The sequence below is a fragment of the Denticeps clupeoides genome, chromosome 1, assembly GCF_900700375.1.
Source record: "Denticeps clupeoides chromosome 1, fDenClu1.1, whole genome shotgun sequence".
Taxonomy (NCBI): Eukaryota; Metazoa; Chordata; class Actinopteri; order Clupeiformes; family Denticipitidae; genus Denticeps; species Denticeps clupeoides.
Window position 1 is genome coordinate 9,106,818 of NC_041707.1, and position 71,347 is coordinate 9,178,164.

The following is a 71,347-nucleotide window of genomic DNA, read 5'->3' on the forward strand; positions in this document are numbered from 1 at the left end:
TGTTGTGCAAATAGAGTAGACAACCGGTGGAAATTATAGGCAATTATCAATAAAGGCGTGGTTCTGCAGGTGGTGACCACAGACCACTACTGGCTAATGTTTTGGTCCTTTTGAATGCTGGCGGTGCAGATTCACACTAAGCACGTGCAATAGTTTGAAGATGCCGTGGAGAATGTTCTGCTGCCTGCAGCATACTCCAGCATGATCGGTTTGGCAGTGGGTCAGTAAAGGTGTGAGCTGGCATTTCTTTAGCTGGCCACACAGCGCTCCATGTGCTCGCCAGAGGTAGCCTGACAGCCATTACCAAGATGAGATCCTCAGACCCCTTGTGAGACTATATGCTGGTGCAGTTGGCCCTGAAAGACAATGCTAGACCTCATGTGGCTGGAGTGTGTCAGCAGTTCCTGCAAGACGAAGGCATTGATGCTATGGACTGGCCCATTCGTTGGTGGATGCTTTAGTCCAGGTCTGGAAGAGGATCCCTCAGGAGACCATCCACCACCTTATCAGGAGCATGTCCAGCCATTGTAGGGAGGATTTATGTGGAGGTCACATACACTACTGAGCCTCATTTTGACTTGTTTTAAGGACATAACATCAAAGTTGGATCAGCCTGTAGTGTGTTTCTCCACATTAATTTTGAGTGTGGCTCCAAATCTAGATCTCAATGGGTTAATTTTTGTGTGATTTTTTTTGTTGTCAATACTTTCATGTAAAGAACAAAACATTTAATAAGAATATTTAGTTCATTCAGATCTAGGATGTCTTATTTTTGTGTTCCCTCTATTTTTTGAGCAGTGTATTTATTATGTTCTCTTGCAGTGTGGCTAATTGTCTTGCTGAGAGATGCCACTGCCATCTATTACCATTGCTGTAGACCATATTCATATCTTTATGGTAATCTTGGTGCAAAGTAACATTCACATAAACTCATGGTTTCCCAGACAATACGTCCAAATATTTGGTTAAGACTATGGTGGACATTTCACAGTTTCCAATACTTGGATCTAAACTACATGAGGAAACACATTCTCATGTACTTGACATCTTATGACATCCTGTCTTATGACACCTTATTCCATTTCTTTCACCTTATTCCATTTCTATATATTTTTTGGCTCACACATACCTGCCCATCCATATGACAAAGAAAGAAAATAGGATTCTTCATGCCAGAAAAAGACTTGTTTGAGACTTGTTTATGGCATGGTAGTCTTGTTGATAATGTGAATATTTTAAGCCACATTAAACTAAATAACCCAGCTCCTCCCACTCATCTACAGTCTGTGTAGTGCGAAGGGGAGTTGCTGTTTGCAACGTGTTATAGGTGCAGCAGGGCCATTTTGGCAGCTGCTGGCGGAGGAAGCTACATGCTTCTGTGGCCTTTGGTGTCTTTTCCGAGGAAGCGCTTTGGCTGGCATCATTACCACCCAGCAGTCAATTGCCTTTTAAATTACAGGGCTGGGGTAATAAAAACTGATTTGTATATCACCAGGAGTGGAGAGTGTGTCTGTCTTGTAAATTTAATTAAACAGCAGGTGCAAAATCAGGTCATATGGCTTTGATGTGCCCCATGTGAGAATGACAACCAGACAAAGATTCTAATATGGGGAGCATTTACATATTTTTGCATGAACGCCTGTACAAGGGAGCAGATATCACCTTGTAGGGTATTAAATTCCCCCCCAAAATCAAACATGATTCAAATGAGCTGTCACCTTCCGTTTTCCTCAATCTGCAGTAAAACAAACGTTTAAGTAAAAAAAAAACAAAAAAAAAAACAGGCCCCGTTAGTCTAATGTTGCGTAAACGCACCTATTACGAGAAGCACACCCCGGCTGAGACGCGCTGGATAATTACTTCTTCGGAGCGTCTACAGCTCGCTGCTACCAGCTATATGCTGCCATTCTGAGTCCAATCTTTTGTAGCACTTTGAATGACAGACCTATAAGAGGCACTCAGTCTATGGACCCCAATTAACTTTTCAGATGTTGTTGATGCAATGTTGCATTTTAAGAAATCATTATTATGTGCGTGTGCACATTCGTTTATACTTGATAGGGACAATTTAACTGTGGCAGTAGGTAGATATTCATGTAACATATTGCCATTTTGCAGATATCCACTTGCTTGATCAGAGTCAGAATTTTCTGTCCTTGAATTGATCAAACCCAAAAAGGCAAAATAGCAAAAACACTGCTATTCTGGTTGAGACTTGTGAATGAATGTTAGTTTTTAAGGAATTTTTGAGTCATCAGGTCATTTGACTCTCTCAGATTTATTCCTGGATCTGATATTCCAGCCCACGACTGAGTTCACTACTCAACTGGTTGGTTGACTGAAAAACTGAAAGTTTTGAAAGTCGTTTCAAATCCAGATCATTGTACTCATTGAATTACATCTAGACTTCTTGGGTCTTGGTATCCTTCTCATTCGATCATAAATCTTCCCAATTGTTCCTTCTTTTTGCAGCTTCCTGTTTTGATGCGCACTGCATATTGCTGCACATTAACGAAATTCCTGGAGTTGCATGGTCCAGTGAAGCTGGAAATCATCCTCTTATGGGACAATTTGACCTGTGCCATCCCTTGCAGCCTGACAGCCCTGGAGACCCATGGATTGGACTTGACTCTCAAATTTGTCAGACGCTGACCCGACTGCAATGCCCTGTCTTTTTTTCTCTTCTCTCTCAAGGAAGTGGTTGATAATTATCGCCTAGGACGTGCCATCTGCGCTGCCCTTTCACGGCCTGTTAACTTGCCCCTGAAAAAGTTCTCTGGTGACAGGGGCCACACGTGTGCAGGTGAACACATTTCGTATTTAAAATGCGCCTGTGAAGAGGACGCCTGTCAGTCTTTAAGCAGCAATGCAAAAAAAAATGGGGTGAAGCGGAAGACGTTGGAGACCCATGTTGTTACAGCTGGTGTGTGCTTCAGCCATTGGTTTCAGCGGCGCACATTTGAAGCAACTTTACCCGTGGCGGCCTCAGGGAGGACGGGCTTTGCTGCGCTCGCAGTCAGAAATGAGGGGATCAAGGCAGACAGGACCATCAGGATTTGCAGAAATTGCACTATTGTTTTGCAGCCAGCTGCGTTTCTATCTTTTTTTTTTTTTTTTTTTTGCACAGCACCTTATCAAGAAGCTGCCGGATATCTGTCGGCCTGACAGTTTCATTGTGAGAACGTCACTGCGGAACCTCACGTGTCAAGCGGCTGTGAGTATTTAATGAGAAATGCCAAGCAAAACACACAGGCGAGGCGAGAGCTAAAGAGCGGGGGAACAGGTGCATGGCCGAAAGCAGTGGCTGCCTGAATATCCAGGGGAGAAGCTATCAGTGTTCTCCGGCTGATCGCTGCCACATTACATCAGGCAAATCAAATGTCATCGGGAGCGAAGTCGAACGGAGAGATGACAGACAGCTGAAGAGCTCAGGATGTTGTGGGCCTCGCAGAAAAAAAATCTGTTAAACAAAGAGGTTATTGGGACGTGTCTGCCGATGCCTGGCAGTGGTATTTTTCCAATTTTATGCAGCTACTTTTTAAAAATGTTTATACTGCTTTCACCACATTAAGAACGGACTGTTTGCTCAGACCCTTCAATGGGGCAGTGGTGGCCTAGCAGTTAAGGAAGCGGCCCCGTAATCAGAAGGTTGCCGGTTCGAATCCCGACCCGCCAAGGTACCACTGAGGTGCCACTGAGCAAAGCACCGTCCCCACACACTGCTCCCCGGGCGCCGGTCATGGCTGCCCACTGCTCACTCAGGGTGATGGGATAAATGCAGAGGACAAATTTCACTGTTTGCACCGTGTGCTGTGCTGCTGTGTATCACATGTGACAATTTATTTTTTTATTTTATTACACTTCACCTGTCAGTTTTTTATGTCATGGCTGATTGGTTTATGTGTAAAAATATAAGAGATGCATTGCAAATGTAGTGGGCAGCGGGCAGCCATGACAGGCGTGAAGGGAGCAGTGTCTGGGGACGGTGCTTTGCTCAGCGGCACCTCAGCGGCACACTTTGACCTGACAACCTTCCGAATACAGGACTGTTTCCTTACCCGCTACGACAGCCACTTTTTATATCTATACTCGCTGTCTATTTGTCTGTATGTCTATTTTGGTTAATTTATTTTAAATTTTATGCATTATATTCAATATGGGGACACTTGGCCCTGCATATAGAAAGGAAGACTTCAGAATATTATTGCATGAAATAATAATAAAAAAAACTGAGTTTTTTAAAGCACAAAGCACAAAGTTATGGAAAAGCAGCAAATAAATGGACAAAGTAAGAGCCGAACTCTCTCTTTGCTCTTTCAAAAATTGACGGGAGCAGGTTTAAATGATCCAGAATGAGGACGCACAATACGTTAGAGCTGTCAATCATCCCAAGGGGCTCATTAAAGTTAGTCTCTGAAACTGAGAAATAACTTCACACTAACAAAAGCAGCTACTCTCCAAAACACAGACAACTCGGAAGCAGTCTCCTCTTCACACGACATTAGTGCACATTCTGCATGTATTATGTGCAATGTTGACAGGAATAAGTATAATTTAGAAAAACATATCCATACTTTTTCTTGTTTAAAAAAAAAAAAATAATAATTTGGAACGAATTCCCTAAGAGCACATCTGAATGGTCTTTCAGAAACAGACGTTTTCCCCCCCGCAGCAAGATACAACATTCCCAGCCGGTCCAACAAACATGGCAGCCCCACAGCTGTCTCTTTCTCAGGTGAATCTCTTCGGGCTCTTGTGGTGCCGGATCCAGAGTGTGGCTGATTGACAGCTTTTATGTGACATAACTTATTGGTCTGTGTGCTGTGTGTCAGATGCCAGCGGGAAGGCAGGCGGGAGAAGAAATAAAAAGAGTGGCGGGCTGACGCGAGAAATGCAGCGAGTGCTCTACCTGGGCGAGGGGGTTTTGTTTAAACACGCCAGCCAGCGAGTGTTTCAGTAGAATTGCATCACTCCAGCACAGCAGACAGTGAAGAGCGTCAGTCTACAGAAAAGTCTGCCAACCGACGCTTTAATGGCTCGACGAGGTGCATCATGGGAGAGCGCCGTGGCATCTGGATGCAGTTTTATTCCAGTGGGATCGTGGTTGTGTCATATGACGCTGCGGGCTTGAAGGTGTGTGTGTGTGTGTGTGTGTGTGTGTGTGAGAGAGATCTGGGAGGGACAAGGTGGAATCAGCCACTGGTCATTAACCTTCCACCCCTGTGGAGAGGGCCCAGATGCAGCCCGTGGGTTCATTCATCCATGTGAGGGGTGAGAAAGAACATCAGCCTTCAGCATCATGTGACAGTGGCCATCCCTCAGACCGACCTCACCACTGACATCTTCCAGGCTTCGCCTGAAAAATGGTCCAATCTGATATTGATTTAACACTCAGCAGACGAGCGCCAGAGAGGCCCGACCATCCTCTGGCCTTCAGGTCTTCCTTCATCGCTCGGTATTCACACAAGGCGTCGTCTCGCGCAGGCATCCGCCGACAGGCAGCAGCGTTCTTCAAACCGCATCGCCACTCCAGAAGATGCCCATCGGCTGGACTGGCAATATGAGACGTGGAGCGTGTCCTCACGAATGCTGAAGAGTGCCGCTTGTTTCTGTGAAGACTGACATATGAGGATCTCACAGAACAGAGGGATGCTAGTTGGTTTCATACAGTCAGAACAGTTGTATCTACAGGACAGGTGGAGGCTGATGGGAGAAACGTTTCGTATGTCATCAGCTTCAGTCAGCAGAGAGAAGGATCTGTCTGAAAAGCCCGTCTGAGTGGGCAAGGTGTCCTCTGCAGCGTTTTATGATTGTGGAGGATGAGGAGGAACATTGAAGAAAAGATGAATGCCTTTGAGTTGATTCATTCTCACGTGACATTGTGGACAAAACAGAGATGGTGGCTCTGGCCTGGAAGAGAGTTGAACCAATTTTCTCAAAGAGCAGAGGTCAATGCGAAGCCAAGTGATCCATCAATTTCATTATGGAGATCACAGAACTTGTCAATTGAGGGCAAGATGGATGAGACCCAGGAGAGAGAGCATGTAGGTTGGAGACATCTGATGGAGATTAAAACAATGACCAGGGATGAACGAAAAAGGTCCAATAATAGAATGAAGAAATTATCAGACAGCTTCAATGCAGCAGCATAAAGCCAACAACAACCTGAATCAGAATTCCAAATTACTGCTACAGTTACAGTTACAGTCATGTCTACTGTAACAGGGTCATTTAGAAATTTCCTTCTTTTCCATGGCAAAAAAATTAAGTAAAAAGGAAAACATTACAAAATTATTCAAAAAGTTAGATACTCAGCTGTCAAAAGACAAATTTCTGGAGCTCAATAATTGTGGCTGATAAAGTTCACAGCATGTTTGCAGATATTCTACCACGGTCCATATGTCTGGACTGGAGCTTTGAAAAATTGACCCTCGACTTTGAACGCATGCAGGTTTAGATGAGGAACAGGGTGAAATAACGTACCGTTATGGTATTGCAACTGATTTGAAGAAAATATGTTTGCAGATTCCCCCCGCTGTACAGGGTGGGTCATTTATATGGATACACCTTAATAAAATGGGAATGATTGGTGATATCAACGTCCTGTTTGTGGCACATTAGTATATGTGAGGGGCCAAACTTTTCAAGATGGGTGGTGACCATCGTGGCCATTTTGAAGTCGGCCATCTTTTGTTTTTTTCAATAGGAAGAGGGTCTTGTGACATCAAATGAATTGGTAATTTCACAAGAAAAACAATGGTGTGCTTGGTTTTAATGTAACTTTATTCTTTCATGAATTATTTACAAGTTTCTGACCACTTATAAAATGTGTTCAATGTCACCAACCATTCCCATTGTATTAAGGTGTATCCATATAAATGGCCCACCCTGTAGAATAACCAGGCGTGTCGTGACCGAGCCCATTTCCCTTTCACTGTGTTATGCCGCCATCTTCAGGTTTACCGATTTATTACACTGAGTCAGACAAACTTAAATGAATGAATTGCTGATATTATTATATTACATAATATTTTGTTGCTACCTGTTCTTATCAGTAGTATGAAAAAAGTTTGTAAATAAATAATTTGTTAATAATAATCATCTGATTACTTTGATATACATGATTATGATGTTGTCAGGCTGGTTTCTTCCTTTTGAGACTTGATCATTAGACCAAAGCCAGCAGATGAATCCAGTCAATGACGCGCCATTCATAATCAGCTACTTAGAGCTAATTTACTGCCTCTTAGTAGGCCGAATGGAGGAAAGGAGAGAGGTGGTGTAAAGAAGGGAATTATGAAAAGAAAGTGATAATAACAACATTAGCCCTCTTCCCAGAACACAAGTAATCAAGTCGTAATTGCCGATACTCTCTTGTGCTCACACTCTCTGCTCTTCTGTCAGCCACGATGACAAAAATATCCCTCGTTACTTGTTAATCGCGTTAACCGTGCTCAGCACACATTAAGGCATGATTAAGAAGGCCTATGGCCTGAAAACTGGGATACAGAATCAGGGCAGCGTGTGTGCATAATCGGTCCCCAGCAGCGTGGGGAGGATCGCGGTGGCTCGTTTACACTCAAACCAGCACTGGGATGTTTAGATCATTTGAATGACCTCTGTGACCCTGAGCACGGCAATTTGATGTTGGGTTGAGTGGGGTTGGGACGGGGGAGGAGAGTCCATAGAGCCAAAAGGGTGCATGTGTGCAGGGCTCACACTGGCATTTAATGCTTAAAAGTAGTATTAAATTGATCCATATTGTTAATGACTGACACTTTTAATGAGCAGCAACAATTAGCCGAGAGTTTGAGTAGAATGCTACTAATGCAAGTCTAACACTTTAAAAGGTTAAATAATTATATATCATTTTATACATACACACACACACACACACACACACATACAGTACAGGCCAAAAGTTTGGACACACCTTCTCATTCAATGTGTTTTCTTTATTTTCATGGCCATTTACATTGGTAGATTCTCACTGAAGGCATCAAAACTATGAATGAACACATGTGTGTACTTAACAAAAAAAGGTGAAATAACTGAAAACATGTTTTATATTCTAGTTCCTTCAAAATATCCACCCAGCCGCTCTGATTACTGCTTTGCACACTCTTGGCATTCTCTCGATGGGCTTCAAGAGGTCGTCACCTGAAATGGTTTTCACTTCACAGGTATGCCTGATCAGGGTTAATTAGGGGAACTTCTTGCTTTATTAATGGGGTTGGGACCATCAGTTGTGTTATGTAGAGGTCAGGTTAGTACACAGCAGACAGCCCTATTGGACAACTGTTAAAATTCATATTATGGCAAGAACTGATCAGCTAACTAAATAACTAATTTCTTATATATTTAGTAATACAGAAGCAAGGACATTTCTAAAAGAAAACTTGCACCCTTTAAACCTTTGCATCAGTGAAATTCTTGGTTGCATGTATAATTACTGTGTATATAAATGTTTATTAAGGAAAATGGTGGTCTTGACCGGTGTATTTTTATTATTATTTTTTTTTTTTAGTTTGCATGGCTTTGCATGGAGTACCTTATGATGGGCAGTTATGTGGGTTCACACTATGATGACTGGATAAGCAGCTTTAGAAAAACCGAGTTCCAGTTCCAGACCAGCAAGCGAAGTTAAAGACCGAAGCTAAAGTGTAAAGCCTGACAAAGCAGCAGAGCAAAAGTAAAAGCCTGTCAGAATCCCAGAAAGAGGTATTGCCAAATGCCTGCCTTCAGGAGACGGACCCAAGCACATCACCTTAAGACAGTGTGGAATTGGACCAGTGCATGGTAAAGTGGATTTTCTCTAAGACTTGTGGCTGTTTTTAGACCAGGAAAAGATCCACCATGGCTTTTGATTGCCTTCACCACAGGCTGGTCCCAAAGGCTGCTAAAATAAGACTAGTTAAACAGACTAGATAATTAATAAGACTAGATAATTAGGGGGGGAGAGAAAGAGAGAGCAAGTCAACAATTGAACATTTATAACATTTTAATGTCACAGTGTTAGTGGCACAGTAGATACATATAAATGCTCTTTTTTTTTCTCCTCAGGGGAACAATAACTTAGAACTTGAACAAGACCAGCTACACATGCCCATTACAAGGATACCATTTTTATACAAGTAGGATTCTTTCCCTATACAGAAAATACAAATACAAGAGGATATTTGTTTATACTTGAAGTATATATAAAAATGCACATAAAAGGCTAAACAAACGAAATTTTTGGATCCAAACGGGGATTGCACTTTCTAAATCAGAACATGGCAACAGAGATACGTCAGCAAGCACTTGTCACAATTACTTGAAAATCGTAAAAGCTGGGAGAGACGACTAGAAAGCTCAAAAAGTGACAGCAGAAAGGAGCAAATAGAAGGGGAAATGTACAAAAGCTTCCTATAAATGCAACCATATGAAAGGCAGCCCGGTGTCTGGGCCGAGAAAAAGGGAGTGCGGAGCGAATAAATCGTCTTCAAGCATTACAATCGCTTATTTTGTGCAAACATTTCTTGAACTTTTGGGTGACTGAAATGTTTTTGGCCTTTTGCTACATTTTCCCAGCAGACTCACCAAACAGAGGCAAACCCTTTGTGGTACTGCATAGTGATGTTTCCATCATTTGTGTAGAGAGGAATTAATCATAATGTGCTAATATTTATGAATATTTGTAGTGCTTAAAAAAAAAAAAAAAAGGTAAAAAAACAAATGGTAATATAAATAATTAAAAGCAAAATCGCGAAAGTGGAAACAAAACTCCGCTTACTCTAACATTTTACAAATGCATAGCAAAGAACCCCCCAAAACACAAAAACATCTCAATAAGCATAGAGCCCAAAGACTCCAGAACTTGAAACGTTTCTATGACAACTCATTTATCGTGTAAACCTGCTTGGCACGATTGTCATATTTTGATTACATTTCCTGACTGAATAGATAGACGAAAAAAAAATAAAATAACAAAAACGACGGTAAAATGGGCTAAATGCTACATCATGTCAAAGATGCTCAAGCTTAAGGCTAAAAATAAATGTGTATGTGGGCTTGTAAAGTATGGCCGTCAAGAGGTAAAAGGTACCTCTTGGATCAACATTTTTGATTTGGAAAGGTATTTTACATATTTGCTACATGAAAAATTTAAAAACTATTACAAATAAGGAATGAAAATGTGGAATTCTATAAAAAAAGAAAAAATAAACACATGGCACATATCCTGATGAAAAAAATATACAAACCACAGTAACATTAGGTGGTAAACAACTTAAAACCTAGACATTTCAGTACAGATGGATTCTTGGAAATGAAGAATGTGTGCACGACAGCTACATAATTCGCGGCTACCAACATCAACCCAATTTTCCACCAGCATATGATCAGTCTACGCTGCATAATGGGATCGCCCTGAACTCTGTCCCGCTGTTACATACTCAGTGCTCAATTACGACTACCAGTTTCTGACTACTGTACTTTTTTTTCGGTGCACTTGCATAGATGCGATGTGAACAATAGCAATGCGTCCGTATGTGAACAGTCTTTAAATTCGAAGTACACCTGTTAAATGCGTAGTTGAGTGCCCTTTAGTCAAACCCTGCATCCCCAGAAGAGCTTAAAACTGCTGAAGCTATGCAAGCTTGCAATGTGGCAGGAACGTTACAGAATTTCAATAAATGAAAGTATTTTAAAAGTATAGGGTAGGAAAGCCGCATGCTCTGCAGGGGACGTGGTCATTTGTGGACATTTGGATATTGGCTTTCATGTTGAATTGTAATGAAAACTTTCGCACCATCACAGACTCCAGATGATTGCATGAGCATTGTGACTCTCACATAAATGTTTGATATTGTTTGTGCTGCTGATTTGTGTAAATATCAGCGCTAGAAAAATTAATGACATTGTGCTGTACAGAAAAAAATAATAATAATAAAGTGACATAACAGCTTGGTTCACATGCAACAAAGTGTGAACAAAACAGTATGAGTTTACCCAACCCCAGTGCTACCAACAGAGCTACATCAAAAAGATAACATCAGCAAGGAAACGAACAATGAAGAGTCCTCAGAACCGGGGCTCCTGACCGAACACACACCTCAGGGGGATGTTCAGCACGTTCCCCGCTGATGTCCATTCCACCTCCTCCGGGAGGCGCAGCTGTGGTGAAAACCAGCAGCGCGCCCCGACGGGCAACAGGACCAAAGCCCTCCAGCCTCACAGCGCCCGAGCTGCCAGGCTGCTGCCCTCACCTCCCCACGAGAGGCCGATAGCACGGGATGGATCAGCGTGCGGCTCAAAGATGCGCAGAGATCCACCAGAGATGAAGCTGGGAGAGAGAGGGGGGAAAAAGCGTCGAAAGGAAAAGAAAGTGGCCTGTGTGCCAGCGGGGGTTCGTTTGGACCGGCTCAGCAGGTGGGTCTAGGTGGGCAGCGGGTCATCGTCTCCTTTGCTGCATTTACACTTGCAACAGAGTACAAAGGGCGTGGCCAGGAGCAGGAAGGGTGAGGCTACCAGAAGGAGCAGACCAAACCCTGCGAAGATGCCAACCACCTGAAAGAGAGAGGATTTATAACTTTTTACCTTAACTTCACTTACTAAGACATTGATTCATATTTACACATTTTAACATTCCTTTTGCGCAATTTAGTTAAAAATACAGGTAGGGCTATGAAGTCTGTTTATGATTAAAATTACATTACATAATTATTATGTTAATGTGCCAACACTTGGAATTTATTTAGAAACCTTACAAAATGGCACTACTCACAATAAGTTAGGGATTTTGTGAGAGACTTGACAGAAGGGTTAAGTGTCTTGCTCAGGGACACAATGGTAGTAAGTGGGATTTGGTTCATAGGCAAGTTCATTACCCCTAGGCTACTACCAGCCTATTGGGGCCAATACCAAGAGACAACCTTTCTCAATGTGGAATCAATTTCAACATTCTGTGGGTATAAAAAGCTGGTATTGTCAGTAAGTCATTCCAAGTTTATCATTCAAACCGCCATGAACACACGATGTCACCAGCGTCACCTGGTCATGGCGCGCCTTTCGGTCGGTTGCAGGCAGTCAGATATTGCTTGTGACTTTACTTTACTTACTTTACTTGGCAGACAAGAGGAAGACATCAGCAATTCTCATTCGGTTTCTATATATTGTGAGTTACGAAACTAAGAGCCCTGATAAGGCCTAACTTGTCAGGAATAGAAAATGCTAGAAAATTGTTAAGTGCTGGATGATTTTTTGTGTGTGTGTGTGTGTGTGTGTGTGTGTGTGTGTTTGTAAACCTACCAATATGTGGACATTGACCTGACTGCACACCAATAAGGTGGGGACGTGTGTCATCGTGGGGACCAAAAACCAAGTCCCCACAAAGTTAACTACGCTAGCATGTATATTTCATCAAAATAAGCCTACCCCTTTAATATCTCCAAAGTCCCCAAGATGGACATTTTCTTGAAAAACATTGTGTATGTGTGTGCCTGGAATTGCTCACAGTGTGTACACGCCAACTAGGGTTGAAGAGGGTAATTGCAATTGCAGATACACACAGTAACACGTGGTACAGCAATGCTGAACTCTTATTGGCTCGTCTTGATGACGTCACGGACCATCAGAAACCAATGAGAGAGCTAATTGTTAATAAGTGCCTCAGTTAGCAAGACTGAGTTTGCTGAGCTATAGCACCATCCAGATCTATGTAAGCTAACTTTAACTGCAAGAAAAAAATCATTTAAAGATTCATACTTTTATGATACACATTGTGTTAGGGGTAAATAATATTTCTTTCAATAGTAAAGTGTTTTAGTAAGAAAAGCTATGACAATGCTAGCTAGTTAAATGGTACTAGCTTAGTTAGCACATGCTAGTTTCTGTTATTTATGGATATTTAAAATTACAATTATTACTATATCTTCCATAGACGTTTTCACTAAGCAGTAAGAGAAATAATGTGCTAAGAAAAATGGCTCGGAGGCGACAAAGCCCAATAAACAATGCCATTTTTCACATCACCACCTGCCGTGATAAAGCAGGGCTTGATGTTAAATACATCAATTCCTATAAAGGTGAGCAAAGCAGATATATTATCTTAAACTAATTACTATGAGGGAAAGTAGGTATGAATGTGGGTTGTGATTCACAAATTAGGCAGGGGAGTGTTTGCCGAGTCAGATATTTTCAAAGGAGATTTCATACTGGAGTACAGAGGAGACCTTATCGATCCAGAAGAAAGTAAACGAAGACGGCGAATTTACCACAACTCCCTAAAAGGATTTATGTTCGATTTCATCTGGCATGGAAAATTCTGGACGTGAGTACAAATGGATTTATATATTTTCCTTTGTTTTGATGTATAACTGTATTAAATATTTAAAAAATATATTTGAAAACGCGCTGCTAAAACTAGTATTAGTTTTTTATTAGTATTCTAGTTTTGTTGCCACATGTGGGAACTCGTGTCTTGTGTGGAGTTGCACAGCATGGGGAGCATTTAGATCATTTATCATCGCTAAACCGCCCATAACAGCTTTAAATGTGTATTATTAATTTTTTCAAGTCAGATGTGGAGTCAAAATGGGTTACATAACGTCGCTCAGACACACAGGGATTGTGGGTAATATGGTTGTTTTCTTCTGATGGAACAGAATTATTTCATCATTTGTCTGTCAGCATTTAAGGTACTTATTGTAAACATGCAATACTATATTGACTTATTTACAGTTGGCTTCTAATAGTTAAGATAGCAGCTCATGCATGGTTCCTGCTCAGGTCTGAATATTTTCCAGAAATACAAAAAAAAAATGTTTATTTGTTCAGCTATTTGAAGTAGATTTATAATGTCTGCATATATCAGTTGTGTCATCACAAGATCACAAAAAATTGTTTAACAATTTATATATTATATTGATAATATAAAATTAAGTAATACAAACTAACAATAGTATAATTTTGCATTTAATAACTATTCTCTTTATTCAAATTCAGTATTGATGCTGCAAGGGATGATGGCACCCTTGGAAGACTGGTTAATGATGATCACATTAACCCCAACTGCAAAATGAAAAGAATCATGGTGGAAGGAAAGCCTCATTTGTGCCTTTTTGCCTTAAAAGACATAACACCTGGAGACGAGATTAGATATAATTATGGCGATGCTGATTGTCCTTGGAGGAATCAGGTAAGAATTGTAAAAGATATTTTGAAATCTGATATTTATATAAATTAAGATTTTAGTATTAATTAATTGTAATATTATGTTTGTTCATAAAGTTTTAACAATCAGAATAATTCACACATGCTCGCATCCATTTTACTGTTATTGGTTTACTGGGCTTTTCATATGTTTGCAGCCCTGGTCCTGCATTCGAATTCTGTAACAAATATTGAATCTAGAGAATTGTGGTTGTTTTGTTTATTTCACTGAAGATGCATCATCACTATACCTACTTAAGCATATTCTCTGCATCTGTATTTATTTAAAAATGCTTTTGCAACCTGACACTGTTCAGCTTTTTTATCTTTTACCAGTATTTGGGGACTTATTGGGGATTCCTTTGATAATTTCAGGAAGAAAGAAGTGGAATGGAAGGAGCCAGTAACTGTCCCAGGTCAGAAAACGCCTCTGAAAAGGATCTACATTACACCCAAAGTTCATTGGATAACTGCACCCTCAACAATCAGGTATAAAACTGCTGTTTAATTACCCGATATTATCCATACTTTTAGAATGAGAGTGTGCATTTTAAAGTTATGCAAACATAACTTTCATATTTGGTCTAATTGTTGGCTGTTTTGTTCATTCCAGGAGACAATAAGTGGTGTAGACAGAGCTAATATCTTCCCCAAATCAGATGGTACCTCTGAAGACATTCAGCATTCCACAGACTGTTCACAGGTTGAGACTTTCCACATTCAGGTATGATACTTCTTTTTAAAATGTAATTTTAATATAATATACGTTAAGTCCCCACACTGTGCAATGTGCATGATATATGTGAAGTCCCCATGAACTATTGTGTATCACAAATCTTTTTGAAAGATTCACAAGACTCAGGATGAGAAGTGCTGCACCTCCCCCACTATGTCCCCACATTGTCTTCTAAAATTAAATCTCTATACTAAGTCCACACACTACACCTATTTTGATCTATTAGGATTTTGTAACACATGTACAACTCTTAGTACATTTAAACATTGAAAATATGTAGTGTGATTGTAGAATGGCAACGTATCTTTTATGTTTGGATTAATGGCTGACTGTTTTGTTCATTTTAGGAGACAATAAGTGGTACGAACCAAGCCAGTAACTGCCCCAAATCAGATGGTGCCTCTGAAGACAATCAGCATTGCACAGACAGTTCACAGCATGACAGTATCTTCCACATTCAGGTATGAAACTGCTCTTTTTTTATGTATTTTAATTACCATATACGTTAAGTCCCCACAATGTGCAATGTGCATGATATATGTGAAGTCCCCATGACGTATTGTGTATCACAAATGTTTATGAAAGATTCACAAGACTCAGGATGAGAAGTGCTGCACCTCCCCCACTATGTCCCCACATTGTCTTCTAAAAAAAAATTTCTACACTAAGTCCACACACTACACCTATTTTGATCTATTAGGATTTTGTAACAAAATTAATTATTTTAATGACATGTATAACTGTTAGTACATTTAAACATTGAACATATGTAGTGTGGTTGTAGAATGGCAACATATCTTTTATGTTTGGTCTAATGGCTGACTGTTTTGTTCATTATAGGAGACAATAAAGGGTACGAACCAAGCCAGTAACTGCCCCAAATCAGATGGTGCCTCTGAAGACAATCAGCATTGCACAGACAGTTCACAGCATGACAGTATCTTCCACATTCAGGTATGAAACTGCTCTTTTTTTATGTATTTTAATTACAATATACGTTAAGTCCCCACAATGTGCAATGTGCATGATATATGTGAAGTCCCCATAAAGTATTGTGTATCACAAATGTTTATGAAAGATTCACAAGACTCAGGATGAGAAGTGCTGCACTTCCCCCACAATGTCCCCACATTGTCTTCTAAAAAAAAATCTCTACACTAAGTCCACACACTACACCTATTTTGATCTATTAGGATTTTGTAACAAAATTAATTATTTTAATGACATGTATAACTGTTAGTACATTTAAAACATTGAAAATATGTAGTGTGGTTGTAGAATGGCAACATATCTTTTATGTTTGGTCTAATGGCTGACTGTTTTGTTCATTATAGGAGACAATAAAGGGTATGAACCAAGCCAGTAACTGCCCCAAATCAGATGGTGCCTCTGAAGACAATCAGCATTGCACAGACAGTCCACAGCATGACAGTATCTTCCACATTCAGGTATGAAACTGCTCTTTTTTATGTATTTTAATTACAATATACGTTAAGTCCCCACAATGTGCAATGTGCAAGATATATGTGAAGTCCCCATAAAGTATTATGTATCACAAATGTTTATGAAAGATTCACAAGACTCAGGATGAGAAGTGCTGCACCTCCCCCACAATGTCCCCACATTGTCTTCTAAAAAAAAATCTCTACACTAAGTCCACACACTACACCTATTTTGATCTATTAGGATTTTGTAACAAAATTAATTATTTTAATGACATGTATAACTGTTAGTACATTTAAAACATTGAAAATATGTAGTGTGGTTGTAGAATGGCAACATATCTTTTATGTTTGGTCTAATGGCTGACTGTTTTGTTCATTATAGGAGACAATAAAGGGTATGAACCAAGCCAGTAACTGCCCCAAATCAGATGGTGCCTCTGAAGACAATCAGCATTGCACAGACAGTTCACAGCATGACAGTATCTTCCACATTCAGGTATGAAACTGCTCTTTTTTATGTATTTTAATTACAATATACGTTAAGTCCCCACAATGTGCAATGTGCATGATATATGTGAAGTCCCCATAAAGTATTGTGTATCACAAATGTTTATGAAAGATTCACAAGACTCAGGATGAGAAGTGCTGCACCTCCCCCACTATGTCCCCACATTGTCTTCTAAAAAAAAATCTCTACACTAAGTCCACACACTACACCTATTTTGATCTATTAGGATTTTGTAACAAAATTAATTATTTTAATGACATGTATAACTGTTAGTACGTTTAAACATTGAAAATATGTAGTGTGGTTGTAGAATGGCAACGTATCTTTTATGTTTGGTCTAATGGCTGACTGTTTTGTTCATTATAGGAGACAATAAAGGGTACGAACCAAGCCAGTAACTGCCCCAAATCAGATGGTGCCTCTGAAGACAATCAGCATTGCACAGACAGTTCACAGCATGACAGTATCTTCCACATTCAGGTATGAAACTGCTCTTTTTTTATGTATTTTAATTACCATATACGTTAAGTCCCCACAATGTGCACTGTGCATGATATATGTGAAGTCCCCATGACGTATTGTGTATCACAAATGTTTATGAAAGATTCACAAGACTCAGGATGAGAAGTGCTGCACCTCCCCCACTATGTCCCCACATTGTCTTCTAAAAAAAAATCTCTACACTAAGTCCACACACTACACCTATTTTGATCTATTAGGATTTTGTAACAAAATTAATTATTTTAATGACATGTATAACTGTTAGTACGTTTAAACATTGAAAATATGTAGTGTGGTTGTAGAATGGCAACGTATCTTTTATGTTTGGTCTAATGGCTGACTGTTTTGTTCATTATAGGAGACAATAAAGGGTACGAACCAAGCCAGTAACTGCCCCAAATCAGATGGTGCCTCTGAAGACAATCAGCATTGCACAGACAGTTCACAGCATGACAGTATCTTCCACATTCAGGTATGAAACTGCTCTTTTTTTATGTATTTTAATTACCATATACGTTAAGTCCCCACAATGTGCACTGTGCATGATATATGTGAAGTCCCCATGACGTATTGTGTATCACAAATGTTTATGAAAGATTCACAAGACTCAGGATGAGAAGTGCTGCACCTCCCCCACTATGTCCCCACATTGTCTTCTAAAAAAACATTTCTACACTAAGTCCACACACTACACCTATTTTGATCTATTAGGATTTTGTAACAAAATTAATTATTTTAATGACATGTATAACTGTTAGTACATTTAAACATTGAAAATATGTAGTGTGGTTGTAGAATGGCAACATATCTTTTATGTTTGGTCTAATGGCTGACTGTTTTGTTCATTATAGGAGACAATAAAGGGTATGAACCAAGCCAGTAACTGCCCCAAATCAGATGGTGCCTCTGAAGACAATCAGCATTGCACAGACCGTCCACAGCATGACAGTATCTTCCACATTCAGGTATGAAACTGCTCTTTTTTATGTATTTTAATTACAATATACGTTAAGTCCCCACAATGTGCAATGTGCATGATATATGTGAAGTCCCCATAAAGTATTGTGTATCACAAATGTTTATGAAAGATTCACAAGACTCAGGATGAGAGTGCTGCACCTCCCCCACTATGTCCCCACATTGTCTTCTAAAAAAATCTCTACACTAAGTCCACACACTACACCTATTTTGATAATGACATGTATAACTGTTAGTACATTTAAATTTTGAAATTATGTAGTGTGCTTGCAGAATGCAAACATTACTTTTACATTTGGTCAAATTGCAATCAGACAGTCAGAATTGCACTGCCAGTTCACAGGTTGAGAGTATCTTCCACATTCAGGTATGAAACTGTTCTTTTCAATGTATTTTTATCATAATATCGAATCTCGAATTCCGATCCGCCAAGGTGCAACTGAGCAAAGCACTGTCCCCACACACTTCTCCCCAGGCGCCTTTCATGGCTGCCTACTGCTCACCAACGGTGATGGGTTAAAAGCAAAGGACACATTTAGTTGTGTGCACATGTGCTGTGTTGCAGTGTATCACAATGACAATCACTTCTCTTTTACTTAATAAACATTAAGTCCCTTCAATGTAAATATATGTGACATCCCTACAAAGTAGAATGTGCTTCACCACTATTGTTGAAAGGTTAATAAGACTCAACAAGTTTTGTGTACGTGCCTCAGCAGGTACCCACGTTGTCTTCTAAAATGAAGGCTTTAGTGAAATAGCTAAGAGACTCCATGGTAGCATGAAATGGAGTCTACAACTGACATAAGTGGCTCAGGTAGTGCAGCTCGTTCAGGATCAAATTCAAATTTTATTTGTCACATACACAGTCATACATGATATGATATGCAGTTTTAACAAAAGTGTTTAAGTGTTAGGATATGTTAGGAAGTGTTCAAGTGTTAGGTATATCAATGCAAGCTATGGCAAGAAGGTTTGTGTAGAGTCCAGAACATGAAGGCACTACCAGGAAACAGGCCAGTACATCAGAAGACATGGAGGAGGCAGTAGAAGGGCAACCCAGCAGCAGGACCGCTACCTCCACCTTTGTGCAAGGAGGAACAGGAGGACCTCTGCCAGAGCCCTGCAAAATGACCTCCAGCAGGCCTCTCTGCTCTGCTCAAATGGTCAGAAACAGACTCCACAAGGGTGGTATGAGGGCCCGATGTCCATAGATTGGGGTTTTGCTTACAGCCCAACACTGTGCAGCATGTTTGGCATTTGCCAAAGAACAACAAGATTGGCAAATTCGCCACTGGCGCCCTGTGCTCTTCACAGATGAAACCAGGTTCACACAGAGCACATGTGACATGTGACAGTCTGGAGACGCCATGGAGAACATTCTGATGCCTGCAACATCCTCCAGCATGACCAGTGTGGCAGTGGGTCAGTAGTGGTGTGGGGTGGCATTTCTTTAGGGGGGCGCACAACCCTCCATGTGCTCGCCAGATGTAGCTTGACTGCCATTAACTACCGAGATGAGATCTTCAGACCCCATGTGCACATCTGGGACATCATATCTCGCTTCATCTACCAACACCACGTTGCATCACAGACTGTGCAGGAGTTGGCGGATTCTTTAGACCAGGTCTGGGAGGAGATCCCTCAGGAGACCATCCGTCACCTAAACAGGAGCATGTCCAGTCATTGTAGGGAGGTCATAGAGGCACGTGAAGGCCTCATTACTGGGCCTCATTTTTACTTATTTTAAGGACATTACATCAGCCCATAGTTTGTTTTGCCACTTTAATTTTGAGTGTGACTCCAAATCCAGAGCTTCATGGGTTGATAAATTTGATTTTCATCGATAATTTTTGTGTGATTTTGTAGTTAGCACATTCAACTATGTAAAGAAGTATTTAATAAGAATATTTCATTCATTCAGATGTAGGATGTCTTATTTCTGTGTTCCCTTAATTTGTGAGCAGTGTATTTTCTCCAAGAAAGAATCAAATCCTTAACAATTTTGAATGCATTTGTTTTGTGTTTAAGTGGCTCTTGATGTAGAACCACCCATAGATCCTTCTGCAAAAGAAGTCCAGAAATCTTCAATTGAACAAGCAACAGAAATAACAAGTACCACAACTACCATGAAAGGTACTGTTTGTTAAACTTCATAGAAAGCCTTTATGAACTTAAAAATCTCTGTTTTTTCTGATGTGCTTTGTTCATTCAGGTCGAAAGGTGGTAAAGAAAAAGAAATGGGACAGTGATGAAATGAATGCAGTTGAAAAGCATCTAAACAGGTTCATCAAAACTTGTACAGTGCCAGGAAAACAACAATGTGAGGCCTGTATAAATGCTGAACCTGTTGCCTTGAAAGACAGGGATTGGTTGTCTGTAAAGTTCTTTGTGAAGAACAAAATCACTACCCTTAAAAGAAGAATGTAAAGTCAGTTATTTTATTTTGTTTGGTATCTTATTTTCTGGTATTTTAGATTTCTGGTTATTACATTTGTTTTAAAAGGATCTTAGAATCTCTTTTTTTTTTTTTGGAAATGGGTGCAATTCAGTAAAGTGTCTTTGAATCGAATGTAAATATGTACAGAATACTGTTCAGAATGCTACATAAAAATAGCAAAAAAAAATAAATATTTTATTCATGTTATTAAATTTTGATCTTTTCATTCATTATAGCTGCATCCCAGCTGTTTCGTCCCCATGTTGTTCACAAGTACCTACATCTTACAGTTAACCAGACAGTTCACTATGTGTGTCTGCTGGTCCTCACAAGTGATGTCTACCAGACAAGGTCCCCAGTTTGTAGGAAAATGTCACATTGCTTTATTAATGTATTTTCTATATTTTAAAGTGACAGTCATTTTTAAAGCCTCAAATGAAACATAAATCTATCTTTAGATTTTTCATAAAGCCTTTAGAAATGCACGTCCCCACGATGTGGCATCGTGCATGTAGTCCCCAAATTGCGGCTACACAAGTATGTGTGTGTGTGTGTGTGTGTGTGTGTGTATTTGCGTGTGTTAGTGTTAGACGTGTTTGAAATACTTTTTAAACAAGTGGGTTTTCAACTGCTTCTTAAAGGTGGTAGTAGTCGAATGGTCTCAAAGTGTCATCAGCAGAATTGCATCAAGACACAGAACTACTGGCAGTGTTCATGAGAGACCCAAGAGTGGAGCCCAACGAGTGAAAGACCTGGATAGTGCAGCAGTGGTCCTGTTCACTGAGTGTTGCGTCAGTGTTGCTGGAGAAGGCGAGGCAAGTTCAACATGGTCCCCACAATTTGCTTTGATGGAGAAGGAGCAACAGACTTGGCAGGCATCACCGGTCAGTGCAAAACCGATTTGGTTATTGTACACTGCACGTTCTTACCTCAGAGACATCATAGAACCCATCATCATCCCCAATTCCGCCAGCACAGCCCCAACTTTCTGTTCATGGACAATTGTCACAGCTCAACTTCAGGAAATTGGAGTGTCTCATATGGTATGGCCATCAATGTCCCCTGACCTGAACCCCCATAGAGCACGTTTGGGACCAATTGAAGCAGAAACTGAATGATCGTACACACTGAATGATCGAACAGTGGAACACATTGCATCAGAACAACATCATGAGGCTAGTGAGGAGCATGAGACACCCCCTAGAAACACCCCCTACTGACATTGTACATTTTTTGTTATTTGGGGATATCCCTGTTATTGTCTACATTTTTGGGGTAATAAACATTAAACTAATGAAAATGGTGTTTCTTCTCATACATAATTAGTAATATCAAAGGGAACTTTTGCTTATTTCATTAAAATACAGAACAATGTAACTCATATAAATAACAATATACATAACTTATTGTGAGTAGTGTAAATAAATCTTATCTCATCCCCATCTTACAGATGAGGATGTTATTAGCCAGGAGCTGAACTGTTCCAGGAGGCTGATTTTAATCTCTTCAACACAAGAGGGCAGCAGAGAACCATTTCTATTTCTGTGAGGAACGCAGCAGCCAGGTTGGGAGAAAAATCTGGTATGGGAAGGTGATGGGAACACTGAACCGCAGAGAGGCAGGAAAAAGGAACTGACGGCTCTGGGCTGCCTTTGAGATTTAGCTTGCTGTCCAAGTGCCTGGAAGAGCAGCGAGCCGTAGAGCCACTCGCCTGACTCATTCTGCCCCACTGAGCAACAGATGCCAGCATGGCCTAAACTTCCTCTGCGGAACCCGGCACATAGGCTGCCGATGGCGCCGAGCCTACTGAACAAATTACACCGGCGAGGAAAAGGGCTGCAGAAATGAGCTGCCGTTTGTTTTGACTCATCAACCGCAGTTCAATATGGAGAAAGCCACGGCCGATGCCTGGACAGGACAAACGCGAGCTGGACAGCAAACTGAGCCAAAATCAGTCCGGGGTGGAGTGATGTTGTGGCGCGGTACATGTGGTCCGCCCGTGGCTCAGTAGCGGCACTCTCCGTTCCCATGGAGAGCACGTGTACACGCAGGTGTCGAGTCACACGCTGGAGATAATGGAGTCCTTGAAGGGGACAAAGACAGGGGAGGGGGTTAGTGAGCACTCACCTGCGTTCTGTGCCAGATCACAGACGCCCTGGAGTGGCCGAGTTTGTTGCGACAAGGTCCTTTGTCGTAATGGATTAACAGAAAGTCGTCCTGTCAAACACAAAATGTTACAAGAGAGACGCATTAGAGCTCCGCGCGGCTAACCAGCACCATCTAAGGAGCAAAACTCTTTCTTAAACAAATTATATGGCAAATTATTTCAATGCAGACTGAAACTAAAACAAATACTTCAACCGATATATATAAAAAACATTGTGTATGTGTTCATGATGTGCGTGTGATATATATCAATCACACACACAAGCATGAGTACATACACAATCTTTATAATGCATATACCACAAACATATATATATATATATATATATATATGCTATTTAATGGTGTTATAAGAAAACATTTTGCACACACAGGAGAAGAGAGGCTGCTTACATCGAGAGACTCCAGGCAGTACCAGCAGAAGGCGTGCTTGCAGTTCTTGCACATCATCTGTGCGCAGCCCTCGTCCCTCTCAATGTAAACCTTGCACTTGGGACAGCGCTTAATTGGCGCGTCATCCTCATCACTCTTGTAGAAGGAGCTGCCAAAACAAGCATTCCATTTAGTATTTGGGTAATCAAATCAAGTTCTATGGGGTAGGAAATGTAGACAATTATGATTAAATTAGCATGAAATATATAACATGCATGATTTCACAGTACTGATCATTGTTGGACAGAACTGGACACATCATAGGACAGCTCTACAAATATGATATCTTTATAACTGAGGAAGAAAAGTTATTAAAAGTCATTTCTGCTCTCATCACTGCTCTCTTGTGAAAATTCCACTTAATTCTTTCACTTTACTCTTCTGCTAAAAGTTCCTTGCAACAACATACAGAGCAATATTAGAACACTGATATGCAGTATCAAGCTTAAAACTAAACGAGGCATACATTGTGATGGGAAACTATCAAGTCACGGCCATTGGGTTGCCAAAACCACACAGTCATGAAAGCATGTGCAAGACAAGACACTGGAAATTGCACAACCCTTTTCAAAAGCACAAAATCTTTCCTGAAATATGCCAACAACTGAAAAGTAGATGCCTGTCCCTGAAATTAAAAAACTATTTTGCTGTGACATCAGTGGACATCACAAACGTTATCATTATCCACCAGGCAGATGGATTTTCAGTGATTACCTGACTAGGCAAAATGATGCTGCCACTTGTCACACAGTAAATGTACAGGCTATAACTGTCAACACCTTTGTGTGACAATGAGGAACTGACAACTTGGGTTTGTGGTATCTGCCTTTGCTATAGAGGAAGGTTCACTTTTGATGACAATTTTACCATAAGGATGGAGGTGGCTTTTACAAATATATAGTCTCCAGGGTCACAGAAACCCTGCAATATCCACCAGCAAGAGCCATACAATACACAACCTGACTCATGAAAAGTTTATGGCTCTTCAAAAGCCAACGTCATCAAAAGAAACCTGGAAGTGGACAGGAGACCTGCTCCTGGTCGGACGCTGGTGGCTGCTACTGAGTGGAGGGGGGCAGTACCTGGTCTCGCCAGGCAGGAAGGACGTTATGGGCAGGGTCTCCTGGCAGGCTTGACCCGGGTGCCAGTTGGCCTTGCAGGCTGAGCAGAACTCCAACGTGCAGACAGAGCACTGGACCATCTGAGGCAGTGGGGCGTCCATCTCCTTCAGCTGGCACACAGCCTGGCACGATGACGAAGGGCACCAGGTACGACAAGGGTCCAGCAATACCTCTGCAGCAGAGAAAGAGAAAATAACAAGTCACTAAATCAGATCTACATTAATCTCTTGGATGGAGAAAGCAGCGGCAAAAACTAGGCACTTATGTTACGTCCTTTGGGACGTAGAATGGTTTGGGGTGCTCTGTGTTCAGCTGTCTGCTGGGCGGAGACCGAGATTGGTCCCGCCCACCGATTCCCTCGTCAACTGCCAGCCAATCATTGCCAATCAGCACTTAAGGACCTTTCCAACCACCAGTCGAGGCTCATTGTTGCGGCGAGAGGAGAGTTTTGGGGTGTTGTATAGTTGGAGATAAGCCTTTGATGTGAGTTAGTGGTTAGTGTTATTAGTTATGGCGTTGTTGTGTATCTGTATTGTCTCTCCTTTCATGGCGTGTTGTCCTCCTGTGGATTGTTGTGTAGTTGTTGTATATAGCACATTAGGTTTGGTTGGTTGTTCACTGCTCACTGTAAATAAAAGCACAATATTTCACTTGGACCTGGTGTATCTGTGTCTTCCCACATTCCCCTCGATTGTAGTCATGTTTCCCAGCCCCTAGACAGGGACGTGACAATTAATGATTGACAGAAGTGACAAGGGTGAGACCCACTTATGTCACCCAGCAACTTTTCTGTCAGACGTGACACCACCAGGCCATGATATTTCTGGAAACACTGACACCTGGTGCTGCAGAATACATTTTTACCCATTTTACGTAGACGCCTGCGTGTGGGTGGGTGACCTTCAGGATACACGACACAGGGATGGTAGAACAAAACACGCGTCAGCAAACGAGACTTAGAAGGTTCTCAAGAAGCATCATTCCTACAGGGCAGCGACTGCTCATCCCGAGAAAAGCATGAGTCAGGCCACACTGTCTGCCACTCGCCTGGCACAAACAATGCAGATCGATCCAATTAAAACAAATGGAATTATAGACGGAAAAGCTCTACACACCTCGCAGCTCTCGTGTTGCCGCGGGCTGTTTTCTATTTCAGAAGATGCCACCTGAGCAAAAGGGTTTGCAGGCACGAGACAGCTGCATTGATCGGGAACTTGCCCGATGCAGACATGCTGCAGTGCGAAGTGTTGGTCTCGCCAGCAGATGGGAGGCTGTCTGGGCTCAGGTAAAACATGCTTTCAGACAACGTGACTTCAGCATGTGCCCGGACACGTCCCTCCGCCACTGCCACGTGGTCGCTTGTCTCCCAGCAGGCACCGTGCTCCAACTGAGCATTCGGCGGGTGTTGGAGGCTGTGAGAGCGTTAGTGGTCTAGCAGTCCAACTTGCACGTGGAGACTAGGAAGTAAGAATTAAAATGCTAGGACATTTTAATGCCGTGTTGTGTGGTGTGTTTGATATCTGTTTAAAACACATTTGAACTCTTCGTTGGCATCACTGACGAGAGAAGCTATGGACTGCGGAGGTTTCTCTCTTAGCGGGTCAAGAAATTGCATGACATTCCCATTTATGGTGCAGTGCCATTTCAGAAGTATGCGGACAGTTTAGCGAAACCTGTGCTGTTCATGTTAACATTATGACAAGAAGAAGCTTGTATTGGTTATCACTTATTAGTTTAGCAGCTACCACACTCACCTCTCTCAAACTGCAACTTTCTGTACCGCTGCATGAGCTCTGTGGCCACCATGCACTCAATCTGCAAAAGAAAACAGACGAGGAACAAAGAAAAGGGGAAGTCAGACTAATCTGCTGACACACTCCATTAGAAAGTCTTCATTTTGGACTTTACTGAGAACAGTTCTCACAGGAACCGCACTTGCGCTTCTGCTTTATGGGCAGCCGACAAAGTACAAACCAAAATAGGCCGGTCGTAATCTCATTTTTGGGCCATTCATCAGGGACATGACCAGTCGCTTCTGAGACCTTATTTAAAAGGAGCAAATGAGACCTATTACAGGGCACTAATCTTTGGAAAGGACTCAACAAAGCCTCGGCCAAACCAAGAGCAACGTGTCGACGAACAGGTCTGAGAAGTTTATAAAACTCTAATCTGCTCCAGAACCAGACCCAAGACCAGGTTCAGGGGGATTATCTCACCCCGCTGACTTGGGAAAGCCTAGGGAACCCCCGCTAGCATCTCTAATCTGCGGGCAGGGAACAGGGCGTCTGGACTGGTCTTCTCATCTCACAGCCAACTCTCACCAGGAGAAACGACCAGAGGAGGGTTCGTTAAAGTAGCTGCGGACTTGTCCTCTGAAACGCTCTCCTTGCATTCATTTGCCACATTGTCGACTTGGTACCGGTGTTCACAGACTGAATTTTGTGGGTCACAAGTAGCTGGGATTGCAGCAGTAGCTACAGCCACCACACTCTTAGCAAACTTCACACTCAATAACCCCCATATTTTCATGTTTGCAGATATGGATTCCACATGTGAAAAGGCAGTATTTGCAATGGTTAAAGACCATTTGGGTTCATGTAGTCTGATCTGATAAGCATTAGGTCAACAGGCTGTTCTCAATGCTAATACAGTGTCAGGTGGTATAAACATGGCCCTTTTATATTGTTTATTTCTTCTTGACCTCTTTCAAGTGGATTTGGAGCAATAGGCCAATCTGAGCAGTTTGAATATTGCAACCAGCAGACGCCATTAATTACACAGCAGTAATCCCTGCTCACATGAAAATCCCTCTTAAAGACTCACTTCACAGCGCAACAGAAAACCACTTGGTGGACAACTTATTAGAGACACTCATTTATTTTACATTTAAATTTATGGCATTTGGCCACAGCGACTAACAACGTGCTTTCATGTTACCATCAATGAAGTAATCAGTTCTGATTCACTAGGACTCAAACCACGAATACAATCATTTTATTTCACCCTGTTGTAGTTTTTCTTACAAAAGAAAGACCCATACCTCGTTTTCTTGCAGATGGCCATGTTTTGGACAGGCTGAATCCGGACAGCTAATTGCAGTTTCAAGGCCCTCTTTGATCAGGAGTTCGACGTACTGCTTCAGGCACTGAAGAGGAATTGCAGTTATGATTATTAAGGTTATATTTAACTGAAGGTGACTAATGGAGCATTTGATCTGCATACCAGGCACAGGCCTCCTCAGTCAGAAAGCAATAGTTCAATAGTGATTTTGAAGCAAATGCTAAATTTTAAAGCTCCCCTATTATGATTTTTTTTGCTTTTATATAGGTCTTATTGGTCTCCTAGTACTGTGTTTGAAGTCTCTTTCCAAAATTCATCCTTGGTGCAGAATTAGAGCCACTTTTAGACAGTCCCACAATGAGATTTCCCCAGGACACGCCGATTCTGTGTCTGTAGCTTTAAATGCTAATAAGGAGGAGAGAGGCAGGACGAGGAAGAGAGTGGCTTATAGAAGTGAGGCGGATGAAGCATGAGAAAGGGGAGGTAACCTTTCCCCTTATGATGGTATAAAGGGACAAATTCCAGATTCGACCGTCTGAGCTGCCGTTCTCTGAATGGAAAATGGCCAAATGCTCTTTATACCTATCGCCATTCCTAGCCACTGCAGGACCATAGACAGGCTAGGGAAACTTGTATTAATGTTAAATAATCACGCAAAGTGAAAAATTCATAATAGGGGACCTTTAAATGAACACCCCAACAAATTCCCTTCTTCATCCAAAACTGTGGACGACAGCATTTAGAAAGAAGTGTGAGATGGCCAAAGTCAGAAATCTTGGCAGGAGTATTCCTTATGGAAGACCTGATGCCAGCTTGTTTGAAGAGGAGGCCATGTGGCGCTGGAGAGAGGAAAGGTCCATAGGGGACTGGAGGCGAGGCTGTTCTTATGTTTATTCTGGGACGCCGGAAGAAGCGAGGACATGCTGGGGTTATTGGAGGCCAATTCTCTGCTGCCTCACCCTTACGGCCTTTTCAAGTCAAGGCAGCATGTGGATTTTAGCATTCTGTTCAGCCTGCCAGCCTATTCAATTACAGTACCAGCTTTCATTGAAATGGCAAAAATAATAAATAATATGCAGCACAAAAAAGAAACCATAAACTAAGAGTTCAGTTTCTGAACATTAACTGCTGTTCTCCTTGTATTGATTAGGGTGATTTGAAAAAGAACGTTGTTCACGTTGTTTCTCTCATCATACACCGCATTTGGATGTGATGTCCCCGGCCATAATAGGAGACCGGCTATTAAATGGCTGCAGAACTCACCAGCGTGCAGAACACACATTGGCACTGAGTGATGGTGGTCATCTGCTCCAGGGGGAACTCTCCAAGGCACAGTTTGCAGGAGACCAGTGGGTCCAGAGCCAGGTCCCAGGTGGGCCGGTAGCGAGCGGTGGTCATCTTGTCTGACACGGAGCTGAAAAGGATTAACGTTCATTATGGGTCTCAAAAGGTGATGAGGGTTATAAATGAGGACTAAACTTCAGCAAATGAAGAAGTGCACAGCTTTGTGAGTGGCGGTCAAGTGAAGAGTCTTGTATTGGAACAATGCTGAACCTATGCCTGAGGGACACATTGTTCCAGGGCCAAACTCTGCCCGGGACAGAGTGAGTCACCCGGCCCTCTCCGGTGTCCTGAAACCAGCCTCTCCGTGTGAAGAATCCGCCTTTCCTCTGTGGCTAAGAGGGCGAGCGGGGGGTTGGCCCTTCAATGCTTTCCTTTCTCTCTCGCCGAGGGGAGCACAGAGCTGCTAATGTTTCAAGTGTTGACTACGTTGCGGCTGTCTAAACTCGGCGCTGGCTGCTAAGCAACGGAGGGTGAGGAAGGGCCGGGCCGACAGATAACGTTTATGTGGCAAGAGCTAAGACGATGGAGGCGGCTGAGGCCTCGGAGAGCCAACCCAGGCGGAGTGGGGCACTGAGAGCACTCATAAGGCAGCCATTAGGATTCCTGCTAAACGGCTTACGGGCCACATTAGAGACAAGAGGAGGGAGCCGGCCAAAGCTCCACGCTGCGCCGATGACGCGTCTTTCATGTTAATGGCCAGAACCGATCTGGATACGCGCACAGGGAGGAAAATAAATAAATAGAACCACCTGCAGCGTGTGTGTTTTAAGGAGTGCTGCCAAAGCGTTGTCGGTTTGTGCAGCTGAGAATAAAATTGCCTTCTTCAACAACACTTCACACATTCTGGTATTATCATTTCAGAGTGGTGCATATTTGACAGGCTCAAGCATGAAAAAAGGCTGAAGCAACAAACCAAGAGTGAAATAGGAGCCATTTCAATAGCTTTCATTAGGATTCACTGTTAAAGGGCTTTGGCTCTTTCCATGAGAAGGTGTCTCACTCTTTTACTGCAACACCCCCAACTGAAAAGTACCATGTGTCTTGGTGTGAAGGAAGTAAAAATTGTCTGGAGAAAGTACAAGCAGTGAGGCTTATGTTACACACAGACGTTCCTAGCATCACGTCCCTGCTATCTACTGATGCATGTAGCATCCATGAAGTGTTACTGTTGTACACAACAAATGAAGTGGTTCTCCTGTAAACTTCGACAAATGTTGTTATGGTACCAGCATGGTTTAGAATAACTGGCGGTGTAAAATAAATTAGTAGCGTGGGACAATCTGGTTGGGAAAACATCTGCTTATCTGCTAACGTCACAAACCGGAAACAGCTGCTAACGCTCAAACTTTGCAACCCGAAACCGTTATGGTTGCATTACTACCCAAAATAATAAACTGCAAACTCGAGAGAACACGCTGTATTGCTGCTATTATTCCTCCGGAGCAAAATGGGTCAGGAAATAACATTTCACTTATGAACAACATTAATTTAGCCGTAGAAAGGAAATGGGCAATAATCCGCCACAACACAAACAGGGAAGCAAATTACATTCGCAAAAATGAGAAAACAAACCAGTACAAAACCAGGACAAGCGTCAGATGCGCAACCCGCAGCGCGTCTGAAAAGTACACAACTGGTCGGTGGGGGCTGCAGACAGGCACCGTTTCATTCCAGTCTTCATGTCGTTTTAGAGGACTCTGCAAGATCCAGGTTTTTCTATGTTAAACAGGAATTTTTACCTAAAATGACGGATGCAGATTAGACGACCGAGTCGTATCCAGGAGCGACCGCTCACTTTAGCCTACATTTTCAAACCAAGAAGGAGCTCTGACGGCAGCACTTCTCAAACCAGGAAACATTTATTCTAGGAATCTGCCTGCGTCAAACAAGTGTAACCTTTGAAAGATGACAACGGTGCTGATATGGTAAACGCGTGGGGGGGGTATATTACGTAGTGCTGAAAAGGGGGAGTTTTAATAAGAAAGTAACATGTATAAGGCATCACTAATGTTTGTGGGACAGAGCAATACATTAAGTCAAATCTATATTGGCAACGGTGCCTATATGTTTGACTGTAACTACAGGAAAAAAAGGACAATTTTAACTTCAAAAAGTAAATGATTAAAAATAAATCAATAAATAAAAACTGCACCCCTTAAATATCACCAGTGTTTCAATGATCAACAACTACTGTGCGTATGCAACAACACAAAACTAGGCCAACCAGAAGACTGGCTAAAATGTACCTTCAGTTTATCTCTGAAGCTTAACCACCAAACCACTTGTGAGGGAAAATGGCTCTGGTGCGATGACTTCTTCAAAGCTGCATCATCAGAGCACATTTATCTTATGGCTCTACCATTCTACATCTATCTGATGTGTGCGGGACCTAGCCACAGATATCCATACCCATATGTGGCACATCCACAGTCAGGACTGTACAGTTACTTGGTTCAAAATAATGGTACCTCTGAAGGAATAATCTTCACAGTTTACACGGTACAGAACGAACATTCTACTTCCTGCTCGTTAAAACAAAAACCAACACAGTGTTGCATTTAAATGAACATCAAGTCCATGCTGCTGGAGCAAGGGCCCTTCTATTCAGGTCACAGTTCTAAAAAGAGTATCTATCTGTTCGTATTAAAGGGACTTGGGAGGTCTGAGTGGCTCTGCTGTGATCAAGCTGATGTTTTCAGAACGTACAGTCTGTGCTGAAGAAGAGTGGTAGAGTCTGATCCTTTTTGAAAAGGTCCTACTGCCAAAAAATCTGAAAATATTTAACCGTATAGTACCAAAAATGCTTTTTGTGCTTTTTTTTTTGTCATACTGGGCAAAGCCATGGCACCATGCTGGCATGACCACTGGTAAATCTCTATATACAAATCACAGCTAATAACAGAGCTACTACATTGGTGCAACAGAATACAAACATCAATAAATATACAGCAGTAATAAAATGATACACAACAGGGGCTTGAATACCAGAAAAAATATACCTTGTACTGAAGGATTTAAACCATCTATCTATCTATCTATCTATCTATCTATATTGCATCACCAAATGAAGCATGTAATAGGGCAATGGCAGGGAAGATGACACAAAAGCGGATGTCATTCGGAGGCCAAGGTATTTGCAGGTTTAAGGAACCCAAATTTAAAACTTAAGGCCACTTTAATCAAATTTAAGACTTGAATTTTTCACGGCAGACACTGTAAGGGAAGGTGCACTTGTAAAATACATTATTAGTTGTATTTTATCTTAAGTAATATATTATTTTATGGTGTATTAATAACTAATAATTATTTCTTAATAATTAAGAAATAACTCTGGCAATGTTAACAGACTGTTATTTCTTGTACTGCAGCAAGCCACTAGGGGGCGACTGCAATGTTTTCAGTTTTTTGTTTGCGAATCATATCCATGCATGTGCTGCACTTAGTTTGTGACAGATTGAAGGCTTGTTCTATTGCATTTAAAATCAAATAAATTTAGGGACATACTTTTCCCAGTTCAGAAATATCAGTAAAAACATTTAATATAAGGAGAACTCCCACTCACATGCTTTCCCGCTAATTCCGACCTCATACACAAAAACACAAAAAAAATTTGCCAAATTATTTTGAGAATACTAGTAAAAAAATGTATTGGGTATGGAGTATTTATAACTCTGGATTTATGGATTACTAGTCCTTTTCAATGATATTTAAGGCTTTAATTTTCAAATATATTTATTCTACTTTAAGGATCCGTGGAAACATCAGAAAACAGTAAGCTAAGCTCTCGCTCAAATCGCCAATTAACTCACATCTTTCACATCCAAAAACACGGGCCTGTCTAAATCAATAATCTTCACAGAAACGTTCAAACAGTAAATTATATTCATATTGCACGATCGTCAAATAATAAATACATGATATTATATAATAAATACATTATATAATATAAAACATGAATTTACATCACACATTAAGTCATAAATCCTTTTATACTGATACCAATAAAGTCCCTCTGCCCCTCCCTCATCATCCCAGATACATTAGATACATTAAAAAGTCCCCAAACATTTACAAAGTAAAGAGATTTACTAACTAAATGTAAGTTTGTTCTTAGCACATAATATCAAATCCCAAATATTGAATTGGAACACTGCACATTGTTTTTGGCAAGAACTATAAAACCAATAAAAACAGTTTCTGGCAGTTTGGAATGTTTGTAATAGACCTGTAATAGTGCTGGTAATAGACCTCAGCATCCTAGTACATTTACAGCATTATCCAACGCGACTTACAATCAGTAGTTACAGGGACAGTCCCCCCTGGAGCAAATTCTTTAGGGTTAAGTGTCTTGCTCTGGGACACAATGGTAGTAAGTGGGATTTGAACCCGAGTCTTCTGGTTCATAGGCGAGTGTGTTACTCACTAGGCTACTACCACCCCTGTGGTATCCTGTTCATGGACTAAGCATAGATATATACTGAAAGACTAACAATTGGCGAACTTCATTGAAGTTCTCTTTTAGTCTAGGACTAAGCTTGACCCTTGAAATACAAACCTATCTAATTGGATGCAGCGTCTAATCACCACGTAATTATTACCTGGCCTTATACCTCGTACCCTAAAAACTGCCTGCACAACCTGCCAAACCAGCCTTATTAGACAACCTACAGATTTCCTTTCTTCACACCACAGTCACACATCCGCGTGTTACATTCACCCAATTTACACCCAAGCCTTCGGCCTCTAAGAATAACCGCTCCCAGCTCCATGGAATGGTGCAACAATATGAATGCGCATCTGTGACAGGATGACACGGGTTTGTGCAAAGCGCTCACTTATTAACATATCCACACAGTTGCTGAGCAACACTTCAATAACACTGCATGACGGGGATCGGCACTGAGGACATTTCTTTATTGCAGCAGAAAACAAAATCGTTGGATCTCGTTTGGGATGGATTTTGGACCAATTATGCTCTGCCCTTTCCAGCTCTTTTTCAAACCCTCAACTTTCAGTTATCATATAAACAATCTTTCAAGGACAAACACATGCGCAGACACACACATAATTACGACTGATTTCAAATGTTCTTTTACCTCTGCCAAATGACCCAAATTCATAACCCGGGGGACTCTTGAGTCCCTTTATTTCTGGCATGTTCCTCTGAGATCTTGGGATCTCCAAAGTGAGCTGCACGGTGTTGTCAGCCTGGGACAATTGCCTTCTGTACTAAATGCTGTAGGTTAACCCACAGCCACCCACAAGACTTCCACACCATTACCGACGATGCTCACATGGTGCGTGAGAGAGGCCTGCATGGAAAATCAGAAGTCGGGCAGGGTAGGGCTGGACGATTACATGGTCTTGATCAAAGATCGTGATAAAATTCAACTCAGTCTGGGTGATCAGACTGAGGCATTTATCACAATCATGCTAAAAATGATTACATTACTTGTAAATGGAGACACGTGGCTGCTGAGACGCTTGAACACATTAGAAACTCACGCACTACCACGTAAAGCTAGCAAAATGTTAAATGGCTGGAGGGTTGGGAGGTTGATACTAGTGCAAGCGTGAGAGAAACCGATCCACTAGCGTAAGTGTAGTATGCCAGTGACCCATTCTGAAAACCCAAGAGCAGACCAGACAGACACAGTTTCCAGATCTCAATAAAAAGATGTAAAACATGTAAACCATGCCTCATATTCAGAAAATAACATGTACACTCACTGGCTCAGGTAAACTAGCATGCTTAGATGCTTGTGTGTGTAACCTGTAGGTGTGCATGGTAAGTGTACTAGGACTTTATTTGAGCGTGGAGTGAACACACTCGGTCTCTCTCGCGCACAGATGCTAGCAGAGTTTGGCGCATCATAGACAGCATGAAGCAAAAAAAACAAGCGAAGGTTGAGGACAGATACATGGCGGAGGCAGAAAAATCTGCGCGAAAATATGCAAAAGCGACATGGCATGGCACGGGAGCACCACGGCAATGATCCTGCACCTGAAACGCAAACATGTTGGAGTGTTTGAGGAGGAAGAAGGGAGTTCAGCAGCAGGGTAAGTCAATACAGAATCCTACTTTTGTTCCGTTTTGAAGTGAGGAACGTAATGTCCCTGGTGCTGGTCGCCGCGGAGGAGAACTAGACTGGGACTTACAGCGCCACCTACAGGTGTGGAGGGGGGATGAAACAGCGTTCGGACTGTTCTCTGCATCTCCACGTGGACGACTCGCCTATTGTGTCCCTGAGCAAGACACTAACCCTAAGTTGCTCCAGGGGGGCTGTCCCTGTAACTACTGATTGTCGCTCTGGATAAGGGCGTCTGATAAATGCTGTAAATGTAAATGTTTACCCGTCATCCAGCTTGACAAGCATGACAAGTTAGCGTTAGCACGTTAATAACAGTAGTAAAGCAGGGGTGCTATAGTTACTTTGCATTAAAAGACTAAAGACATGTTTTTATTCACTAGCCTTTTTTGGACCATTCATTTTTCAATCTGTTGTCATTTGCTACACTGCAAAAAAAGCTTTTCTTACCTAGTAATTTTGTCTCGTTTCCAGTCCAAATATCTAAAAAATCTTAAATCAAGATTAATAGACAAGAAAAATGGCATGAGAAAATTAAGCAATGCTTAAAACTGTTTGAGATTATATCTCATTAAGATTAGTTTTCTTACCCCATTGGCAGATAATTTTGCTTGTTTTAAACAATCACTTAATTCTGAGATGTTTTATCAGAAAACAAGACATAATTTCTTATGCTATTTCATGTGTCTAGTAAATGTATCTTGATTTAAGATTTTTTGTCCTGGTTTGGACTGAAATCAGGACAAAACTACTAAGTTAGACAAGCATTTTTTGCAGTGTGTGTGTCTGTCAGTGTGAGAGTTTGTGAGTGTGTGCGTCTGCGAGTGTGTGCATCTGCAGTGTAGTGTAGAGAACAAGTTCTGACATTCAAACAAATCCTGTTAAATTTTCTGATTTGTATTGTTCTTTGTTTTTTTTATTAATTATTTATCGTTCTGGCAGCTCAGGTGGCACTTTATTTAAAAAAAAAAAAAAAAAAAAAAGTATATTTGGCAGATGTAAAGCATACGTGTGTATGTTTTTTGTGTTAGTCCATTTTTATTTTATTATTATTATAACAGCTCAAGGAGCAACATGTTTGTGCACTTTCTAAAGATTTTGGTTCTGTTTTGAATAAAGGGTTGGAAATGAATGCTTTTCTTGTTTTGTTTAATCCGATTCTACGATTAATAAAAAAAAATAAAAAATTCGACATATTAATCGATTATTAAAATAATCGTTAGTTGCAGCCCTAAAGTGAACCATGTCTAAAAGGAGTTGGCAAACTCACGTTGATTCATTCAATGAGTTAAGAGGCAATGTTAAAATGTCAACTAGGTTTAAATAAAAGGATGTTTTGTTGCATAGATTAAAGTAAAAGTAAAATTAACAAAAACAAATCAACATGTGTTGATGGGATTGGAACATGTGAAGTAAAATGCAACAGGTCTGGATTTAATTTACTGTGTCACAGACCGAAAAAAAACACAATCACGCCGGAAATCTCACAACAATGAAATCCAACTGTACAATAACCTGCTGTTCATATTACATAGGAACACGCCCAAGTCAACATTTTATCAATAGCCACGGACAAGCAACTCATCTAGCCATGATTACATTTTTTCCTGGCATGTAATTTGTTGCTCGAGGCCTCACATAACCATGCCCACTTGCTTGATGGAAATTCGATAGAAAACGACTAACTCTAGGCACACACAGGCTGTACCTGGAACTGGCAGGGGGACTTCTCTGGTTACATATGGATTCTAATGAAAACCACTTAAGACTTTTTGGGGGAAAAAAATGGGACATTATCATTTTCATTTCTTCCACAGTGTTTGCTGTCAGGCAGCCTGTGTTTGTTTACATCAGTACTCATGCCAGCCGGGGCATGTGACAGGAACGTGACTGGAGCGTGAAAGCCTGTTTACTATGGTGGTTCTTCCATTAACCAACCTCAAGCACATAGCGAGCACAGAGACGAGAAATTTGGTTCAAACTAACACAGTCCAGCCTCAGCTACAGACTCTAAAACGTATAACATATAACATATAATGAGGGATGTTCAGAGTTTACAAGAAATAAAAGCCTTTTTGCATGGATGTGCGTGTAAGCTCAGAGTAAAAAAAAAACAAAACATCGCAGCTTCCTGTTGAATGGCCAATAGTGCAGAACGCGGCCAGCCACACGAAGCAAACCGGTCATGCTGCACTAGGGAAACGAAACCCTGCGGTAAAAGGGAAGGTTCGCCCAGTAACCCGTGTCAAGTCCAGACACAATCTCTCTCTGTTGGATTGCATGACTAACAGAGAATATTCCCAGCTTCCTGATATCAGTTTTGTTCATGCACGTTGCTTACTGCAAATAATAGGGGCGTTAGGAAAAAAAAGATTGATACATCGTAATATCACGATAGTGTATTGATACAACAATACCAAATATCCATGGTTTGAACTGTTGGGCGTTTTATTTAGTGAGCGCAGTAGAGGTGAGAGTCAGTGTGTGTTCGGCTTGTCAGGCAGCGAAATCGCAAAACATGACAAAGCGAACATATTATAACATCCCATTCAACATTTAAACACAAAACAGCTAGTGCGGAATTGGATGAGGGAAATTGCAGGAGGAATCGGTAGCGCATTGCATTTGACAGGATTTGTGGCGCTGTAGCACGGTGGAAGACAACAGGTTCAGGTGCACTGAGCCTTGTTGTGTGACCCCAACACGTTATGGAGGTAGGACGTTCCGAGAACGTAACGCAAAATAAAATCTATTCTCTCTGCAGAAAGAGTAGCGCTTACGTTATCATCAGGTCACACCACATTATTAAGGACCGGCCACTGATATCCAGTGCTTGCTGATATGCCACATTTTAAATGCTTTGCTAACGTATTGAATTTAGCTTCACAAGCTACCATCAAGTTGGCTGATTGTTGGATTAGAAGAATAAGCAGCTTTTTCAGCCAGCCATGTATTGGGTGAGAACCAAAAGTAACTGAATTGCCGCAACTGATCCCTGATTTCGTATCCATGTTTATTTGGGGGCTTACGTGGGGGTATAGACACATGCAAATGACATCCTCCTAACTGTTGTTTTCTTTAATTCGCACAGTGTCTGTGTGCATATGGACTTTATGTTTTATATGTTTACATTTCAGCTCAGTCCCCTACAAGCACCACACCAGCCTGACATAACTAAATGTTTTCAATCTTATGCATTTTATCTTTGTTTGTGGGGTCCACTACTTCAGCATGTTAAGATGTGAAGATAATAAAATTCAGTTCTGAGTTATGTTGATTTGGCTAAATTACTGTACATATTGTGCACCCTGATCATACACGGCATCTTGTATTTCAACTCTGTTTTTACACTTTCAGTGAACTCTAGAATACCTCAATATGTACATTATCATGATATAATCGTATCAAGACCCGTCTATATTAAACATATCGTATTGTAAGATCCTTGCCAATACACCCTAGCAAATAAATAATCTTTGCTTTTGTATTTATTCAGCACGCTTCTCTGCACAGCCTGTTCTCAGAACCACATTAAATGCCAAACTAGATACTGTTCAATCTATTCACACGCCCTTTCTTGTAAAAACATCACCAATTGCAAAGAACAACTACAGCATCAGAGTTGGGAGGGGAACAACTAATCACCAAAACAAAGCCAGGATTTAAAGAGACGTTCCCCACCCAGAAAGCCTTGTGGCATGCCATTTGTGTCTGAAGAATTAAGAGGAGCTGACAACCATGCGGCACAAGTGCTTATTGCTACTGACGTCCACAGAGAGCGCGGGGGCCCGCGGTCGGCTGCGGGGACAATCTGCCGTCGCTCGCGACAGCGAGTCTGCAGATGACCTCGTGCGACCCCGCCGACCCCCGCGCCCAGTCTGACGAACCGCCGTTACGTTACACGAACAGCTGCAATGACTGGGGCGGCTCTGCGATGCCAAGTCTCTTGCGGTCACATGACCAAAACGCTATGTTTAGCTCTTCGCAGGAGCAGATCGGGACAGGGGAGCCGCGAACCTACGCAGAGCTCATTTGGACGCCTTCGTAATTCCGCCTGGCGGTAAACAGAGCAGACGTGAGCGATTTGAACTCGGTCATCTGGCCTCCGCAGAAGGTTAAAGCTGCCAGGGCCTGTATAATGAATAGTGAATGAGCGCAGGTTAAGCCAGCAAGTGCATGCGCAGCCCCCCCCCCCCCCGGCGAGGGAGTGTTTCCGGGCGCCACGTTCGCGAATGCGAACATTGGCCAGCGTCGGAGCCGCTCGGGATTACATCTGAACTGAACTGCAGGTTCAGCTCGTCCCGCAGCCTGTCGGACGCAGCACCACCGCTAAGAGCCGCAGAGAGAGGAGAAAATGCCTCGTTTGGAAGATGTGGCACAAAGTACTAACTGAAGAACTGCAACTTAGGATTAAAAAAAAGCTATATAAAAAAAAAATATATATATATATATATAAAAAATGCCCAGACGGAGGTTTATAAAAAAAAAAAAAAAAAAAGACATTAAGTGCAGGGGTACCAAATGCGGCCGCGCTCCAGCATCTGAATTGGCTAACTAGCTTTCCTGATCTCTCCAGAAGTAAGAGACAAGCTGCTACTGAGCGGGCAGCGCGGACTATCGCCGGAGTGGAGGGGAGGTGGGCTGAAGCACACTGACCACACCGTCAGCAGAACCTCCAGGCAGGTGTGCTCAGAAAGGCCTACGGAGGCATTCCTTACTACACCAGAGCGATTAACGCCATAAAGAACCTCGCCGTCATCCTTTCGTATGCGCCTCTGCCCGATTTTTTTTTTTAGTTTTTTTGCCAATTCTGAGCATTCTGCATTACACAATATGGGATAATGCCAGGCAGAGGAAGTGAAAGAACAGCCCCGGAAAAAGCTTTCACATCCTGTTTTCCTTGCATATTATAAAACCCACTTCGGCAGTGCTGGGAAAGGCTAATGACAATCAAAGTACAGACTGCGTTCCAAGAACATTTCGGGTTTTTTTTTTTTTTTTTTTTTTTTTAAGGTGGCACAGGCCACCAAAGCCTGGCCCACAGTGCAGGTCGCTACACTTGACCATCTTTACTGAGGCTCTCCAGGAGAACAGATCATGCGGGACGTCTGTACCTGTGTTCGGTCATGTGCCAACATCGTTCAGTGTCTCAGCGCGCTCATATTGCAGCAGCCACTTATAATTGGTGGCTTTAATGGAGGCCATTTAGCCGACGGTTAACATTAAAAGGAAATGAACTTGCACCGCAGGGGCGCCCAACCCTGTTGCTCGTGACTAAAGCGTTTGGGGCGCAGACATGAGGTAAGATGCCCAGCTCCATTTAACAAGACTATCAGAGCCATTGGGGTCACTCGGGGAATCCTAAACCTGTAGGACTGCTGACCGCACCCGACGAGGCCATAACACTGGAATCCTCATTAATATTTAAAGCGCACATCAACCATACGCCACATTAGCCACCTCCTAAATGAATTGCGGCAATGATGGCACGCAGTCGTGTGGAGGTTTCCAGAGCAGTGTTAGGTTTAAGCTCTTGAACTGCTCTTGGTAGGAACCTAATCCCCTTAAACTGCTTAAAAAAAAAAGAAAGAAAGATAAAAGGTTACATGGCAGGTCATTCCTCTTCATACTGTGCCAAGTTACAAAATCCTTAATGTGACCTAATGAACCCTGCGTGCCCAACACCAAGTTCCAGCGCACGACACAGCCGTGGCACAGTCTCCTCGGCAACGGATGCGATGGGAGCGTCTCGGCGTTGACGCATGCAGCCAGAGACCTTCCGTGCACTTCAGCAGAAAACACGACGCTGTTCAACCCCATCTCGTGCACGACGGCATACGCCTCCATACACTTCGCCCTGCGGGCGAGGCGGCCTTTACTTTGCATCTCTTCGCCAGGGACCGCTGCGTAGCGTTCGGTTGTGTCACAACAGATACAATTAAATGCTTTCAGGTCACAGCAAGGACAGAACATGACTCACAGAGAGCGGAGCGCTGCCCACAGTCTACCAAGGCACCTCCACATCCATCGCCGGGACGTTTTACTGGCCTGGAACCCACCTTCAAACCCCTTTTACCAAATGAAACTCCATTAAAACGCCCCCCCCCCCCCCGGCATGGTTTAGTTTTACGGTGTTTGCATTGCACTAGTGCAACACACACCCAATACACTGATCCTGTTGTCCGGTTTGAATAATGAACTAAATATTTATCCGTGCAACTTGATTAACTGCTTCCAAGGCGGCAAGAAAAAAAAATAAAAAATGAAGAGAGAGAGAAAAGCCATGAGCTGCAGGGCGAATATAGGACAGCAGCCGCCTGCGAGATACCTGAAATTTATAGCCTGCTCGAGGGGTTCGCTCCCAGAGGGGTACAGACAACGGATTATGAAAAGGAATAAAAAAAATATGACTATAATAATCATTAAAAAAAAAAAAAAACGCTCTGACGACTTAAAAAATTTAATCTTAATACTTCCATGTTATCTCCCGACCACTGCAGTCAGTCACTGCACTGTCAGGAACCATCGCGGTAAAGGAAACGTCCACAAAAGGCAGGACTCGGGGCGACACCACGTCCACGTTTTAGAACCCTCCCCAGAACCCGGGAAATTACCTGGCCTCGGGCGAGCCGCGCAAGTCCCCTTATTTCCGTCTGCGCTTTCCTGGCCGGGGTTTCTGGTGGAAAAATAACAAAAAAAGTCCGGGGACACGCAGCCAGCCTGGAAGGGAGAGGGCAGCGAACGCCACCTACTCGGCTGGCGTCGCTTCTAGCGGCTGCTGGCCGCGTAGCTGCGACTTCGTGCCATCCCGGGGGTCAGGGCAGAGACATTTCCGAACAGCCTGGAGGAACACACATATATTATATTATTATATATAAAACACGCAGACGTGAATTCTGGAGCAGGCTGAGCTGCTGCCCGCGGGGACCGGAGCCGCCGTCGAGTTTGTTTACCGCTTTAGCAGCAGGGAGCTAACGCTGCTTAGCAAACCGCGGAAACCCGAACGCGTCGCGACATTTGCGGGGTCCGTCCGGGGTTTTTCACCCGGCGGCGGTAGCAGCAGCAGAGACCCCGAACAACTCGAGTAGCCGCGGCGCGTTTACCTGAAGAGCCGCGCCAGCTCTGCACACGCAGAGAGAGGGAGAGGGGGAGGAATCAGCTGCTCGATGCGACAGACCGTAGCGACGCCATTAGTCTGGCAGCGATCCGGCGCGGGAAATCGGCCAGGGCGCCCCCTGCCGGCCGAGAAGCGCCAACGCGCTGCTCGGTCACTGCACGCTGGATACAGTCTGAATACATGAAAACTATGACATTTAATAAAAAGATTGCAGTCTTTTTATTCACTCTGTTGTAGTTTCAAAACATAAGTAAGACTACAAAATGTATGCACAATTGTTTTAAAATTCAAGGTTGTGAGATTGTGTAGCGGTTGTGTATTCTTCTGCGTTGTGTATTTTTATTTTGCTCCTCGAACAGCAAATGACGAGATGACACCAAGACGTTGCTTAACCATGTGCGTTTTTCTGCACAAAAAGCAGAGTCGCATCAGAACATCGCGTCTCACGCCATGTGTTCAAGAGAACGGAACCAGGTCTCCGACCCACTGACCCAGGGGCACGGCCGCTACCATACCATTTTTTGGGGGGGGTGATCAGCGTTTTAAAACATAACTTTTCACAATAACCATAAATAAAACAAAAAGAAAATATAGAAATATATCTGATATAACCAGAAACACTAACACACGTAGATATTCCACAATTAATCCTCTATTCAGCTGCAGTTCTGGTGGCCTAGCGGTTAAGGAAGCATCCCTATAATCAGAAGGTTGCCAGTTCGAATCCCAATCCACCACACACTGCTACCCGGTGAGGGTGATGGGTCAAAGGCAGAGGATACATTTCGTTGTGTGCAACGTGTGCTGTACTGCAGTGTATCACAAGCACTTCACTTAAAAGGTTCTGAGGAGGTTGAAATCTCAACAGGGCTCTTTTTTGTCTGCAATGTATGAAACACAACACCACAGCACCCAGTGCACACAATGAAATGTGTTCTCTGCTTTTAACCCATCACCCTTGGTGAGCAGTGGGCAGCCATGACAGGGGATTAGTGTGTGGGGACGGTGCTTTACTCAGTGCCACCTTGGCGGGTCGGGGTTCATTGTACATTTACAGCATTTCTCAGGCGCCCTTATCACATGGAGTACAACCTTTATCAGTCCAGTCTGGATGTGCACCAAGGTAGTTACATGTCCTGAACATCCACCACCCTAACAGTGACCATGACCTCCTCATGTCCGCACCAGTTCTTTAGTTTTACTGATCTACTCATTTCCTGTCTAGAGATGTATATGATGGAAATGTTATTTAGTGCTAAATGAGAGTAGTGGTTTTACAGATAGTGTAGGTGTAAACCACATCTTTTTATATTCTTTGCTGTGAATGCTTTGGATCAAAGGCGCAGATGTGTATGCTGTGTGTTCAGCGCACATCTTTGTTACCAACCCATATATTCCCTTGAACATTTACATTTACAGCATTTGGCAGACACTCTTATCCAGAACAACTAACAGAAGTGCTTTAGGTTTTTACCTTTACTTTCATCTGTCTCAATGACCTGATGTAAAGCACATTTAACTGGTATAATTAGATACCCCCCAAGATGAAGGATCAGCACAACACTTTCAAAAAGGTGGGTTGCAGATGCAGACCCTTAATATGTCTTTATTGAGTCATTTACAATATAGTACAATACAGTAAAACATATAAAATAAATGTATTAAATATATTAATTCACATTTTTCAGCATTTACATTTCCAATTTTTTTTCTTGCCTCTCTGACCATGTCTGTAGCTTTACCATTATCATGTTACGCTAGCATATTGCTTCTTGATACCCAAGTGCTTTGCATGAAGAGCTTTTGTGCTAGTGGGGGTTGGAGCGTCACCACTCCAGATTCATGTCAGCCTTGCTCCACACATATTTCCCTCCTCTTTTCAAAAACATCTTCTCATCAAAGCCACTGAACTTGATGGCCTCGTGAACGCCGACATCCAGGATGGACTTTGATGGGTCTTTCCTTCCCTGCGTGCAGTCAAGGAAGCGCATCTGCAAAACCAATCCACGAGTGTGTGAGTTATTTCCACTCAGAGCAGCGAAAAAGCATCTCTAGCATTTGAAACTGGCAGTGAAACATGTTGAAATGTGAAATAAACTTACATATTCATCCAGGATCAAGTATGAGTCTCTCATCTGAAATAGGAAAAATAATCCATGGAATAAATAAATACACCCCCACGCTGACAGCAGGACGTGTGTGTCAAATCTTTACCTTCTGATTGGACTCCGGAACCAGACAGCCGATGGCGCTGTGACGGTCCAGGAAGGCCTGGAACTGCCCGTCACTGACGACAAACCTCTCTGCTTCTCTCAGGCTGCTCTCGCCTACGTTCTCGCCTTCAATCAGCAGACACTGGAACACCTAGACCAAAACACTGAGCAGAACCTGTCAGAGCAGGACCTATCAGACGCCCTTACCTGGAGCGACTTACAAACAATAATTACAGGGAAGGTCTCAGAGTTAAGTGTCTTGCTCAGGGACACAATGGTAGTAAGTGGGGTATGAACCTGGGTCTCCTGGTTCATAGTGTGTTACACACTAGGTTATTACAGCTGCCCCCGTAGGGGTCACCTGTAGGGGTTACCAATGTTTTTGGGGCAGTGGTGGCTTAGCTACCGAAAGGTTGGCGGTTCAAATCCCAAACCGCCATGGTTCCACCAAGGTCCCTGTGAGCAGGGTACCGTCCCCACACACTGCTGCCAACTGCTCACTAAGGGTGATGGGATAGATGCCGAGGACACATTTCATTGTGCGCTCGCTGTGGCAAAACAGTTACGTTCATTTCACTTTCACACCACCGATGTTGGAAATGCAGTTAGAGAACAAACGAAAGAAAAAAACTCCTTTTACCTTCCAGCGAACTGGGTTTAGACTGGAGATGTGCTTGCTCATATCTTCATCCACATTAAATGTGTTGATCACCGAGTTGATTTTGAAGGCCACCTTGTACTCCCGGCACCAGTTTCGAACTTTGTACAGTTGGTCCAAGTGGCTCTTCCGGCCCTGTCCTCGGCCAATGGTTTTGTTCGTGTCCTCATCAAAACTGTCACAGGAAACCGCTAGAATGTCCAGATGCTCTCCTAGAAGAGACCAAGCAAAACGGCGAAGCCTCATTATAACGTTCCATATTACAAAGGCCTACGATTGACTGCATTTCAGCATCTCATGAAGGACTCGGAGCTCCGACATTTGGTCCACACATCTCACCATACTTCCTGAACCAGCTCTCCCTGATCAGGCTGCCGTTGCTCACAATGCTGACGCTGGGGACCTCAAGATCTTGCTTGCAGAACCGTACCAGCTCCCCCAAGAAATCGCCCCTTTCGTGCAGGAAAGGCTCTCCCCCGGAAAAGTTGATCTTTTCCATGCCTGCAAGGGAAACGTCTCAGTGCGTAAAGCTGCGTAAAGTTGCCATGTCGCCATGTCAGGCTGGCGATGAGCGCCGTTTACCGGACTCCCGCAGAAGTCGCAGGCCCTTCTTCGCCTCTTCGGCGGGCAGGACGAAGGACGTCTTGGCGGTGTGGAAGCAGAAGCCGCACTTGTAGTTGCACTGCCGGGTGAAGTGGTAGTTGACGCTGCTGGGGGTCGCGGCGCGTCCGGCCGGGACGCGCGTCCACCGGGCGCAGGCTCCCCGCAGGAGACGGCCGAGCGCGTCGCCGACGCACCTCCACAGCGCCAGGAGCATCTTCACCAGCACCGCCTGGCTGATCGGCAGCATCGCGGAGGCTGTGTGGCCGGCGCCGCCTGGCGCGCTGCGCTTTATACTGCGCGCCAGGTGACGTCCGGAGCTTCAGCGAAAACGAAACATAACACAAATACTACACCCATCAGTGGATAACATCACCTATATTTCATATATTATGCAACCTATTATATATTGGAAGTTGTGATAATTGATAGTGAATGGATATACATGATGCGCTATATTAATGTTATATTAAATGACACTTATATTATGGGTCGGTGCACAATGTCTCTTTTAGAATGTTTTTGACAAAAAAATGGTCTTTTTGCTCACTGTGAATCCCATTCACAATTTCATCTCTCTCTGTGTGTATGTACAGTACAGGCCAAAAGTTTGGACTCACCTTCTCATTTAATGTGTTCTCTTTATTTTCATGACCATTTACATTGGTAGATTCTCACTGAAGGCATCAACACTATGGAGTTGTGGAGACCTGACCTCCACAATCACCGGACCTGAACCCAATCGAGATGGTTTGGGGTGAGCTGGACCGCAGAGTGAAGGCAAAGGGCCCAACAAGTGCTAAACACCTCTGGGAACTCCTTCAAGACTGTTGGAAAATCATTTCAGGTGACGACCTCTTGAAGCTCATCGAGAGAATGCCAAGAGTGTGCAAAGCAGTAATCAGAGCAAAGGGCGGCTATTTTGAAGAAACTAGAATATAAAACATGTTTTCAGTTATTTCACCTTTTTTTGTTAAGTACATAACTCCACGTGTGTTCATTCATAGTTTTGATGCCTTCAGTGAGAATCTACCAACGTAAATGGTCATGAAAATAAAGAAAACACATTGAATGAGAAGGTGTGTCCAAACTTTTGGCCTGTACTGTATGTATATTGTATGTATATTGTGTATATTATATATATTATATTGCCAGTTGTGCAGCTGTGTTGTTACAGGGTGAAAAAAAACGACGTATATTGAATATAGGATGCAGAAAAGGCTTTTTATTGTAAATCTGTTTCGCGACATTCGCCGAGACATTCAGTCCAGTGAAACAAATGCAGTTCTATTGCTTTTATTTTTGGAGAGAATTCATGACACATGCATTTTTTTCTTTACAAATTGACGTTTACAGGTAGTCATGTGACCGAAAGTCGCCGAATTCTTGGCTTTCTTCTCTCGGGGGGCGTGGCTTTCGTTTTCCCCGCCCCACGATCGCTTTCGTTTTCCCCGCCCCACGATCGCTTTCGTTTTCCGCGCACCGCGGGTTTTATGTAAGCGTCCGCGCGGAATGCGGCGCCACTTTCCCGCGACATGGCGCAACGCTTGTCCCGCGTCAGGTCGTGGGGCTCCCGCGTGTTCGCGGTGGAGTGCGACGTGACGACGGGTCCGGTTTACTTCTCCGTGGCCGCGACGCCGCAGGGCTCCGGCGGCGACGTCCGGCCGCTCGGACAGCTCTTCGGCCACGGGAAGGTCTTCTCCTTGCACGTCCACGGCGACGACAGGGTCCGAGCCGCCAAGTTCCACGGGGACGTGAAAAGCCGCCTGTCCGCGCTGCCGCGCGGCCACGTGATGGAGATGTCCTCCTTCCTGCCCAATCAGAAGCGGTCGCTCGTTAAGGGCTTTCTGATGCGCGTCCCCGCGGACTCGTCGGCGGCAGACGACGCGCTGCTGGAGCTCCTGCGGGAGGACGCGGTCCACGCGTGTTCTTACGCGACCAGCGGGGACCGGTGGTGGCAGCAGCTGCTGGCCCGGTCGGAGGAGGGGCTCGTGGTGGCCGAGAGGTTCTGCGTGGCCCCGGCCCCGGCACCGGAGCATCACCCGTCCACGCTGAACATCGTCAATTCCGACGTCTTCTACAGCTTCCGAGACGCACAGCAAGTTCTAATCGAGGTCAGAAAATGCAGCTCAACAGGATTATTATTTTTATGCCACAAATCCTTCAGGCAGTTTTTACATTTACATTTAAAGGACCTACCCCTGGAGACACTTGGGTAGTAAGTGGGATTTGAACCCGGGTCCTCTGGTCCATAGGCGAGTGTGTTACCTAGGCTACTACCACCCTCTGGCATTGCAAACAGTGTTTTTATTACGACTCGTCTGGACTAAATTCAATTTTTATTTCTCTCGTACACAGTCATACACGATATGATATGCAGTGAAATGCTTGTGCGAGTGCTATTGACCACAATAATACAAATATGCAAATATAAACAATTATTACAAATTTATGGTTTTAAACATAAATGATATGTAACGTAACGAGAACGTTTGCAAATGTGTAAAGTGAGGCTGTGAAAATGGCGGGGTGACTGAGTCCAGAAATGATTGAAAGTGCTGGAGTGTATTTGTGTTCCGTCCTATGTAGTGTTGTGGTTGAGAGCTTGTTTGTCCTGCGGAAAGAAGCTCCTCCTCATTTTCACTGTGTTGGACTTCAGGGAGCGGAACTTGTTGGGGTGGCTGAGGTTCTTGACTATCTTCCTGGCCCTGGTCCGGCACCGCTTGCTGTTGATCGATTGAAGGCCAGGGAACTTGGTACAGACGATGCGTTCGGCTGATCGAACCACCTATAGGGCTCGCCTGTCCTGCATGGTGCTGTTCCCGAACCAGGTTGAGATGTTTCCCGTCAGGATGCTCTCTATGGTGCAGGAGTGGAAGTTCCTCAGCACCATGGAGGGCAGTCTGAAGTCTCTCAGGCGTCTGAGGAGGTAGAGACGCTGCCGGGCCTTTTTCACCACGGTGTTGATGTGACCGCACCCTGACAGGTCCTGCGTGATGTGAACACCGAGGTATCGGAAGCTGTCCACTTTCTCCACTGGGCTCCTGTTGATGACAGGGGTCTGGTAGTTCCTCTCCGGCTTGGTACTGAAGTCCACTATCAACTCCTTTGTCTTACTGACGTTCAGGTGGAGAATTTTCCTATTGCAAAGCACTTTACGTTGGGCTTAACCAGAGGTCAACTGGTCCAAAATGCTGCTGCTCTGGTTCTAGCATCGTCACATTGGCTCCAGGTTCGTGATCGGATGAAGGTCTCTCAGGTCAGCAGATCATTCATTGCTCCTTTTCCTCAAGACAAGGAGGGAAATTAGGGGTGACAGAGCATTTTCAGTCGCTGCTCTAAAACTATGGAACGAAATGCGAAACACATTTTTTTCTCTTTTGCTTTTAAATCTGTTGGTTTTACTGTTTTATTGTGTTTTTTGTTGTTTTATTCTTGTCTCTCTCTTTTCATTTTGTCTGTGTACAGCGCTTTGGTCTACTACATTTTTTTAAGTGCTTTATAAATAAATTTGAATTTGAATTGAATTTGGTGACTGGTCAGCAGGGTTGCCTGCAGTCCTGCTTGTGATGTCAAAGAGCCACTGGAGCTCAAACTGGTTATTTTGCAGGTTGTCATTACAGTTTGTTGCACATGGGGCTGCATGAGGTGACCTCTGTCCAAAAGCTCTATGGTAGAAGGTCTGACGAATCATGTTTTGTGCAGATGGAATGTGAACAGGGGCAGTGGTGGCCTAGCGGTTAAGGAAGTTGCCTCGTAATCAGAAGGTTGGAATCCCGGTCTGCCAAGGGGCCACTGAGGTGCCACTGAGCAAAGCACCGTCCCCACACACTGCTCCCCAGGTGCCTGTCATGGCTGCCCACAGCTCACCAAGGGCGATGGGTTAAAAGCAGAGGATACATTTCGTTGTCTGCACCATGTTCCATTCTGCAGTGTTTCATAATGACAATCACTTCACTTTCACTTTTTCACTTTTCACATTCTGTCAAGATGTTCTCTAGGAACGAAGATGGGAAGGCCTTTGGTAGGGAATGGGCTTGTAGTAACAGCAAATTGTGGATCTGTCCCACTCTAGTGGTCAACGTTGGGGTAATGCAGTCATGTGATTGTGTATTCCTTTCATCTGGCAGAGTCTTTCCAAGGAGAGCACAAAAAACGCCTAATATGGGCAGTACAGTTACTGACTATAGGCATTTAATTCAGACTTCACAGAAAGATTGTCATCCTTGTGTGTCCAGTGCAGCAACATCATTCCAGAATCCAAAGCCGTCCTGGAGCTTGTGAATAAGCCATCCGATCCAACTGTGAAAGGAAAATTTCCAGTCATTGTCATCGAGGGCCTGGATGCCACAGGTGAGTCGCACTGATAAAAAAACATCATCAGACGTCTGGAAGGACTCCTGATCCGTAACTTGAATAGAATTTTGTTTTTAAGCATTACATTATCCTCCCGGTGAACCCAGGGAAAACGACACTGACAGACAGTTTGAAAGGAGCGATGGGTGCTGTGCTGCTCAAGTCCCCTCCGCAGGTCCTGGCTCCGTTCAGACAGCTCTTCGACGCCGAGCCCCCCCTCATCCGCAGGGCTTTTTATGCTCTGGGGAACTACATCACCGCCAGGCAGATAGCCAGAGAGTCAGAAAAGGCTCCTGTCATCGTAGACAGGTAAATCCTAGTACACCGACAATCCTATAATTTATAGAAGAAATAATAATAGACAGCTACATAAGTGTGCACACGGTTACATGCAGGGGGCTTCACTGATAACCATTCACAAAATCATGCTGCCGAGTAGGGGTTGTAATGAACCGCAAATTAAAATCCATATTTTATCATCTTGCTTCATATTCTCATCAATTTTTCATGTACTTTATTTATCCCCAAAGGGAAATTTCTGTCACAGCAGCAATTTACATAAATAAATGACAAACTCTCAAACAAATTATAAAAAAGGCACTTCACAGAATTAATTATAATCAATCTATATTAAATTTTAATATAATAATATGAAGTTATATCAATATGCTATAGCATTATTTGTGTACTGCGTATATGCTACTACACACTCACTCACTATTCGGAACTATTAAGTCCATGTTAGGGTCATGGGTGCCGGGCACAGGGCGGAGAATAAACCATCACATCTCTATTGCAATTAAAAAAGTAGCAAACTGACTTTTAAAACATTTCTTATGTTAAACAAATAAAACTGCAATATATGATTTTCTATTGTACAGCATGTGATTTTCTTTTGTGATAAATGGCTATTGACTTGGGCATTAATGACCTCCTGTAATGGTCCTCAAATCTACAGCCACATTGCTGTGGAGTGTTTCATAGGATCATGTTATAGGTCACAAAAAAAAAAAAAAAAAAAAAAACAATGATCACATGACCTCACCAAAAAAACCTTTTCTGTAGCTTCTCTACATTTCTGTCTGATTGCAGATTCTGGCACAGCACAGCAGCATATGCCATTGCTACAGCTGTAAGTGGGAAGGTGGGGAACCTGCCCGGCCTCGGGTCAGAGGTCTACCAGTGGCCAGGTGATCTGCTGAAGCCCAGCCTGGTTCTGCTGCTGAGCGTGAGCCCAGAGGAGAGGCTGAGGAGGCTTAGTGGCAGAGGGCTGGAGAAGACCGTGGAGGAGGCAGAGCTGGAGGCTAACCACCTGTTCCGGCAGAAGTAGGTTAACTACTGAACACATCCACATGCCGTGAGGGCTCCTAAGCGCTCCTAAGGCAGCTCTAATGGTGAACTAAATCACCCACTAGCCTCGGGGGAGGAACCAGACAACGAGTAAATGATTGGCCGTCAACTTTGCTTGGCCCCATTAAGTTGGTCAGAGCTAAATGGTGGTAGTTGGCTGGGTCATTCCAGGGTTTAATTTGCCCCCTTTCCCTTAAGGCGTCAGTGAAAACTTGCTCTAGAAGCAATAAGGAAGGCCGCTATGCCACAATGTTTAGAAAAAAACGAATTGGCGTGGACAGGAATTTGCTTGTGAAGAGATGATTAATTCATTTGTTCCAGAAATTATCATCCATAGAGATGCTACCATGCTCTGCTGTTCAGAGAAAGTGAAGTGATTGATACACAGCAGCACAGCACACGGTGCACACAGTGAAATTTGTCCTCTGCATTTAACCCATCACCCTGAGTGAGCAGTGGGCAGCCATGACAGGGTGGTAGTAGCCTAGTGGGTAACACACTCGCCTATGAACCAGAAGACCCGGGTTCGAATCCCACTTACTACCATTGTGTCCCTGAGCAAGACACTTAACCCTAAATTGCTCCAGGGGGGGACTGTCCCTGTAACTACTGATTGTAAGTCGCTCTGGATAAGGGCGTCTGATAAATGCTGTAAATGTAAATGTAAATGACAGTTCGGCTCAGTTCGAAACGGCAACCTTCTGATTACGGGGCCGCTTCCTTAACCACTTGGCCACTACTGCCCCTTTTGCAGAGCGTGAAGAAACAGCATGAGATTGTGTGAACTCCTGATAGGTGAAACAAAAACACGCGTTTTTACAGGTGTGTTGCATGTTATCTTCGTGCAGTGCATACATGGTGAATATGGTGTGTATATTGGACAACAGGTCAATTAATTATGTGATGCTGGGTAATATGTCCTAATTTTTCCTAAAACAGTTTGTGCAGGTACTGCAGATATCATATAACAAAGTACAAAACGGTACTAAGGCTATACTAAGGGTGTATAAGGCTTGCTCAAGGGGAAACGCTATAAAACATTATTAAACCCTGTAAATGTAAGTGTGATACGTTTTAGGAAGTAAGGCTGAGCCTCTAGTGTCAGCACATTTGTGTTAGGATGCATGATATGATGTGTTCCTAAAATGGATGTGAACCGTGTGAATTAGATTGAATATATACCAGAAAAAGAGGACATACTGCACAACTGGAATCTGAAATCCCGTAGTGGGAAATCCCAAAGCATCGCAGATGTTTTTTAAAGCCCCCACCATGATAAACATCCTGTGGTCTGCATGACGTGAATGAAAAACACTCATTTCTGGATGAGTGCAACTGTTCATCCAGTAAAAAAGACAAAAACACAAGAACCTGGAACTAATTTCCAGGTTTTAATGTACTCTGCTGTAAACACCCACTGTTAAGTTTACTGCATGGACTTGTTGGCAACATTTTTTTACCCGCAGAGTGGAGGAGGCTTACATGAGGATCCAGAACCCGGCCTGCGAGGTTGTGGATGCCAGTCCATCGCCGGACCAAGTGCTCCAGCAAGTGCTGCTTTTAATTAAGAGCAAATGCCACTTGTAAAAAAAAAAAAAAAATTCAAATCAATAAAAACTACCAGACACTTCTCCCCTTGGGCTCCACTAGGTGGCAGTGCAGCGTTGCATATTTGTGTGGTGTCCTGATCTGGGCTGAGTTTTACATCCGAGCGGCGGAGGAGTTTGGCTGAGGGCCAATGTCCGGCTCTGTATCAGGACATGTCACTACATGTGCTGCTACCCTCTAGTAGCTCTGATGGGACGTTATTATGGATGCAGGTATTTTCATGCAGAACACTGTTCTCTTATAAAATGACCTTATACACAGGAAGAGTTCATTAGTGTGGCCGTGGAATGTTTTTAAACCCAGAATGTTAGGACTATGGCACTCTTTTATTGTATTAGATTGTCATTGTGATGCACAGCATAGCACATGGAGCACAAAAAAAAATGTTTCCTCTGCATTTAACCCATCACCCTTGGTAAGCAGTGGGCAGCCATGAAAGGCACCCGGGGAGCGGTGTGTGGCGACGGTACATTGCTTAAGGGGACCTTGGTGGTTCGGGATTTGAACCTTCCATTTACAAGTCCACTTCCTTATAGCCACTAAGCCACCACTAAATATATAAAGACTGCTGTAATTGTAATTTCCAACATACCTTTTACACAATAATTGCTGCTTTTACCACATCTAATAATAATAAAAAAAGAATTCCGTCACTGCATAAGCTCTGTACTAATCAATCACTGGCTGCAGAGAGGTACTTAAGCGCACGAGGCACACGCACAAGTGCGCACATGCCGCATTAAAGTTCGTGCACACACCCTGCACATGGGCATAATGATTGTTTAACACATAATTCATTTATACAGCACACACTACAGTAGCCCCCGTGATGGCAAGATTAATTAGACGTTTTACTAATTATGAGCTTGGCAAGGATGTGGGCCAGGGAAGACAGAGTGACCCATCTCTTTATGTTGATGCATCAGCAAAGGGGAGATGGGAGAGGACCTTATTCATATGGCAATTAATGGAGGCCAGTATATCACTGTCATTCCGCCTTCTCCCGCCACTGCACCTTCAGATGGAGTCCTGGGGCAATTAGGAGATTTTTATACATTTTTCCCCCTCTCATATGCCCATATGCACTTTCACTCAAACCCAGATGGTGGATCATCTCTGATCATCTCAGTTCTCCTTGTGTTCCTGATCAATACTTTCAAAATCCTTGGAAGGTCATACAACTGTAGAGATCACATTTCAGTTCTGAAACAATTTCCGCTCCGAAACCTCTAGTGATGTCATATGGTAAGTTTTGCCACTTCCACAGGCTTTACTGCTGCAGAAATGATGTTTCATTGGCTTGGAAATTGAGTCAATGAGGCTCTTTATATTACATGTATAACCCAAGAGTCCAAGGGAAGTTAATGTCAAACTTAATTTTACAAAGTTTTGCCACTTTAAATCCATTACATATGTTAAATGATGTAAAGCAATGTGTCAAAGTTCCTACGGGTACTTCAAGGCATCTGAAATTACATCATCCCTGCAGTGCTCATGCCAAACCTTATTTAATTCAATTTACATCTTTATAGTCTCTCATTTGCAACAGATTCTTTCAACAAATACCATAAAAACAAGTGAGTAACGAATAAGTACATGCCTCTTCATGTCAGAAGGAAATTGGCTGCTGTGTCGTAGTGAACACACTGCAACATTATAATGGACTTTTTCATGCATCGATGTAGAAGATCATTGCTTATTGGCCAATTGATTGTACTTGACTTATCGTGTCATCCCCAATGCATCTGTGGATTTGCAGATTTGCCATTTATATGTATGTGAGAGTGCCTATAGGGTGGACATAGGATTTTGCACTAAATCATTTACCCTCCAATTTGTCAATCGCACAACTGGCAGTCAAAGTAAGTAAAGGTGCCATAGAGTGCATGCATGCAGTGTTTACTACTTTACATTATTTCTCTCATAGAAGGCATGTATCTTTAGTTTTACATAACTCAGTGTTTTCCCTCATGAAATTATCTTGAGGAGCTTGGCTCTGATTGGCTTATTTACCTCATTCTGATATGCTCCTCCCCTTTTACCCATCTCCTCTGATGAGGAATCCTGGTTGATTTCTGTTCCTGTAAAAAAAGTTCTCCTTCCTTCAGCTTCATCCGTTAGGGGTCCGCACAACAGATCAGGGTTGGCCTCACAATTGACGTGGCTAAAATTATTAATCAGAAGCACTTCCTGATGATATAAATGGTTTCCGAAATCAAGAAATACACTGTCACATGCATCCCCACTGTCTGGCTTCTGATATTGTAAAAAGACTTAGATTCAGCATGCTGTCTAGTGCAGAGTCGTGCAGATGGGGTTCTCCTGCTTTCCCGAGGGCACAGCGCAGGCCGTACATATTAATCAAGTCACAACTGTTACGAAACAGTGGAATCGTTTAGCAAACTCTCCTTATTTGAATATACCCAGGGCAATTCAGTTCACACTAACATTTATTAATGACGAACTTTCAGTTTAGTTCAGAATGCATATTTACTATCCTTTGAAATGTAGATATTTAAAATATTTTCCATAGTGAATGTAAAGAAAAAAATGAAGATTCACAGAGATGTAGGAGCCTGGACTCAGGTACAGTAACTCAGCAGTCTCCTGCACGGCACCCTGAAGCACGGGGCGCACACCTCAATATTTCATTAACACAACAAAGAACACGATCTTGAAATAATTAAACATCCAGCAGGGATGCTTCAGTGCAGCAGCTAAGATCCCCCTCCTAAGTAATAGATCAAATGAAAGGTGTCCCTCAGAACATAAATAATGAGTGAAGTATGGAGAGGGAGGGTGCGGATGGGGGGGTGTTTCTTGGCATGGACCCTTCCACAGAGGCAGAGCAAGGTGCCAGTTAAAGCAGGAAAACAGTGGGCCTGTGCTTGGAGGTCCTACCACCGAGAGTCTGTTGGGGAAGGGTGCAGAGATTAGGATGGTGTGTGTGTGTGTGTGTTAGTGTGTTGGAAGTGGGTCCCACTGTGGTAGCAGCTCGTCTCCGCCTTGCAGCTCCTCCAGCTGGTGGGCAGGTCCTGCCATGCCTCAGCCTCAGCTGCACAGTGGGGAAGATGGCAGCTGCCTGGTATTCTATCATCTTCGTGGGGGGATGCCCTCCCCCAAAAACCAACCCCTTGCACAGAGTTTAAAAAGGGAGATAGATAGACAGAGAGAAAAGCAGGGACAGCAAGACAGATGGACCATAACACTATCACAGTATTAGTTCATTGTTAAAAAAAAACATAAATATCTACATTCCTAATATATAATGTTATGTAATAAGAAATCCTGTGTATCCACAACATTTAGTTATACATAATTACAGAGCACATTTTATAAGAATGACCTCTAATTAAAACCCTTATTATGAAATATTGTGATGTCAGCAAACTTGACAGCATCTTTTTTGTCCTTCACTTTATTTGTTTAGACCCCAAATGTAAAATTGACACCAATTTTTTGAACTTGCACATGTTCTTACCTATACTACCATAGCAGATCAGTTTGAAGACCTAAACCTCAGTGTTGCTTTTTAAAAGCTAGATGGTGGCATTCTGTGTGTGTGTGAGGCTTAATGCAGAGCCGTGACATCCAGCACCCCTCACGTTCCCTGTGTGTGTTTTCTGTTCTCGTGCAGGGCAAACAGATACTTGATTACCAGGTAATGTGCTACACCGTTTCTGAGAGGTGAGAGCCGCGCCCGGTGTCCCTGGTGGTCGGTGGAGATTTTACACCAGGAATCGTTAAATATTTAAACACGCTGAGCCATCTCATTAAAAAGCTCAGCCTTGGCCAGGCCTCGGCATCTCTCCGTCTCCCTCTCTCGCCTACTAAACCACCATGTGAAAGGTAGTCATAGCCCAGTGGTGTGGGACATGTCATCATTTCACCATCATGCAAAGTCACCATTACTCATTGGAAATAATTAAACTGCATCAGCAAAAAAAAAAAAAAAAACTAACAATGGAAATGCACATCCCGGCAAAAAAAGTGTAAACTAAATCAAACACAATACGAAAAAAAAAAACTTTGGCTCCTCAGCTTTTCATGTTCACCAAAACTTTCACCAATTAATTTGTAGTATTTACATGGCACTCTATTTTTAGCCGTGCTGCCCCCCCCAAATAAACTGATTTCCTGTGGTGGGGCCCGGAATGCTCTGCTTCACGGTCCCACCACCTCCCCGCCCCTCACATACCGTCCTCCATGCCCCTGAGGAATAAATCAAAGCCGAGTCTGTCGGGCACTCTACAGCTGCAGCTCGGATCCCTTTTCGACTTTATTTTTTGCTGTAGCTGCCACAGTCAATGCTAAAGCGCGGTTTAAACCTCACCGGCAGCGAGATGCAAAAGATGCATGTTTGTTGCAGGCTGCCTTGAATTCTGTTTGCATGCTTCAGCTATAACTGGTGTGTTGCACTATTTCAATTTTGTTGGGGGCTAAAACAAACGAAGCCCTCAGATAACACAACTATATAAACAGCTTCTCCTACATGCAAACAGAAGTAGAGCAACTTGATCCTGTTTTCTTGTCGGAGTATCAGGGGAGGAACTCGTCTTTGATATACGCTACCAAAGTGGGATGCACGGTGGTTGGGGGCGACGACTCTGCTCACAGGAAGAAAAGAAATTACAATGCAGAGGCAAAAAAAAAAAAAAGAAAAAGTTCAGAAAAACAGAGCCGAGGATGAATCATTAACTAGAGCAAATGTTTGTTCAACTTCTGTTAGGCTACACTGCAAAACAGCACAATGGGGGGAGAGAAAGAGAGAGAGAGAGAGAAGCAGAGCGAGAGAGTGGGGGAGAGACGTGGACACATACATTGAAGGCGTTCTTAATTAATACACAGTAACCTGCAGAACAGAATTTCTCATCAGGCTCTGCGCTGCAGCATTTCTCCTGTGTAAATATTTTATGAGCACATTTCCTTCATCCGAGTGACCAGAGAGTTTGAACAATACCAGATTCCCATTTCGGTTTGCTTGATGTGTTGTCGCAGTCTGCTGTAGAACTGAAGGACCGAGAACCCGCAGGGCTGTGGGGGAAAAAAAAAAAAAACTTCAGTTCTTTATCCAGACTAAGCTGCACGAATCCCTGTACACCCATTTAGCTTGCTTGCCACATAAGAACCAGACTTTTGCCTGATTCACAGTCTTCTCACTTCCCCTGTAGAAAGAGTTAGAGGTCCAAGCATGCAATGCTGGAACCCTGCTTTATCTGTTATGATTCCTCTTCTTCAGCAATTGTAAGGTGCACAAAACCCTGTGTGTAGAAGATCCATTCAACTCATACTCCTCTACCTGCTGGTGTATAATGTATTGTCTATTGTTGAAGAAACAGAAAATGCAAAGTCCCCTTCAATTTTTTAAAAATCTCATCTTGTACCATTTATGCGATTGTCACTATGTTAATTGGGTGAATTTTTCCTGGGCGTGGCCAGTGTGTACAAAAGCAGCTCCTTCTAATCAAAGCAACCACTGATTCCCGCTGATCTTTTAAAGCTTAGTTGCTATAACATTTTGAAAAATTAATTTATGTATATATGTATATAAAAGTTGGTCTAGTCATCCAAAATATCTGACAATGACTTAAAACCAATAATGGTGCAGTTTTTCTTCCATTGCTGCTATATTTACAATGCAGATTTACAAGAAATACATTTCAACATTGATCTTGGTGAACTAGCAGCAAAAGCCAGTTTTATGCCCCTTCAGTGGCGCTCTTTCCATTTTCTCAAAGGCATAATGTCCTTAGGAGGTTGAAATGTCTTCACAAGTCACAGTAGATGACATGCCGTTGGTTATTACCTTAACTGCTTTCCAGAAAGGTCACTCTTTTGTGACATGAAGAATGTCATTTTTGATAAATATGGCACTATACTTTACCACCAAAGCCCCAGTGTGACAGCTCAGAACGAAAGTGCAGTGTCACTCCACCAAACACTGTCACCGCCATTATGTATTGGTAGACAGACCTTATCATTTGTCCATGCTGTCTTAGCACAGGGGTTACATCAAAGATGTTTAAAGTTCAACTTGCAGGTTGAACTGTTCACAAAAAGTGTACTTTTTGCAAAAAAAGTACACTTTTTTAAAAAAGTAATTTAAATGGAAAAACATTGTTGGCAGGACACACAATTCTGAGTTTTAATGGTATGAGCATAAAACAAGACCTAAACACAGGCACATTAACCAAAAACTCTACTAAGTCAATCAAGTCTGAAACTAAACTGGACAGACATTACATTTAGGGACACATGTAGGCAACGCAGGTGAGCAACAAGGAACTGAGATTATATAAATTCTTTTATAGGCAAGAAACAGTGAATCAAGTAGGACCAGTAGGTGGATTCTTAATGTCTGGTGAAAGGTCCAGTTGATAAACCGAGAGGGAAAAAAAATGTGTTTGTGAAATGAAAGTGAATCTATTTTGCGGTATGAATACACCACTTTTGGGCCAGGAGGGAGAAGATATCTGATGAAGGTGTAACTTTTGGGTTTTTCTGCAGGGACGTAGGTGACAATGGGCCGGGATATTATTACAAGAGCCGTGCCATTATGAGCCACCGTAAAGAACCCCACCCCTTCCCCCAGAATTCCAATAACACTGTCAATGTCAATAACATCAGTGCATCATGGGAGAGTGGAAATCTTCTTATTTAACACCAGTGCTCGCAGAAAGTTTTTTTACTCGAATGCCGGGTGGTGATTGTGTGATGCCTGTCTGTGGTGGAACATCATAATGCCAGGTGTCAGGTATCCCTGAGGCGTTTCATCACACCGGCCCCTGTCTGCTGCATCATCGGCTGCTGGGGGACTCCAGGCTTCTCGGCACGCCGCACCGGAGCCGGAGAATTGTGAGCTTGTGAATGTGTCAATGAGGCCTGGGCAGCCAAAAGAGACTGGATTTACAGCCTGAGCTCAGAATGAGAAAAAGGCCGGACCGCCGGAGGAGGGAAGAGTGCTGGGAGCATCCTTCACTCCGACCTTCAGCCGCCAAGTCTGGCCCAAGCACTTGACAGCTGTGAAAGTCATCCAGGACCAGAAAAAGGTGCTGCAATCCAAACAACATAATGACACCATCTGAGTACAACAAACTCAATTTAATTCTTATCTATTTTATGGTCTTTTTTTTTTGCACTGCTTACACAGCCTGATATATATATATTTTTTTCCAGTGCAGGATTATTTTCAGATGCCACACTTTGAGAATTAGCAGTTTCTCACGAACGCTCGTTATCCAGTTTCACCGTGTATTGATTCTGATCTCCAGAAATTGTATTTTAAAACTCTATCTCATTGAAAAAGAAGCCACAGACGTTGCAGGATGTGGTCGGATGTGGCTGTATCCCTCCCGAAGCAGCGGGTGAGTCATCCCGTGCAGGTTACTTTAGACGCTCAGGGTCTCCACAAAGTCTGCGCGGCCCAGCGTAAAGTAATCAGATAAGATAATGCTGAGAGGACTACTGTCTGGCTGTCTGTCTGACTGCCCGCATGTATATTTTCGTACGTGGGTGTGCATCATTGCCCTCCGCATCCTCGTCATTCGTCCCTGGACACAGACGGAGTCTGTTTATGATCCAGCCAGTGCATCATTTGGGCAAATTATCGGAGCGCTTTAATTGGCCAGGAGCTGGGCCCTGCTGGAGGGTCACCGAGAGGCTAGCAGCCGCACAGATATCCGAGGCTCATGTTTCACTGCAGTCTGCTGACTGAGTGCCTGGCAGAGGGACACTGGAACACTGTCTGTCCCCGCTGCTGAAGCACGGGTTTGAGCTGCTGCTGCTGTACACAAGCCATCCTCCCCAGACGGCGCGCTCTAATTACGTCGTCATGTAACGCAAGGAGCGGACTGATGCTGCGCTCTCACAATCATCTGGAATTCAGCTGAGTAAGGCCGTCTCCGATGGAACGAACGGATTTCAACAAATGAATCACCACACGTATGCATGACAGAGCAGTATTGAAGAAATTACAGGGGCACCTTCAAATTGGACAGCATTCCTTTACATGCCCATTTTTGATTATGAAACAAAAATTTGTCTTTTGCCAAATTACTTTAAATGTGTAGTATTCAGCACAAACACCAATGGGGGGGGGGGGGGGGGGGGGTATTTGGCAGCTACTGATTGTGCAAGTTGTCCCATTTAAAAAGATGAGAGAGGACTGTAATTTTCATCTTAGCAGGAAAAATGTATTTGATCAACAGCAAAAGTTCACCTCAATACTTTGAAATGTAACCTTGGTTGGCAACGACATGGGTCAAACGATTCCTTTAGGTCTTCACCAGCTTTGCACACACTGTAGCTGGTATTCTCAAGAAGATCTTGGGCTGTTGCTGGGCACAGATTCTCTTTTGGATTGAATCTGGAGACTGGGTGGGCCACTCCAGAACCTTGTAATGCTTTTTATTTAGCCACTCCTTCATTGCCCTGGTTGGTGTGTTTGGGATCATTGTCATGCTGGAAGATCCAGCCACGTTTTATCTTCATCTCTCACTGATGGAGGGAGGTTTTTAATGAAAAATACAGACCTCTCTCATTTTTTTAACTTGGACAACTTGAACAATCAGGGCCTGCCAAATACATTTTTTGCCCCACTGTAACACCTACATTTAAACACCTTTAGCAGCATTGTTGAAAAATCGCTCAATTAATATCACTCATGACAAATGGACAATCTGCCATGTTGTAACATTCTGTGGACATATTGGCTGGTGTAATGCTTGCTGTTATCAACTGATGCTAGTAACTAAAGGGGCCCCATAATCAGAAGGTTGCTGGTTCGAATCCCGATCCACCAAGGTGCCACTGAGGTGCCACTGAGCAAAGCACCGTCCCCACACACTGCTCCCCGGGCGCCTGTCATGGCTGCCCAGTGCTCACCAAGGGTGATGGGTTAAATGCAGAGGACAGATTTCACTGTATGCACCATGTGCTATGCTGCTGTGTATCTCATGTGACAATCACTTTCACTTAAAAAGCTGCGTTTCTGGAACATTGTGCTTATGCAGCATGAGAAATGAAAGTATTACACAGTGTATGTTTCATATTTTGCTGACTATTTACTAATGTCAGTGTTTATGGCTAACTGAGCCATTTTAGTATTTTTCTTGTGCTTAACTGTCAGACAATGGTCTCCAAAAGTGTAAACCTTTTGATCTTTCCATGTCAGCCCTTTTTAAAGGCCTTGGCCTTGGCCGAGTAACAACAACATTTACATTTACATTTATCAGACGCCCTTATCCAGAGCGACTTACAATCAGTAGTTACAGGGACAGTCCCCCTGGAGCAACTTAGGGTTAAGTGTCTTGCTCAGGGACACAATGGTAGTAAGTGGGATTTGAACCTGGGTCTTCTGGTTCATAGACGAGGGTCTTACCCACTAGGCCACTATCATCCCCCATACATTTCTTAAATAACCCACACATTTCTTAAATAGCCCTATTGTTATAATTTCAGAAGTTGCTCCCCCAATCATTCGCCTATGAGCCAGAAGTCCCAGGTTCAAACCCAACTTGTCCCTGAGCAAGACACAGACACTTAACCCTGAGTGTCTCCAGGGGGACTGTCCCTGTAACTACTGATTGTAAATCGCTCTGGATAAGGGCGTCTGATAAATGCTGTAAATGTAAACGAAGCAAAAACTCAAGGAGTAATCCAGTGAGGGACCCCCCTCCAGAATGCAATAAGCAGAAAGTAGTCGTTTACTCATAGAATGAATTTCACTTTTAGTTACATTTACATTTACGGCATTTATCAGACGCCCTTATCCAGAGCGACTTACAATCAGTAGTTACAGGGACAGTCTCCCTGGAGCAAATTAGGGTTAAGTGTCTTGCTCAGGGACACAATGGTAGTTAGTGGGATTTGAACCCGGGTCTTCTGGTTCATAGGCGAGTGTGTTACCCACTAGGCTACTAGGCTACTACTTTGGCTTCAGTTGTCAACTGAGTCTGAAGATTTCTCTACTTTCAGCACTGATGGTTTCAAAGATCTGCTATTTCTCACACTCATCCAACTCAGTGGGTCAAAGAAAATTAATTTAAAGTGGCTTATGATTATACTAGAATGCCGGGATCCATGTTGTAGAGCAATAGCCCCCCTGGCTAGGGCAGCATAGGTGAGATGTTAATCACAACACAGGGAGGGAACAGGCCGAAGCAGAATGCTTTACCGAATCAATAAGTCTTCAGCCTGCGCTTAAATATTGACACTGTGTCTGAGTTCATGTCGAAGATGATGCCACTAAAGGATTCCAATCCTTGGTTTTGATTATTTGCCGATGTTTCCTTTTTTGAAGCCATTTTGTATCGACTGACTTGAATATTTCTTCAGTTTGTATTAAGTTAGCAAGATAATGCTTCATGTATCATAGCCCTAGTGTTTTACAGGGGATATTACACATGTAATATCCCCTGTAAAACAGTAGGTCTATGACCTGGTATTATCAACTGCCTTGGACCACTGAGTCCACCATCTTCCAGTAGAGGGGATATTACACATGTAACATCCCCTCTACTGGAAGATGGTGTACTCGGCGGCCCAAGGCAGTTGAAGACTTTGGTTTTCACCTTTCTACAAACAGGAGGAGGTCCCCCCTGGGCACCCTTCTCCCCACTCTCAGTGGAGGAGAGTAATGTCCTGCACCGCTCTCGAAAATAAACAGCTTTGGGAAACTCAAACCTGCGGGAGGCCGCGCTTTCAAACCTCCTCCTCACCTCCGGTCTAATATCCTTTTTCTCGGCTTTCAGCTCTCATCAAACGCGTTTAAGTTCTGATATCAAATATCATCCTCTCCTGAGGTGCTACCTGATCTCCCTACGTCTCCCGCCTGACCTGTCACTGGGACTAGGAGCATAAACTGTGTGATTAAGCAAACCCGGTTTGCGCCGAGGAGCCGGGGAAGCAGATGTTCTCATTAAAAATGCAGGCGAATGAGACTTCTTTCAGCCAGAAACCTGTCCTGTGGTTTAATGCTTTCATTTTGACTGGAGAAAGTTGCCCCAGAGCCAGTCTGCAGTGGCCAATGCTTACGCCCGGTGAATCTGGAAAATGAATGATTACAAACTCGGAACAAACTCTTTCACTGTGCAAAGAAATACCTAAACAAAACAATTAATTAATTAGATAATTCAATCTTTACAGGCCAAGTCATCATTTTCTTCCCAGCATCCAAACTGAACAGACACAGAAAGGTAAATTGAGCGCAAGATGCCCTCTGGCGTCTCTAAACACACCCAAGCTTTGGATAATGAAGCAGCGTGCGCATTTCAACATTTTCGATCAATGAATTGTACAAGGGACCAAGAGCTTAAGACCTGAGATATCAGGTATCCATCAACGTAGTTCACAAAAAGCATGAAATGGGAGTTACCAGGGAGCCTCACTAGATAAGCCCCAACATTTAACACTGTCAACACAGGATGCCGCCATGCCCATAAGGCCCAACGTTTGTGGCATTAAGAAGGATTTTGGTGCCGAAGGCACACTTTCTGGCTTTCCTCAAGCGGACAGTTGGCTTGTGGACGGTGCAGGGCGTAGGGCTGGGGTTACAGATGGATGGCAGCGCCTCACGTCAGAGCCTGACCCCATTACCGAGACCGCCAACCACCCCCCCACCCCACCGCTGACCCGACGATACTCCACACAAGAACAAAAAAAAAAAAAAAATGGCTCCGGCCCCTGCCACTGCACTTTATCTCCAAGGCTCCACACATGTGAGAAGAGTTGAAGGGCGGCTTACGAGAGCTGATTTAACACGTGCACTCCGGAACGGTGGTCCCTCTCCGCTGGTGGCCGGACGTGGGCCTCAGATTTATGTAGGAACATTTCCTGATGTTCCCCAGTAAGAGCAACAACTGCGCTCTCTCTTGCGTGTGTTGAGCAGTTACAATACGGAATGGCAAACAGTGTTGTGATAACATTTTACAGGCAGCCCATGAATTTTTCACACAGGGTAAAATGGAGGTTAGTGTTGGAAAAAGAAGGGGGGAAAAATTGCCTTGCAATCTAAAAAAAAAAAAAGAGTGTCACCAGTGAGTAAATATTTACATGCATCTGTGGGTGTGTGTGTGTGTGTGTGTGTGTGTGTTATACCAGCACAAGACAAATGTTATATGGAAATCTCCCCAAACCTGATTACTGATGCAATTTTGATGCAAGACGGGAATCAGAAATCCGCAGCCGTGATCACATCCCATCAAAGGGAAGTGCGTCCCGGTCTCAATAGGAGAAATTGATTTATGAAATATTCCCAGCGGCTGACTCCAGTAATAACGAGTCTTTGTAATGATTTAGTGCCGCAATATCAGGTGAAAATAATCACCAAACATTCTACATAATTCACCTTATTGCTCGTAGAATGGCAGTGACATCAACCGGCAAGATTATTGGCAGGAAAGCAGTTAATTACTCTTACCCCATCGCGGTGGCGCTCTCCAACGCACGCAGTCCATAAAATAAATGGCTGTTGTGAAGAACAGATTGTGTTGTTAAACTGAATGTTGTTTGTAACACTCGGAGGCAAGCCGAATTTTCGGCATAAAAAGGCGCAATAACGTGCGTGTTGCAAAGATTTATGCGCTCTGGTTCGTACCGCGTGGCGCATTCGGGATATTGCCAGGTAGTAAATTAAATGAATGCGCTCCGTGGCTCCCGTCCATGTGCGTCCGCTTTCCGCGCCATGTCTGGAACTGAGGGTCGTTTCTGGGGGACATGAATGAGGCCTTTCACGCTCGAAATTCGCTCTCGAGAACGAAGCCGCTGCGACTGGCCCCCGGGGCCGAGACAGAAACAAAGAAGAGCCAGAAGAGGTCATGTGTAAAAAAAATCAATGGCGTACGTGTGATATTCTACTTTTGATAAGTTCAATTGCTGGTGTAAACACTGTGAAGGAGGATTTTGGGGCCCGGCGCGGTGTAATTGAGAGCGCTTGCTCTGTGCCGCAGTTTGATTTGATCGACGCCGTTTGTCGGCGGGAATGAAAATCTGGAGGGTGATGAAAGAAATGACAGTTAGTGATTTATTTTCATGCATGTTAATAATGGCGAATGCTGGGGCCTGGGATGTGTTGGAGCGTGTCTACACCAGCAATATAATTGTCCATCCATCACTGGGCGGCGTCCCTTCTGTCATACGGAGTGTGTCATTACTGTAGGATTCGGTTTCAGAGCATCTGAAATGCTTCGTTTTTTTTTTTTTTTTTTTTCCCAGTTTTTATTCAATTTGACGGTAGCCATTAAAACAACATCAAAACTAACTTAGCAATCTGCTATAGACGTCTGGACCCACACCAGGAATGGTGAGAGTAAAATAATCAGATTGGTCTCTTGGCTTTTTGGGAGCTGATATTGTGCGGGCTTCTCCAAGGTCACTGCTGCTCTCCATCAGCAGCCCTGATGTGGAGCTGTGGCCAGGGGGCTGATCTGCCAGACCTGCTGGCTCTCTCAGGACTTGGCTTTTGCCCAGCGGTGAATAAGTGCCTCACCAGCCTTGCAGCTTCCTTCAATGCTAAGTATTTCTTTCCCACTCGCCAACAACACGCACAGCGGCAGGAAAGAAAAACAGACACCGCGGCTGAAATGGAAATCGTGTGAGGAGGTGCCCTCACCTTTGCACCGCGGGCCCCCACATTATTTTATAAACCCCGCGCCTGCACGCGGGCCTGTGTACAGCCGGCGTATCCAGGCCCGGGTCAGACAGCTGGCCGGTATTAAATTGGATCCCCGGGTCCCCCCCGCCCCGCTGTTCCAGGGAGTAAAATCCATAATAAAAGCAACTCCTTCAGCCGCGGGCCGGCGGGGGGGGGGGGGGGGGGGGGGGGGGTGTGGACCCAGGCCAAGGTAAGCAGCCACGCGCCAGCCACGCCCCGGAGCACCGCATCTGCCGATGGCCACTTACATACGCGGCTCCCGACGTGCACGTATGTGCTTACCAAGCACGCATCTGGGCCTCGACCGTGCCATTAAGTCAGACAAACAGATCTCTAACGACACGCGCCGCGCCTCCGCCGAAAGGCGGGGACTTTTCTGTCTTTTTCTTTTTTTTTTTTAAGAGTTATGTCACCACAGCGTGCGCCCCAGCTGCTCCGTTTGGTTAGGGCCCGCGCCAGATTGGTTATTTCCTCCCACCCTATCTGGTTTATATCAAGCGTTATAACAGGACTGGGAGATATTTGCTCTGCGCCGGCACCGGGCGAGCGCGCGTGTGGGCAGCTGCCGTTTTTATGCGCTCAGCTAATTTTGTTGCACTACCTCCAGAGCACGTTAAGTCACCAGATCCGTTCCTGGAGAGACAGAGAGAGAGAGAGAGAGAGACGGGGAGAGATATAGCGGCACAAACAAATCCGGTTCCGTGACTTAATTACAATTACCGTCTCTAGCCATGTCCGAGATCGTCAGAAGTTAGACGCACAAAGGTGCACGACCAGATCAGCTGCCCGCCACTTCCTGGGCTTCTGAGACCATGTTGGATAATAGGAGACGTCTAATAACTTTGTTTCGCTTGTTAGTTGAATTGTTTCCTCACAAAGCTAATTAACTACCTCCGCCTGAGGGACTGTCTTCATTTCCCACCCCCCGCTCTCCACCCCGTTCTTATTCCTGTCATCTGGAAATTGATGGAGGGGCCATGGATTGTCTGCTGGGTCCCAAGGTGCCTTTCCTCGCCGCTCAGACATTGCCTGAATTCCTCTTTACCTCCTGTTGATTACGATAAATCAATTTGAGAGGTCAAATGTGACGGCTAGGGCACAGTCATCTCTGATGGCTGGCTGCGGAGTGCTCTCAGGACTCTGGTGACCTCAGGGGGTGTCACCAAGTCCACAGTGAACCCTTCAATAGGTGGGCGAACGAGAGACACCGGACGCCAGGGTCTACGTTTTTATTCTACGTGGGCAGCACCGCAGGCGGCTAAATAGGTACGAGTGAGGGAAGGTGAACGAAGGGCATGCAAGCAAACGGCTACAGTGCCATTCCTTTAACATGAGCTAATGTCAGAGATTTAATCAATGGCCAAAAGGAATGCGAGGCCAAATCAATAAGGCCCAAGCTTGTTTGTCTACATGCTTTGAAGGTGAATCACTGCCTTGCTACATAAATTGGACTAATTGAAGTGCACACTCTAAAACAAGGCTTTAAAAACCCTGCTCAAGTCAAGGTGATCCGTGGATCGGCAGTTAATTCCGGATGACATGAGAACAGAATTGAAGAATAGCATCCTCTAAAAGTCTCAAAATATGAGAAATGACCATTAATAACAATGCAGAATATAAACGTCTGGATGGTTTAACCCTCTTAACACCTTCAGGACCTGTTCAGAAACCCATTGATTCCGCATCTTTGTTCCATGCAAGTACTTCATTAACAAAATGTAATTATTGAGGTGTTAAGGGTGTCAGGATCTGTGACTGTGATTCGGTCCAGAATTTTGGTATGGTCAGTGTTGTGCTCCTAATTGCCTTGATTGTTTTCATCATGTCACTCATTATATTGTGTCCTCATTGGGTCATGGAGTCTTGTTATCTGCTGGTTATGATCATGTTGAGTACCCCAGCCTTGTCATGTGAATGCATTCATTCATCCACCATGTTCCTCTGACAATGGGACATTGTTTCCTTATCTGCCAGGCCAACCAAACCCACAATCAGAAAGTTGCTGGTTCAATTCGTGAAACACCAAAGTGCCACTGTGAAAAATTAGTTCTCTGCAAAATTTATCCTCTGCATTTAACCTATCACCATATCAACTAGGTGGCAGCTAATATATAGATGGGAACTAACAGGTAGATATGTTGTTGGACCATTATACTGTTTTTGACCGCTTATAATTCCAGTGATGATCACAGTCTTCTGCCATCATACTCGTCATTTGTAAGTTTTTATGTGTGGACAATCGTTTTAGTTTTAATTCACAGTGTTTTGTCCTTTGGGCCATTGAGTGGTTTGAGGTGCTCTGTGTTTGGTGTGAGTTTTCCCTTTAGGCTGTCTTGCTCAGGGACTCAATGGTAGTAAGTTGGATTTGAACCTGGGTCTTCTGGTTCATAGACAAGGGTCTTACCCACTAGGCAACTACCACCCCCATACATTTCTTACACAGCCCATACATTTCTTACATAGCCCTATTGTTGTGGAGCTGGAGGAGGATAGAGAAGAGAGTGTTGAAGAGAAGTAGAGAAAAGCCTGTGTTGCGTGTTAGTGTGGTCAGTGTTGTGTTCGTTGTGGTTTTTCGTGTAAACTATGGTGTGTTATTCCCCCTGTCGGTTGTTGTTGTAGTTATGTACAGCACTATATAATAATGCACAATTGTTCACTTTTCGGTAATCAGTGTCATGTAATGATCTCTAGATTTTAGATTGCCATCATGTGGTCTCCAAAAGCTTTTGTTCCAAACAACTTGAATTGATTGGAGTTATAACTTTATGGAGTCATGTAGTTTGATTTTGGTTAAGTTGTGTCCAACTGGACCTATATAAACCAGTTTTTCACATATTTGTCTTTCACTGCATTATTTTTACAGCCACAGCATGATTTCACTGGACACTCATCATATCATAATGTTTCATAATCTAAAACTAAATAGTTTGATAGTGATATATATACCATGGCAATTAATGTAATAATGCTGTTTGATTTGTTAGCATCCTGAAAAATATTTCCTAAATTAATGATTGTAATACATTAATAACAAATCCATATTCCAGTTTCAAAACTTTTAATACGTTTTATGACATATGCTGTTTGCTTTCGTTAAGAGCTTGCAGTATACCTTCACATGGAAAAACGTATCGAGTGCCAGGGCCTTAGTCTCCTGCTCCTGCTTAATTAATAAGTTAGCAGTAATAGCCAGAACAACAATGTGCTCTAACCCTGTTACCATGTGGCATGTAGTGTTTGGACCTTCTGATAGGACTGAGGAATTAAAAGATCTGGGCCAGGATTGCCTCCGTTCAACAGGAAAGAGGCTTGAGCCCAAATGAAATGATTGTATCAGATAGAAATCGATGGCAATCCATGCTTCTCTTAATCCCAGTGTAGCTCCCAGATCACTCCTGATGCAAGCAATCTCTCAGCCATCATTACGACACGCGGATCGATTCGGCACTCCGCAGCCGGAGGTGGCCTTTGCCACCCTGCCAAAGAGGGGAGGTAAAAGGCCCACATGGCTGGGAGGGTTCTGGATGCCTGACAAGATACAGAGTTGTTTGCTAGAAGTAATTAACAGGGGGAGAGGATGAGGAAGAAGCACGCTAAACTCACTATTTTGTGCTCCTCACAAATAAAAAGGTGATGCCTGCATCTTTTATGTGAATTACAAGCTCTGAATACATTTCATTTTTGAGGTTGTTCCACATTCTGGGCTTCTCACATTTTCACCGAAATGCACATTTATAACGCATTACAAACTGCGCATAATACATTATATGATGAAGCTTTGTAGGTTATTTATAACAGCTTCCAGTTTATATAGTAAGCTGCAGTTTGTAGGTTGTAAGGTTGTAAACACATGATATCACCAATTAAAATCTATTTGCATGAGGCTTTTATCGATTTTACATCAGTGACTGCAATTACAATGTAATTACTATGTCAGCTTCTACCGAAAATTGAAGCTGCATGACATGGTGAGAAATGTATGATTATAAAATGCATTTTGCATGAGGTATTTTAAATATTTTACATTTGTGACTTCTCTCCTGCACTAGTTGCAACTAACTGTTGTAACAACAGTGTAGTAATAGTAGTTGCACTCAGTCAAGTGAATTAAAATGCATTATGTGTGGCTTGTTTTGTAAATGCAATGACATGAAGCACACATATGCAATGAGAGCGCATGCATTAACAAGATAAATGAATAACATTGATCTAATTCAAAAACGACACCCCGATGCAAAATGGATGGCCGTGGACGGTGTTGAAAAATGAGGGTGGAATTAATTGTTCAATACAGACTTTCTGGAGCAACACAAACTATAATCGTCTTTAATCTCATATCCTGTTGGATCAGTCTGATGAGGATTTTTTTTTTTGGACAATCAAATCTCTAAACCTTATTCTCTGTCCCAATGCACACATCAACTTAGCCCTTAAAGCTACAATTCGAATTTCCCACCTCCATCAAAACTCTGCCCCGCTCCCAAAGCACGATGCCCCCCCCCCCCCCCAAGGGCTCTGTTTGGATTCCTGTCGAACAAGTAATTAGTGCCCAACATCAATATTCTCCTCGTGAGTGCTAAAAGCGCCAAGCACTAGCACAACGGAGCCGCTCGGTTCAGGAAAGGCAAGGAGCCGTGGTGCAGGCCTGCGTGCTCCCCGAAACCAACTACGGCCCCATCTGAAAAGCCCACTGGCATAGAGGAGCCCCTCTCACTGCAATTAGAGGACGCAGAAGCGCTTTGTAATTACGGCTGCATAATGCTGCTGTCACACACACACAA

At 43.3% G+C, this 71,347-nt stretch overlaps 3 protein-coding genes and 2 long non-coding RNA genes across 7 annotated transcripts; 3 read left to right on the top strand and 2 right to left on the bottom strand.

Moving 5' to 3' along the window:
* Positions 1-8,132: 8,132 nt before the first annotated feature.
* On the top strand, positions 8,133-15,330 carry LOC114785492 (uncharacterized). Its single transcript, XR_003749062.1, has 6 exons — positions 8,133-8,183; positions 8,528-8,799; positions 9,064-14,179; positions 14,569-14,682; positions 14,807-14,917; positions 15,277-15,330. It is a non-coding gene; the product is annotated as an uncharacterized LOC114785492 (long non-coding RNA).
* rnf144aa (ring finger protein 144aa) lies at positions 8,200-42,249 on the bottom strand. 2 transcript variants are annotated; one of them, XM_028971757.1, is made up of 9 exons: positions 42,117-42,249; positions 41,628-41,854; positions 28,844-28,994; positions 27,561-27,665; positions 26,275-26,335; positions 24,482-24,692; positions 23,361-23,508; positions 22,929-23,018; positions 8,200-11,550 (listed from the first exon to the last, which is right to left on the bottom strand). In XM_028971757.1, exons 3-9 carry the CDS (start codon positions 28,976-28,978, stop codon positions 11,419-11,421), a joined length of 882 nt encoding a protein of 293 aa, XP_028827590.1. In that variant the 5' UTR covers positions 28,979-28,994; positions 41,628-41,854; positions 42,117-42,249; the 3' UTR covers positions 8,200-11,418. The 2 variants fall into 2 exon arrangements, with proteins under 2 accessions (XP_028827590.1, XP_028827595.1); XM_028971762.1 differs by lacking the exon at positions 42,117-42,249 and adding an exon at positions 41,967-42,108.
* LOC114785498 (uncharacterized) lies at positions 18,285-20,869 on the top strand. Its single transcript, XR_003749064.1, has 3 exons — positions 18,285-18,348; positions 20,393-20,497; positions 20,577-20,869. It is a non-coding gene; the product is annotated as an uncharacterized LOC114785498 (long non-coding RNA).
* Positions 42,250-43,698: 1,449 nt separating the features above from the next.
* Positions 43,699-45,854, bottom strand: rsad2 (radical S-adenosyl methionine domain containing 2). Its single transcript, XM_028981442.1, has 6 exons — positions 45,584-45,854; positions 45,341-45,502; positions 44,984-45,213; positions 44,345-44,494; positions 44,233-44,265; positions 43,699-44,121 (listed from the first exon to the last, which is right to left on the bottom strand). The coding sequence occupies exons 1-6, from the start codon at positions 45,849-45,851 to the stop codon at positions 43,957-43,959; spliced, it is 1,008 nt and encodes a 335-aa protein (XP_028837275.1). The 5' UTR covers positions 45,852-45,854; the 3' UTR covers positions 43,699-43,956.
* A 1,178-nt stretch (positions 45,855-47,032) lies between these two features.
* Positions 47,033-52,897, top strand: cmpk2 (cytidine monophosphate (UMP-CMP) kinase 2, mitochondrial). 2 transcript variants are annotated; one of them, XM_028986890.1, is made up of 5 exons: positions 47,035-47,715; positions 49,840-49,954; positions 50,065-50,266; positions 51,050-51,283; positions 52,774-52,897. In XM_028986890.1, the coding sequence occupies exons 1-5, from the start codon at positions 47,137-47,139 to the stop codon at positions 52,892-52,894; spliced, it is 1,251 nt and encodes a 416-aa protein (XP_028842723.1). In that variant the 5' UTR covers positions 47,035-47,136; the 3' UTR covers positions 52,895-52,897. The 2 variants fall into 2 exon arrangements, with proteins under 2 accessions (XP_028842732.1, XP_028842723.1); XM_028986899.1 differs by lacking the exon at positions 52,774-52,897 and having other exon boundaries at positions 47,033-47,715; positions 50,037-50,266; positions 51,050-51,277.
* Positions 52,898-71,347: the final 18,450 nt, after the last annotated feature.

Excerpts from the sequence above, each read along its gene's own strand:
- rnf144aa (XM_028971757.1), bottom strand. The coding sequence starts at position 28,978 with ATGACCACCGCTCGCTACCGGCCCACCTGGGACCTGGCTCTGGACCCA. Across the intron at positions 24,693-26,274 it reads AAAGTTGCAGTTTGAGAGAG|AGGTATTGCTGGACCCTTGT; the intron begins GTGAGTGTGGTA and ends TCTCTGCTGCAG. Across the intron at positions 23,019-23,360 it reads ACTGCCTGGAGTCTCTCGAT|GACGACTTTCTGTTAATCCA; the intron begins GTAAGCAGCCTC and ends TGTGTTTGACAG.
- cmpk2 (XM_028986890.1), top strand. The coding sequence starts at position 47,137 with ATGGCGCAACGCTTGTCCCGCGTCAGGTCGTGGGGCTCCCGCGTGTTC. Across the intron at positions 49,955-50,064 it reads CGAGGGCCTGGATGCCACAG|GGAAAACGACACTGACAGAC; the intron begins GTGAGTCGCACT and ends CGGTGAACCCAG. Across the intron at positions 50,267-51,049 it reads GCTCCTGTCATCGTAGACAG|ATTCTGGCACAGCACAGCAG; the intron begins GTAAATCCTAGT and ends GTCTGATTGCAG.
- rsad2 (XM_028981442.1), bottom strand. The coding sequence starts at position 45,851 with ATGCTGCCGATCAGCCAGGCGGTGCTGGTGAAGATGCTCCTGGCGCTG. Across the intron at positions 44,266-44,344 it reads TTCCGGAGTCCAATCAGAAG|ATGAGAGACTCATACTTGAT; the intron begins GTAAAGATTTGA and ends TTCCTATTTCAG. Across the intron at positions 44,122-44,232 it reads ACTTGATCCTGGATGAATAT|ATGCGCTTCCTTGACTGCAC; the intron begins GTAAGTTTATTT and ends TTGGTTTTGCAG.